This window comes from Panthera onca, chromosome B2 (genome assembly GCF_046562875.1).
Source record: "Panthera onca isolate mPanOnc1 chromosome B2, mPanOnc1 haplotype 2, whole genome shotgun sequence".
Classification (NCBI taxonomy): domain Eukaryota; kingdom Metazoa; phylum Chordata; class Mammalia; order Carnivora; family Felidae; genus Panthera; species Panthera onca.
In genome coordinates this window covers 102,200,917-102,273,005 of record NC_138343.1, presented here as the reverse complement: position 1 = coordinate 102,273,005, position 72,089 = coordinate 102,200,917, and the positions used below count along the sequence as shown (strand labels likewise).

Sequence of the window (72,089 nt, the reverse complement as noted above, 5' to 3'; positions counted from 1 at the left end):
CCTTACAGCTCATCCAGGCTCTGAGGACTGAGACAATCTTGCAAACTCACAAATGACTGATTGATAAGCAAGAATGCCAACTACTATATTGCCTGTTTGGTAAATAGTGGTGGTATTTGGTCTGTAATGACCTGGCCTCATTTTTTTTTTTTTTTTTTAATAAAGCTTTGATTTCCTCCCATGTATCCTACTTTCTGTGGCACACATGTGCCATGTATTTTTCCTCTATGTCTTTGCTCTGACCATTAACTCAGCAGAAATATCTGACCTCCATCTCCATCTATGGGTTCTACCATTATTTTAGGACCCATTTCAAAGGTCATCCCCTCCTATTCTTTTAGAGTAATCTGTCTCTCTCCACTTTCTCCTCCCATTTTACTTTGTGACTCTTTGAGTACACAGTTTACATTGTTTTAGAATTATTTACGAATGTCTCATAAGTTCAATACTCCAAAACCTTAACCAGACACAATTTTTTAGAATTCAGTCTGTAATTCACTTTTCTGGTAGCTAGTTTATAATTTCATTACATTAAGTCCTGTGGTCAATTTAGACCCTAGATGTCATTATCCTTGAGGATTTAGCCCGGAATATGCTGGATGCCATTGCCAGGCTGGTGAGAGAGTGGAAGGGAGGAGCCAAATGACAGCAGGCACAGGAGCACAGCGCAGGAGACTTGGTACCAGTGTAGCGGCATTAACATTGAACTGACCTAGAAAAAGTACAGCAGGTAATTCCGGAAAGCTACAACAGCTGGAGTCACTTAGCTAACCACTCTGGTCCAAGGGTCCATTAAAGTGGAAGAAAAACCTAGCCAGCAGCCAACAGAGTCTGGGGAAGGAGCGTCGGGCCTGACCGCCTGAGAATGGCTGTTAAAGGCATGATGGGACTTTAGGGCTCAGCAAGCAGACAAGTAAGGTAGAAGCACTAGCTTTGGAGCCAGAAAGACTGGGGTTCTTGTCTCGGCTCTACCATTCACTTCCTGTAAAATGTGGCACAAGTGATTTTGCTTCTGTGAACCTCGGTTTTCTTATCCGTAAAATGAGGGGAAAGACTCCTGCTTTTCACAGGATTGTTGTGAGATGACCTGAAGGGGCGAATGTACGCCTGGTCCATAGCTGATGCTGAGTATATGTATTCATCTCCATCACAAGCACGGGCTTGGTGGCATGTGTGTGTGAGTCTATGCCGGATTCCTGGCAGAGCCCGCCTGGTGGAAGAATCAGAGATTAGGACAGCAATCAAGGCTGCTAGCCAGGGTTAGAAACTCAAACAGAACACTTCGGTCAGAAGACGCATGGCATTTCTCACCAGCCATTGAACCATAAGTACAGATCCTCCAAGACCACCCTGGCCTGTGGCTTCGTGTTTACCCAGCTGCTCTTGCGGGTGCTTCTTTGCCCCTCATCAGTATTGGTGTTCCTTGCAGTTCTATCCCTGGCCTCGTCTTCTCACTTTCATGTTCTTCCCCTGTAAGCTCATCCTTGTGGCTTTGGTTGGCTTTCAACTATTGGTTGCCGACTCCCAGATCTGCACCTTCAGCTATTCAGTCACAACTCAAAACCCTTCGAGGGTCTCTGAAAACCTTGAGATTAATTTGTATTGAGCTAGTTGTCCCTTTACCTTTCTTCTTGTGTCCCCCTGCTTCTCCTGAAAAACTGGGGCTTTGGCTCATCAACATCTAAATTCCTCACTGTAATCAATCCCATTATGGATTATGACCCATCATTAAGACTAGAATTATGGGGGCGCCTGGGTGGCTCAGTGGGTTAAGCATCTGACTTTGGCTCAGGTCCTGATCTTGCAGCTCGTGATTTGGAGCCCCATATTGGGCTCTTTGCTGACAGCTCAGAGCCTGGAGCCTGTTTCAGATTCTGTGTCTACCTCTCTCTCTCTGCCCCTTCCCTGCTAGAGCTGTTTTTCTCTTTCTCAAAACTAAATAAACATTAAAAAAAAAAAAAAACAAAAAAAAAAAAACAAAAAACAAACCTAGAATTAGGGGCACCTCGGTGGCTCAGTTAAGCTTTTTTTTTTTTTTTTTTTTTTTAATGTTTACTTATTTTTGAGAGACGTAGAGAAATAGAACAGGGCGGGGAGGGGCAGAGAGAGAAGGAGACACAGAATCCAAAACAAGATCCAGGCTCCAAGCTGTCAGCACAGAGCCCAGTGTGGGGCTTGAACTCACGAACCCCAAGATCATGACCTGAGCCAAAGTTGGACAGTCCATAGACTGAGCCACCCAGATGCTCCTCAGTTAAGTGTCTGACTCTTGATTTTGGCTCAGGTCATGATCTCATGGTTCATGAGATTGAGCCCTATGTAGGGCTCCAAGCTCACAGTGTGGAGCCTACTTGAGATTCTTTCTCTCCCTCTCTGTGCCCCTGCTAGTGCATGTGCATTCTCTTTCTCTCAAAATAAATAGATAAACTTAAAAAAAAAAAAGACTAGAATTAATTTTGAGAGTCACAACTAGCTTCTTCAAGAACAGAACATAGAATGGAATGCAATAGAAATAGCAGAATGCTAGCTTCCCTAGTAAGAGCAAGTATTGCTTTAAGATATTTTGTTTACAGTGTGCATACATTGGGTCACAATAAAAAATTATTTTTTTTTACGAGTCTATGTCATAGACAAAAGTTAAATACCCACTGGATTAAACCACGATCTCTTCCAGAGAATCCCAAATCAAACATAAGAGGAAAGATTTGGGAATTACCTGAGTTCAGTCACAAGCTCCTATCCTGACTAGTGTGTTTTCTTGGACAAATTACTTAACTTCTGTACTTCTTGATTTTTTTCATCTGTAAAATGGGTATAAAAATAATAGCTCCTCATGGGACCATTGTGAAGATTACATGAATTAATGTAGCTATTGCTTGACATGGATGAGTGTTTTTTAACTACTCTTAATGAAAATCTAAATATTTTATTAAAGGTATTAAAATTATGGAAATACATAAGAGATATCCACATTTAGGCCTATTTCATATAATGTGGAAATAGACAAATTCGTCAGGTTTCATTTTTTTCATGATGTGACAAATATGGAAAATGACAGTGTTTGCTGCTGTGGGATAAAGGGAATATCCCACTCTGGCTGGAGATGACTGCTCAGATGTGACTGCACCTTCTGGACCGAAACAAATGGCAGCCCTGGGGCCCGAAGGGATCAATATCTCTACATTTGACCCATCCCCAGCACCAAGTGGGAAGCTTTGAACTCTAAACCAAGAGATATATATATCTTTCCCATGGCCACTGTTACCAGTTCAGGGTGGGCCTGTGATCAAGTCTGGCCAAGGAAACTGATGAGAAAGATTTACACCCCACTGTGTCATTCTCGCTCCCACTGGATGAAAAAAAAAGTGATGCCAGCCTTAGAAGGAGGCTGACTCTGCAGATGGCAGAAAACGTGATCTAAGTAACCTGGTCTCTCACAAAATGTCTGAGCTGCTCAATCAACCGGCCCTGAAGAACAGCCCCCTGTTCTAGACTCCCCGTTTAGGGAGGGATAATAAATGTGTTTATTGTTTAAGCCATTTTTGAGTTAGGATTTCAATTACATCCAACACACAGCATCCTAACTGATTCAGTGTCTTGTTCTATTCTATAGATTTTCCAACACTGTAATTCATGAATGCTGTACTGTGAAATGCAAAGTATTACACGTGACTTAAGTAATCGGTGTCATGGGCCATAGAACTCAGATAATTGCAAGTGTTTACATTTGGGTTTTCAAGTTCTTCTCAGATCCTCATTAACCCTTCCATGGCAAAGATTCCTACTAAATGAAGACTGCTCCATCTCTACCTCATTTAGATTTTTTTTTTTCTTTTTGGCGGATTCAGTGTACTTTCATAGGTCTGGATAACCTCAGGGTGTAAACCACTAGAAGCCACGGTGCCGCCATCTGTGTAACTGTTTCTTTGGGTAGCCTATGGAGAGCTCTCTCACAGAAATCCCATACCTGCTGTGAAAAGAGATTTAAGTTCATGGAACTCAGTAACTATGAGGACATGGGAGACCACGCCCTCTAGGTGGCCCATGACCGGCTGTGTTCCTCGAATGATGTGGCCATCCTGAAGGTGTCAAAGGCACACAGCTGCAGCGGACAGGAAGAAGCCAGGGCAGGCACATGGAACCATGTTCATAAGCTGCTCACTGCTCTCCCAACTCTTCTTCAGGCTGCTGCCTGGCATCATCCTCAAATGTACTGGCAGAAACGGAAGATGGATCCATGGAACAGGCAGCCTGGGAGCTCCTGAGAACCCCCTTTATCACCACCACTTCAAAGCCTCTCATAAATGACAGAGGACAAGTGACAGGTGGCTCCAGCACGTCCCCGTGCCACAGCAGGTGAACGTGTGTCACAGAAGAGGAGTGGACTTAGTTTACACAGAACACTGAAGAGTGACTGGAACAATAACAAAGCAGTTTTGAAGCAGAATTCACATGGTCCCTTTATTTTTAGGCAACTTCGGATGACAAATGGTGGCACACACACATTTTCAGCCCTGCAATCACTTCAGAGGAACTCCTTCCTCTTATCGGCCAACTGAACTCATCTGGAAGCAGCCCACCGAGGCACGAGCAGGACTCCCTGCAACGGCTACTTCAACCTGACAAGTCTCCCTACTGCCTTTGTTTGTTTTTATTTTTAATACTGGAAACATTAAGGAGCTGAAGAACTTTGGCTGCTGACCACTGGACTCCCCTTACTCATTAACTAGGTTCCTCTCCACTTCTGGCTCAGCACTTCGAATTTGGCATCCATGCAGCGACTTCCCCTGGGGAAGGACGACTGGGATGGGACAGGTTCTGGGAAACTCTTCATGAGGACCTCTGAATTCTGTCCCTTGAAGGTACAGAGAGCTCTGCCAATCCCAAGGCCACTTCCCAATTTCTAACTCTGCTGTGTGTGATGCTTATTTACAGAACAGTTCTTAAAATATTTACTTTTCAGCAAGGGAATGATGGCAGTGTTAGTTCCTAGAGATGAAGACACCATGCCATTTGGGTTGGCTGCCATTCACTTTGGGAAACTTAAGGGAATTATTTGTACAAAGATAGGGCTAGCTAGTAACTGTACACTGTCCTCAGAGATTAGTTTGAGGTCGCCTTAAATCTGTGACAGATGGTACAGCCTAGGGTTTTAAGGATCATAGAGAACAATAAACATCAAGTATAGAGTTAGTCAGGTCCTTCCCTCAAAAATATTTAAAAAAGAGAGAGAGAGAGAGAAAAGTTTTTAGTTCAAGGAAATTTAGGTGGTGACCCTCCTTTAGGGTTATTTGATATTGCATTATATTATTAACTAGCAGCAATGCTTTTCTAGCCCATTAGTGTCCTTGGTTGTTTCCATGGAACAAATAATCTGCATAGAGTTAAAGGAAACAGATTATGTGCACGCTTCAGAATAAACTGAGAGAAGGCTCATCCTGGCCATGATTTGTGATTGATGCCAGAGCCTTCCTTACCCAACACCTTGAGGGCCCAGTGGCGGGAAGAGCTGCAAAGGGTCCACTTCTAATGGATCATTAGACTTCTTCACAATGGTAGGTATGGCCCAAGTACCCTCAGTGTCTTAAATTTATCACAATAAGGATTCTAAAGAGAACAAAGTAAAGAGGGAATGGGAGTCCCTTAAAAAGAAATATGAAATCGTTTTTATCCTCCAACCAGTGAATTAAAACCTATTCATATTATAAGCATGTATGATGGATACATACATTAGAGTACACGGTACTCTAGTTTCCACCTGAGGGCGATATTAATTGAGGTACAACAAACTGTACGTAGTCAAAGTATACAACTTGATGAGTTTTGACCTATGTTCTATTCCTTGAATGGGATGAGACTTGTTGAATTTCCTCGGAAAGTTTCTACTGCCTTGGGAATCTCACCGTATGGCACTTAGAAGGTCTCGGGGCAGGGAGGGGGAAGAAGTCAACTGTTATATATGCACAGATCCCAGCATCAGAGCATAAAAGTGACATCCGGAGGGACCTGAAGAGCAAGGAGACCATAAAATCAACCATTCTCTGTAAGCGGCTCTGGGACAGTAGGCAAGAGGAGGGTCCTTTTTCATCTGTATTCTCTTCTTTGCCAACACGGTCCATAGGAAGGTGCCACCTCTCGTCTGGATGGCTGCACTGGGTGGCAGCAAGGGTCACACAAGATGATGGGGTCCCCAACCAATCCACTGGCGGTAGAGTCTCAGTCCAGGGTTCTGAGAGGCCTAAAATTAAACAGATTGAACACACAGCGGGAGGGGAGGCACCGCTCGGAGAAAAGGGCCACGAGTCCGTAGGCATGAGGTTGCCTAGTATGTCACACAGCATCTTTCAAAAACAGCTGCCAACACTCTCGATCCGTTTTTTCCCAAAGGCAACCTTGCGTCTTACCCATTGCGTAATGAGCTCTGTGTCCCCTGGCCTTGAACCGGGGTGCGTCTTTGTGGTTGTCTTATCTAAGAAAGTTCTATAGAAGTGAAGATGTATGACTTCTGAGACAAGATCACAAAAATGTCATTTTCTTTTTTTTTACTATGTTCTTTTGGCATGCTCATTCACAGAACTCAGCCACTATGCTGGGAAAAACACTAAGCAGCCACAGGGAGAGTCTCAAACCATCTTCTCAGAAATAACTTCCTCACAAGGGGAAAAATAAAAGCTATATAGTGGAGAAACCTGGTAGGCATTACCTTAACCAAGTTCATAAGCCAGTTAACATGATCAGTAATGAGGGAAACAAACACCATGTGTCACCAGGCATAATACACTGAGAAAGACACATCACTTCAGAGGCATTTCTGCAAACAATGAAATCTAGCAACAAGAAATATCAGATAAACACAAAGAGAAAGACGTTCTATAAAATAATTGGCCTGTACTCCTCAAAAATGGCAAGATGCAGACAAAAAAAAAAAAAAAATACAACAACAACAACAACCCAAAACCGGTTTCCGATTAAAGGAGATTAAACAGGCATTTCAGCTAAATGTTATATATGGTCCTGGACTGGATCTTAAACTGGGGCAGGGAGGGAGGAGAATAACTATAAAAATATTACTGGGATAGTTGTAGAAATCTTAACATACACTCTGAATTAGACAATAGCATTACATAACTATTATATCTCCTAACTTTGATAATTCTACTCTAATTATGTAGGGGAATGTCTTAGCCCTCAGGAAATACACACAGGAATGTTTCCAACCTCCTTTTAAATGGTTCAGAAAAAGAAAAATGTATGTGGGAGTAACTAGCAAATCTGGAGAAACGGTAAACCGAAGTTTCTCATCCCATCCTTGCAAATATTCTGAAAGTTTCAAATTATGTCAAAATAAAAAGCTCTTCCCAGGGAAACCCCACCAAAAGAAGAAAAGGACATACGTGTTTATGTGATGGGGCTGGTTTGGGCACAAGGCAATACTTGCTCCTAGAGGCTTCTCTGAATCCAACAAGCTTACAGGCTGGTTGTGCTTTAGGGAACAATGGGTGACCCTCAGAGAAGGGGCATCAAGTACAGAGGATGTCATGGATTCTGGACAGGGGTCTGGACCAGCAAGGGACTCCCACAGCATAGCGATCAGCCTGTGCAAGCTCTTCCTTTTGTGACACCTTGTGGCAAAAAAGAGCTACTACAGACTTCTCTATTTGCCAGGATTAACCTTTGAGCTCAGTCATCTCCCAGAGTTCTTGAACAATTTGGGGGGAAAGATTTTAAGGAGACATTACGCTTCCTATTAAATATGGCAGGTGAGTTTTCAAACTAGACCGTAGGAAAAAAAAAAGACATGTAAGAGTGTTTGTATCCTGAGTTTACCAGGTGATGCCAGTCATACTTCCTAAGCTTTGTATGCTCCTGTGCAACAACTGTGTCAAAAACTAAGCAAGTGCCAAGAAAAGATGATGAAAATACAACTGGGTAAGTTCTCATGAATGGGAAAAATTCAAAACAAAGCTATGTAACAGTCCTTTTGCATCATTCGTGTTCTTGAAAAGTTGCTAGTAACCTGAATTGTTATAATTGAAATCATATTTCCATTGTAATGAGAAGCATTTAAAAGACTATTATATATTATAGCACAACATTTTGAAATGTGAATACTTACAGACTTTTAAAAATTTTTTAATCCAAATTTTCAGTCTCTGAAAAAGTCATGTTCCTGTAAAGGGCAGCATTCCTTCAAAGTTGGATGTTTAAATAGGTAGAGACTAGTGATAAGTCATGTAAGCATGAGAGCAGAAATTCTGTGTTTTAAAATAGTGGACAACATGATAGAAAAAATGTGTGTATAGCTACTCAGATAATTTATTGGTAAGACAGATAAATCTTTATTACTTTTATTTTTTATATTGCTTCATGTATTATCAAGACTGTTTTGGTTATAAGAGACAGAGATCCAAATCAACTAGTATAAGCAAAAAATAAAAAAATAATAAAGTGAATTTATCGGCTTATACAACTGAAGTATAAACAAAAAATAAAAAAAATAATAAAGTGAATTTATCGGCTCATACAACTGAAGAGTCCAGAGGTAGTTCTAACTCTCAGGCATAGCTAGACATAGAAGCTCAAATATTTCCTTCCTTCCTTCCATCCTTCCCTCCTTTCTTCTTTCCTTTTTTCCTTCCTTCCCTTTCCTTTCCTTCCTTCCTTCTTCCCTTCCTCCCTTCCTTCTTTCCTTCATTCCTTCCTTCCCTCCTGTCATCTATCACTTTTCTACTTCCCTCTTTAATTCTCTCAGTTGCTCCTTGTACAAACAGCCTCCTCCTTCGTGCCAGGGAAGACAGCCAAGAGCAGATAGACAAGTCTCTCAATTTGCTCTATCAGCAATGTCTGGGGAAATACTCTGGTCCAATTTGGATCACAAGCAGATGCCTGGGAGGGAAGGAGGGAGGCCATGTGATTCAACCCTTCCAGGATCATGGCCCAAGGTGGGAGGCAGAGTAAGATGTTACAAGGTGTAGTTCCCCTAAAGAACCAGAAAAAAAGGGGAAAATGTGGTACAAAAACCACAGCTATTCTCCCCCATACTTGATAAAGGCAGCTTTTTATAATATAATTCTAATGGACCTAAACATAGCGATATATCAGAAGCTCTTTAAGGTAAATATTGGACAAATGCACAAAGATCTATTATAATACATTTAAAGAAGGTACGGTTTTATAAGAGCCCAAGATTTTTAAAAATCTAATAGAGGTTTGGTTAAACAAATCCTACTTTATTCATGAAATAGTTTTGCATTTATTTATATAGAAATGTATTATTGATAGGGAAAACATAAATTTAAAACATTACGCACTTATCAAACAGTATACCAATAGTTTTGTTGGATAAAACCACTTTTGTTTTATAATGTATTTTCTTATGTGCTTACATAGCCTAGTATGCATTTAAAAAATAGGGCAGTACATGCAACAAAATGTTATTTCAGGCTAGAAAGAGATGAATGATAGATGATTTTCTTTGGCCTGTTTACATTTTTTTATTTTTCTATAGAACCACATATAAAACAAAACTCAAATACTATATAATCCGAAGTTTTATGCATCAACTTTAGTTGCAAGTACTAATCCATTTCAGACTAGCATGAGGCCTGGAGGCAGTCAGTTTCAAGATGGTGGCGACAGGTCTGTGTCAGGCCTCGCTAGCTTACTTAGTTAACTTGGACTCAGCGATTCGGTAAGAAATTATAATTGTGCTGTCAAAAGAGGACCACTGTGGGGCGCGTCTGGGGGGGCTCAATTGGTTAAGCATCCGACTTTGGCTCAGGTCATGGTTCATGAGTTTGAGCCCTGTGTGGGGCTCTGTGCTGGAAGCCAGAGCCTGGAGCCTGCTTCAGATTCTGTGCCTCCCTCTTTCTCTGCCCCTCCCCCGTTCTCTCTCTCTCTCTCTCTCTCTCTCTCTCTCTCTCAAAAATAAAAAAAATAAAACATTAAAATTGGAATGAGGGGCGCCTGGGTGGCTCAGTCGGTTAAGCGTCCGACTTCAGCTCAGGTCACGATCTCGCGGTCCGTGAGTTTGAGCCCCGCATCGGGCTCTGGGCTGATGGCTCAGAGCCTGGAGCCTGCTTCCGATTCTGTGTCTCCCTCTCTCTCTGCCCCTCCCCCGTTCATGCTCTGTCTCAAAAATAAATAGACGTTAAAAAAAAAAAAAATTAAAAAAAAAAAATTGGAATGATACAGAGAATACCAGCATGTCCTCTGCACAAGAGTGACACACAATCCTGAAACGTTCCATATTAAAAAAAAAAAAAAAAAAATAGCACAGTTCTTTTGTCTAACATGAACACTGATCAAAAATTATAAAGTTGTTATTAAACATCTTTGTAATAATCACATTACATTAAGGGCATCAACATTTTTTCCCAGAATAAGTTCCAAATATTTGGGGATCAAAATTGATAAAATGCACAAAAATTCACATTATAGAAACCATTCTAGGATGATAACTATGATGTTAGCAAAACAGACTTGAAAGGATAGATAATTCAGAAAGAAACAGAAAAGGAAAGAAAGGAGGAAGGGAGAAAAAGGGAAGGAAATTTTGCCAGGCACCAACTAAGTACTTAGGGCAAGCATTTTTATAATTAGAAAATTCCAGCAAGGTTACTTTTTAAATTATTTAATATGCAACTTTAAGATACCAAAAGTTCAATTTATAAATAAATTTTTAGGGAATCTACAATTTTAGGTATTTCCTATTATCTTAAAATTTTAGTAGAAAAATAATTGAGGAAGTAAAAGCAAGATGAATAATTAACGCTGATTTCATCCTACCTAGCCAATGAGTATTTGCAAGTAATGTAACTGAAAGCAGTAAATAATAAGGGAAATAATTTAACGGGAAGTATTTATTTAATAGAATAAAATAAGCTAAGCTAAATTCTGGTAGATTTTTATTATAAAGACACTGAATAATTTTCCGGTGGGTGTAGCGAAAATCTTTATTGCCTGTTATAAGTACTTTTAAAGTACTTGGAAATACAGTGTAGAGGGAAACTCAGCAAAATATAAAAACTGCATAACCTATGCATGCAGTTCTTTTCTTCTTTAGTTTCTGTGGTATGCTAATAGCTTAAAGAAAGCATTAACATAAGAGAGCTGAACTGCACCAGATTTCAGTCATGCAGTATACAGCTTACTCTTCAGTGACACAGTACTCATTCTATCTTCATGATTTTATTAGTCAGGGTCTCTAAAGAAACAGAATCAATAAGATGTGTGTATCTTTAAAAAGATATATTTTAAGGCATTAGCTCCTACAATTATGGAGATGGGCACGCCCAAAATCTGCAGGGTGGGTCAGCAGGCTGGAGACCCAGGGAAGAGGTGATGCTGAATTTCAAGTCCAAAGGCTAGAGACCCAGGAGTCAATATTGCAGTTCAAGTCTGAAGGCCATCTGCTGGCAGAATTCCCTCTTGCTCCGGAGGAAGTCAGTCTTTTGTTCCAATTAGAACTTTAACTAACTGGATGGGGCCCAACCACATTATGGAAGGCAGTCTGCTTTACTCAACCTACTGGTTCAAATCTTAATCCCACCTAGAAACATCCTCACAGAAAGACCCAGAATAATGGTTAACCAAGTATCTCAGCATTCCGTGGCTCAATTAAGTTGACAGGTGAAACTAACCATCACTCAGAAACATCCAGAATGCCTGAATATCTCAGAACTGTGGCCCCAGCAAGGTGACACATAAAATTAACCACCAAAATGGCCTATGTTAGATCTGATGTCTATGAGATTACCAGTAATTTTTCTTTATTTTCTACACAAATGGCTCATTTTCTAGTTGAATACATTATAATAAAAATTAAGTTTTCAAAGTTATTTTATAAAGAGAAAGATGAGACCTTCAGTACAAGATAGAGAAAACCATCAGAGTTAATTATATGTCATTTGCTATCAAGAGGCTAATAGCTGAGGTGGACACTTTTGGGCTGACCAGCATTTTGACCCTCTTCTTATGTTTGGGCAGTCTGTCATTGATGTATTTTAGTGGGAGCCATGCTCCCATCTTCTACCAAAAGACCACACACTTCACTTCCATTGATTCCTGACAGCTAGAGCATATAACCTAAGAACCATTTATTGGGTGCTCCTGCCCAGGACTTTTGTGCTGAAGTTAACACACAGAGAAGGCAGGGACAGTGCACGAAGTGGCAGCTAACTCCAGGGTCTTAAGCTGGGTTTGGTGATTGTTAGCAGTGACAGTTTCCAATGTCCACGGAGAAAGCACCCTCATAACCAGACCCCGCATATGAAGATATTTAGCTGTGTTTTATCATCCGTCTTACAGGTTGATTCTTCTCAATTTTCCAAGCCTGTTCCTCTTGCTTTCCCATCAACTTCTTGAGCCATCTATACCCTTCTAATACATTCCGTTTTGCTTATCATCACCAGAACTGGCAACCAAGAACCTTGACCAATATAATACTCTTATCTAGGAGGCTTCAAGGGATTATTTTGATGTATTTTATAGAGTAGTTGTAGCATAAGTGGGGCTATTTCAATACATTACAAAGCCTGAATTAATTTTAGAACATTATGATGTGTACATTTACATCAGTCATCCAAAATTTGAAGACTTATAAGACAAGTTTCCCTCCTGTTATGGACTGACTTGTGTTCCATTAAAGTTCATATGTCGAAGTCCTAACCCCTAGAACCTCTGAATGTGATGTATTTGGAGTTAGGACCTTTAAAGAGGTGAGTTAAAATGGGGCTGTGAGGTTTGGTACTAATTCAATAAGACTTTTTTTTTTCAGTGTTTATTTTTGAGAGAGAGAGAGTGGGAGCAGGGGAGAGGCAGAGAGACAGAGAGAGAGACTGAGACTGGAGCAGGCTCCAGGCTCTGAGCTGTTAGCACAGAACCTGATGTGGGGCTCAAACTGACAAACTGTGAGTCATGACCTGAGCTGAAGTCAGATGCTTAACCAACTGAGCCACCCAGGCACCCCCAATAAGACTTTTTGTATGGTGCCCTTACAAAAGAGAAGGTTAGGTCACAGACAACACAAAGGGATGACCATGTGAGGACACAGAGAAAAGCCAGCCATCTGCAAGCCAAAGAAAGAGGACTCAGAAGAAACTAAACCTGCCAATACCCTTATCTTAGGCTTCTAGCCTCCAAAATTGTGAGAAAATAAATTTCTGTTGTTTAAGCCACTTAATTTATGGTATTGTGTTATTGCAGCCCGAGTAAACTGATACATATGCCCTCAAGGATCTTATAATTTTGTAAAGGTAAATATGTATAAATAAGAAAAAAATATAGATGCTAACATATAAACTGCACATAGGATGCTGGAGGATAAAGGTGGAGAGTTAGCGAAGAGGCGTTTGGACAATGCTATATGAATTTAGGTATTATTTGTCTTATTTTTAAGTGAGATCTTTTCTTGAGTCAAACCTCATACAAATACTTATTATTTAAGCTTAAGAAGAAATGAAAATGTATTTGGGTAATTAACCTACCATCATAAATGAAATACAATAAAAGTGTATTGGAGGGGAAAGCAAGTGATGGAGGGGAAAGAAAAAAAAAAATCCAAGCCTCAACAGACTGTTTTTAAAAGTTTTGCCTGAAAGATGCTTTTAACAGACTAATATACCAACAAATGTAAGCATTTATTATATCAACAGACTATAAAAACTAGCATCAAATTATCCCCGTAAAGCAAGGAGGCAAAATTATGATACCAGGCCATCAGCCATGAACATCCAGTGAAGCACATTTGCCACTAGCTCAACTAAGACCGGAGTCTACGGTAAAAGTTTAATGCTTTACAAAATGAGAAGACATTACTATAGAAAAAAGGACAGCACTAAACAATGCAGTCTGTACCATTATGCGCACTCGGGTGTTGGTCATTGTTACATAAAGGAAGGTGTGGTAATGTCTTGGAGCACGGCAATGCAAAATTTGGATGAAAAAGAAAACAAGGTCACAGGTGCGTTATATCTCAATAAAATTAGAAAAAAGAAAAAAATGGTCAGTTAGAAGAGAGCAAGAGAAGGTAACCTTCACTGCTGCTGAACAATATCTATTCTAGATTGTCAGCATTCCCTGTCCGTGTTCACACAAAAAAGATACTGAATCTTCAACAATTTGTGATTCTATTTAAGTGCTTTTGATGAATACTTCAACATCTTTGTATTCACATTAGCACAAATGGGATAAAAGCATCTCAATTTTCCTCTCCTAACTAACGATCTGATAGTTTTCCAATAAAACTCATCCAGAGGTAATGTGCTAGGAATTTTTACATGTTCCCCCCTGCTCCACCCATGACTGGAAAGAAGAATCTAGAATTCACCGTAGGCTGGATATATCTGTGGGTTCACAGTATAAGGAAAAATTTCTCATTGCTAACAATGCTTTGGCATTACATGGTCATGAACTGTCAAGCCCTTGAGATTTTATCACATCTTGCAAGTGAGTTAAGTTAACCTGTTAAAGTTTCATGGACTCTGGCTGAAGTCAGGAGATTCCTGGATCAGAGACAAAGTACTTTACTGCTCACAGCATAGAAAAACTGAATGAGCATCAACCCATTTTTTTCAGTTTCTCTTGTCTCCTAAGTCCCAGAAAGAATACGTAACGACCCAGATGACACCTGCACACAGAGTGGGTTGTACCGCAAAAGAGAAACCCGGGACCAAGGGCCCAGATTTCCGAGCAAGCAGCAAGCAAGCCAGTCTCCCTGACCCTGAGAGTGAGCACTTACACATTAGTCATGATATGTCACCTTCCTACTTAGATATCTATGTGACTAGCTACAGAAACTGCTTAGTCTCAGGAGACAGAGAAGTCTTGCAACCTGGCATACTCAGCAAGAATGTACAGGACACTCAGCAAGAATGTGCAGGGACCGGCCTCTTCTAACAATCCACCCTACGTGTTCTTGACAGAACTCAAACTTTCACATGGATATATTACCATTAACCACTCTGATTAATCTGACTAGCAGAGGCTTCATTCAATTTGTCTCATATAGCGTTTAATTAAGGCCCTGTCACTGACAGCCAAGCAGCAGGAGACCAATCTGTAGTATTGACCTCAGGCATGCCCCAAGGTTCCTGAAATCCCATAAACCATGGGGTCTACCTTAGAAAGCCACTGGCTTTTTTCCTTATGATTCTGATTTGACCTTTCTACCTGGTCTGAGGCATTAATCCAGTTCAGCTGATGTATTAAGGATGGTTCAAAACCTGCCACCTAGGGTAATTCTATCATCTATAACAACCCTGGCTAGTGAGTTGAGGCAGACCTCACTGCTTTCTAAGGCTTCGGTGGCATCACTGATCACTTGAGCTAAACTCAGGGACAAATTTCTTACCATCTTTTCTAATTGCCTGACATCATCAGGATAATCAACCACAGAGTGCACATAAAGGAGTCAGTTATCCTTTTAGGAAGTTCCTCCAAATAACTAAGGGTGGCCCTGTTTCAAAGAAATCTCCACTGTCATCTGAAACCTATGCAATCTACTGGTGGGTCCTTAAACACTTCAAAGTCTCTTATGACCATAGCTAGGGTGCACGTTACTGTGATCTTGGAAGCGGTAAAATTAATACCTGACTTCCATACAAGAAGTATAGTTCTGGGAGTGGACAGGGTATCCCCAGAAATCAAGTATTATTTATTACAACTGTTGGGGATCGCTAGTGGGATCAACCTAAGTCTGAAAACACAGGTTGGCTGTGTCTCCAACATGGTGAAGAAGTGCCCCCACCTGGAGGAAAGCTACACAAGCAGGATACTGTGCAGCCACCTGTCTTTAAACCTACTGGTTGGTATTCAGCCTGCAAGCCCCCCAGTTCCTCTTCATTAACAGGCAATACAGTGGAGGGCCATTTAATTCCCAGTTGACTGTACAATCTGGCCAAATGTTTGCTACCAATTTCCATGGACTTCCCTCAAATTCTGCTGGTTGACAAGGCTCTCATCCTTCCTTTTTAGTAAGCCATGTCTTTATCAGCCCCCCAATCTCATCACTAAAAACTGTCAAGAAATGTGAAGGGTCTGAGATTTTACACTATTTGCAAGCTAACAAGCTAGACAACCACAGTTTCATAGACACAAGACTCCTGTGCCAAAGGCAAAGGTAATTTATTATTCAAAGCAATAGCAGTGACCAGAGTATAAGTATTATGTTTTGTGCTGTGGCCAAGCCCCAATTCCTACAGGTCATGAGGAAGAGGACCAGATGACACTTACACTTGTAGCGTGTTGCGTTATAGGAGATGAACCCTGAACTTAGAGAACCTGAATCTTTTATAATGGGTAGTACGCGTGTCCTGCCTTTGCCCCAGAGGGAGTCACTTTCTCTTATCTTCCAAAGCTGTTCGTTATACAAACATCTTTGAATGGATTGTTTGGAAAAAAGGGCATTTTGGAAAGGGCATTTGGAAGAAAGGGCATCCACTCTCAAGATGTTCAAAACCCAAGGAAAGTTGTCTCTCCACAGAAATCTGTAATTTCTAACTGGAAATCACCAAAAGCCACTAACTCCTAATGCGTATTTTACATGAAGTAGGATTGTATCCAACTGCATTTAACAAAGTCCTGACTACAGTGGTTTACCCAAATATTTGTTTTGATATGCCTTTTTTCCCTGCATGTAACCAGAAGTCAGGAGGTGGACAGTCCAGGTCTGGTACAGATATAAATGAGGTCTTCAAGGACCCAGGTCCCACCATTTTGCTCCATGATCCTCATTATTGGGCTTTTCACTCAGTGGTCCCAACACACATACTCTACCTCCATTCGTACAGTTCTGTGCTAAGTAGAGAGAAATAATTATCAGATTTGAAGGAAAGTTTAAAAAATTTGAGAGGAAAGATGAACAATTAAGATACGAGTGTTGGGTGATTGGGAGACACTAGCAAATACATTTTCCCAGATAAAGCATAGGTATAGAATTTTTCTAGAAAATGTGTGTAAGTAGATGGGCTGGATGAAAGTAATACTATGTTTTAAGGGACAGAAGCAAAGCATCCATCGGCTAAGAAGCTAAGAGGGGTGACATGGAAAGTGTAATGCAACAGAATAATTTAGTAGATAAGCTATGATTCAAAAATCTATTTTTAATAAAAATGGGAAATTTAAAATTTTATTACACAAATGCACAGCTCAAATAGCACAATAATGTTTCATTATTTGGTGCTACTGTTCAGATTAATGAGTGATAGCTTATAGTACTGGGTAAAAATAGGACCATGTTTCTAGGGAAATCAAAATTCAGCTTGAGGCTGGTTTAGTTTGTGACAGCACCCTCATGTTAGTAATTCTACTTCTCTACCTTCTGTACTACCTTATGGAATTGCTACATAGAATTTAACACCAAGAAATCTAAATTTCCCTTAGAGTAGAAACAAGCTTATATGAACAATTCTTTTATAGTAACTAAAAATTAAACTATCTGCTGCAGTTGGTAGCAGGGTTTCATTTTTAGCATAAACTGAGACAATTGTTTTCTGGTTTTTTTTTAAACAATCGGTTTCTAAATAATCTAAATAGTTTCTAGTCAATCAGTTCTAAACAGTCAAAATAATCCAATTACGTTTAACAGATCCTTTCATTGAATAATCTCAAAGTACTAAACATCTTCAAGATTATAAAGATATGTCCATGGAGACGAAGTAGAAACCAAAGAAAAATAGTTTAAGAATAAAGACAATCCTCCAGGCCCTTGGGTGGCTCAGTTGGTTGAGTGTCCAGCTTTGGCTCAGGTCAGGATCTCGTGGTTCTGAATTCAACCCCACATTGGGCTCCCTGCTGTCAGTGAGGAGCCTACTTTGGATCCTCTCTCCCCCTCTCTCCCTGCCCCTCCCCCTGCAAATAAATGAACATTTAAAAAATAATGTAAAAAAAAAAAAAAAGAATAAAGACAATCCTCAATTACACATTCTATGAATTAACCTTGTTCTCAACTTGTTTCCTTCTCCTATATATTGTCTAAAACTTTTTATTTATTTTTGAGAAAAAGAGACAGAGACAGAGCGTGAGAGGCGGAGGAGCAGAGAGAGAGAGAGAGGGAGACAGAGAATCCAAAGCAGGCTCCAGCCTCTGAGCTGTTAGCACACAGCTGGACATGGGGCTTGAACTCACAGACCGCAAGTTCATGACCCGAGCCAAAGATGGATGCCCAACCAACTGAGCCACCCAGGTACCCAAAAGACTTTCTTTTCTCTGATGGTAAAAAGGTTTGTGAGAGATGAGTTTGAATACAGTAAATGAAATTAGAGTTTGTCAATTCTGATAGAATGTTTGATAATCTACAGTTCATTATGACGTTGAGGCACATAATTCACTTGGTCAGCTCTTGTCACTGGGTAAGATATCCTTCTCCAATGCTAGTTTCTAAGGGTAAAATAATTTGCTTCAATTAGTTTAAAATTATTAAATAATAAATAACATAACAAGTTCCTCAACAGTTAAGATATATGCCCAGGCTCATCTCACACATACAAAGCTAAATGCTGTGGATGCAAACAATGATTATTATTACCAGTATTGTAATAACAATCATAATAATCCCTTATATTTACAAAGTTCTCACTGTTTAAAAACTACTCCATATTAACTTTCTTATTTGAGCCACTCAGTATTCATATGAGGAACTATTCTTTAAGTGATCCTGCCTCATTTTACAGATAAGGCAATTCAGACCAAAAAAAGTTTAAGTGACTTGCCCCATGTCATAGGCACAGAGATAAAATTGCATGCAAGACAGACATAGTCCTTCCTCTGGCTAACCTCTATTCTAATCAGAAGTTAAAAGAAGTTGTGAGCTATCTTACTTAACGTGGTGTTAAGCTAGAGCAGTACTAGTCCCAAGAACTACAAAGAAAGACTTGGGGTCAAGGAGGTAGGTAGAGTCAGGGAAATTTTCCTGAAGTAAATAAAGTCTCATTTCAGACTTCACTATGCTGAATCTGAGAAGAATATTAGTTTTTGCTCAGAATCTACCAAGTTGATTTTGGACTTTAGATAGAGTAAAACTTTAAAGTCAATACCTCGTAATTAACCTTAAGCCATTGTTTCTCACACTGTGGTTCTTGTACCAACTGCATCAGTTACCTGGTATGGTTGTTAAAAATACAGACTTGGGAAAAGGGGTTACTCTGCACTTTTCTTAAACTTCTTGGGGTGAGATCCAGGAAACTTGCTTTTTTAAGTATAAATACCTTGAGGATTTTGAAGTCAATAGCAAAATCAAGAAGATATTTTTGGTAGTGGCTCCAAATGGCTCCTGCTTCAATAAGGCCTTTTTTTTTTTTTTTTTTTTTTTTTTTGGTGAGGCTATGGAAGAGTGTGTATTCGTGTATTCGGGTATTTGGGAGAAAATTGTACAAGATATAGTTGGAATAAGAGTGCTACACTGTAGACTGTCAGAAGCCCCCACCCCTTACAATGCAATGTAGTTGGCTTACAATAGGTGCTTGACAAATGTTTGTTGACCTATTGATCAGACACAGGTATTTATCGCTTCCATGAGTTTTGAAAGTGTTTTAGCATTCTGCTCCAATCTTCTAGTGTCCAAACAGCAGCAGCAGTATGGATATGTGGATTTGGGGGGGGGGGGGGGGGGGAGACTGAATGAATTCAAACCCTGGATCATCAACAGTGGAGACGACCAAGTACCTTACTAAAGAAGAAATAGGAATAATACTTACATCTCAGCGTTTGGGGGAGTCTTAAATGGCCTAACAGGTAGCTTTTATAAATAGGTATCAATGAAAATATTATAAGTGCAAATGCTTAGCACTGTGCTTTACGCCCTGATGTAAATGCATTCTATAAATACTCATTCAAAACCAGGCAGTACTGTACTACTTATTGTCTGTATTAGGTCCCCTTAACAGGTCGCAACCTCGGAGCAATTATCAACAAAAAATAAAGAATAAATGAACAAACGAGAAACCTGAGGCGACCCGGCCCAGGGACCATGGGCTGCAGCCCGGCGTGTTCGAAGAGGCCGGAAGGGGTGCAAGAGTGGTCTCTCCCCGCCCGGTTCCCGGCACGTGGTCCGCTCGGGCGGGAGCTTCGCGACAGTGGGGGAGGGGAGCGGCGTGGGACGACGCGGAGGGGGTCTAGGCGGCCAAGGCTATGGTTGGGGAGGCGCGACTGCGCAGACTCCGAATAGGCGCAACCACTGTGCGAAGATTGTGAGGGGGGGAGCGCTCACCCGGCGCCACACTCCCTTTAGCTACTTGTGGAGTGATAGCCTGACTATTTTTGTCGTTTCACGACTGCATTTGGCGCCGCTCTCCACAAGTTATTCATCATTACCAGGCCTCTTATCTCAAGGCTGACAAGGTTTCTTTTTTAGTCGGACCCCTCTTTCCCCCCCGTGAAGGCCACAGTGGACGCGCCCCACCTCCCCTCGGCCTCCGGAGGTGGTTTGGCTGCCCCCTCCCCCTCCCCAGTGTCGCGAGTTGGCGCCGCTGCCACCCCCCGCTCCGCGCTCTCGGCCCCTCGGCCGGGCGGTACCGAGTCCTCCCGGCACCCCCTCCTCTCCTCCCTTCGGCTGGCCCTTCCCCGCGGGACTGCCACCCCCACCTTCGCCCCAGCCCTTTTCTTTCCCCGCGGAGCCGCGGCGGCAGCAGCAGCAGCAGGAGGAGGAGCCGGAGCCCGGAGGCGGCGGTGGCCCGGGAGCCCATGGCGTACAGTCAGGGAGGCGGCAAGAAGAAAGTCTGCTACTACTACGATGGTGAGAGGCCGGGACGGCGGCAGGGTGGGCGGGCAGGGCTGGGGAGCCAGGCCGGGAGCCGAGCCGGACTCCGCGGCCGCCGAAGCGAGTGGGCGCCGGTGCTGAGGGGTGGGAAGGAGGAGGGACCGACGTCTGGCCGCATCTTAACCCATTCCCGACCCGACGCCGTCAGGGGGAGCCCCTCCGCGGCGAGCGGCCCCCGCCGGCTCTGCGGCGGGTGCCAGGTGGACGCCCCCCTTTTCCCTCTTGCAGCTCTCCCTCCGGCTGTAAGGTCCGCCGCCCTGAAGGCGGCCGCCTGTAGGACGGCGCCGGCCTACCCTGCCTCGGTGGAGGTGGCCAAGGGGATGGTCCGGCCTCTCGCCTCTCCTGCCCGCCACTCGCGGGAACGGAGGTGTTGGGGGACCCTGCTCCGGCCCCCGACCCCTCCCCCCCCGGGTCAAAATATCTACCCCGGCCCAGACTTCACACAAAGCCCCGCGGCCGCGAGAGCCCCGCCCCCAGTCCCCGTCCCTCCCCCCCCACCCCCCCCCCCATCGCGGCTCGCTCCCGCCCCGCCCCTCCCTTCCTCTTCGGCTCTGGCTGGCCGCAGTGTCTGCTCCTTTCTCCGCCTCCAGCTTCACCCCGGACCCCTCGACCGGGTCGCGGCTGGCGAGTAGTTACTGAGGGTGGGGGCCCATGGACGCCTTGGGGCACACTCACTCCTCCGTTTCGCCGGGGCTCCATCCCTCTCCTTTGTTCGCCCGGTGCTTTCAGCGCCACTTTCTCAGGATTCAAACGAAAAGGCTTCACTTCCTCGAAAAAAATCGGGGTTTTTCGAGTTTGAGGTAGTTAGTCTTCGCGGGAAATATGACGGTGCTAGGGAGACGTGGAACTGTTACTGCTTGTGTTCGTGGATCAGACTCGATGGGTCCTGGCTTGCCTCTGTGAGAGGCGGTTACCACCCACTTCTTTGTTGCTCTTTGTTCGATCAGGAAATACACCCTGCTTTGGAGGTTTAGGAGAGCATTGGCATCTTGCTTGTGAAAGCTGTTACTAGGTGGTGGGAGTTTGGGTGTAGGAAAACTTTGAGGAGTCGTGCGGAAAGTGCTGAATAATCAGGTAAGCTTGAGCTTGCGGCACAGTAAAATATGAAAATCAGATAGCTTAAATTTTAGGGGTTCTCCCATTTGAAATTTGAGCAGAGACGTTACACAAAGACATTAACGGCAAATAGTTTCTCCTGGATTATTCTCCACAGAAGGATTTTGAAAAGTTAACAAAGAAGCCAGGCTCCGTGACCTGCTATTTGATGTGTCTCAAGCAGTACAAATCTTGAAAGTTGTTTCCTACAAGTGGTGTATTGTTTGTATTACAAAATCTTAGGTGGAACCAGACCTTAGAGATCTGGTTCAGAATGAAGCTGATTTTAATTTGAAAATGGCCATACCATATTACTTCATTTAGCAAAGATGAATCTTTTAATGCCTGATCATATAAAATGACCATATAAAATGTGTCTTTGGGGGAAAACTTCAGATCATACAGAAGAAATCTAAATCGTTTGATGTTTGATGGCTAGTACTAAGTAGTTAACAGCTGTGGTATAAAACATTTTTTGAGAGCATTGCATATATGTGTAATACAAATTGAAATTATGCCATCCTGGAGGGATAGAGATAGGAGTACATTTTAATTTTAATATGAACTATATTTCTTAATGATCAGTCTTTAAAAATTTATGCATATTTTGAGTCACTGGCAGAGCCCTTGCTCTCCATTCCCTGATCAAATTAGAAAGTAAATAACCATATGTGCAAATTAATTTTTAAAATGATATTGTTTCTAAGGTTTAAAAAGCGGGGGAAACTAGTGCTAAGGCTCTTCCTGCAGCTTAGTTGCTATTGACAGTGATAGGCTCTAATGAAGCTGCTTATAACTTCTTGTCATCAGACTTGAATTGTAGAAGCAGGAAGTACACTTAAGGAGCAGTTTTCAGAACAGCTGTTTGTTTCTGGGTCCATTTGTGATGATCCTTTGCTGAGGGAATGGGATGCCAAGGGCAGGATGCGGGGCTTGATAGGTAGAGTGGAAATAATCAAGTCTCATGAGTATCACTTATTTACTGTATACCATTCAACTGCTTTACCTGATGACCAACACCAGTTGTGTAACTGAGTTTTTGGAAATCTAAGGCTCTTGCCTCATTTTTAGAATGGAATTTTTGGTTGCTTTCATTTGGAATTTTCTTTGGATTTTTGTCGGGGGTGGGGGGAGCTAATAAAATGTTTTGGAGAAACTATTAAGTTGGCTGGGTATCATTATGCTAATTATTAGTACGTGATAGCATATATACTAAGCTTTGAACAATTAATTCAAAAAGCTTACATTTTCATTATCCCCCAAATCCTATTTTGTCAGCTTATAAAGGTAGTGGTAATTTTTCTTTTTCTAATTGTGAGGAAAGAGAAAGGTAAAGTAGCTTCTGCACCAAAGAATGGGGAGACTTGGAGGTATACAACATGGATTGGATTGAAACGAAAAATCTGCTCGCCTAAATTAGCTGCTTTTAAATTTTTTTTTTTTTTCAACGTTTTTTATTTATTTTTGGGACAGAGAGAGACAGAGCATGAACGGGGGAGGGGCAGAGAGAGAGGGAGACACAGAATCGGAAACAGGCTCCAGGCTCCGAGCCATCAGCCCAGAGCCTGACGCGGGGCTCGAACTCACGGACCGCGAGATCGTGACCTGGCTGAAGTCGGACGCTTAACCGACTGCGCCACCCAGGCGCCCCTAAATTAGCTGCTTTTAATGTGTTGGTAAAGAGAGTAGAAGACAGGAGTGAAGCGAATTCTAAACCATAGGAATCCTATGTTTAGGCTTAGTGGGACCATTAGGCACACTCTTTGCAACACAGAGAGAATATCTAGCAAATGAAAGAGACTTCTTGAAGACATGTATTTTTCTCTGTATGCTTTATAGTGTTCAGTATTATACCCTTTAGATGGCTGGAACGCTGGTTCCAGGTGAACCTTCAGGCATTGATGGATGAGGTATCCTTAAACCTTTGAGGAAACTGCAGCAATTGTTGACCCATGCCTCCAAAGTTTCCAAAAACTCCCTTCTAAATCTTGGTATTCTTGTATGTACTACAAGATTATCAATACTATGTAAAGTGACATAACTAGTTGCTGAGATCCCTTCTGACTTTAAAATGATGTGATTTCTGTACTTAAATGTAATTAGCAAACCAAGCTGTGTTAACAGCCTTGTCTGTGATACTCACATTTATTTTATTTTTTTAAGTTTACTTATTTATCTTGTGAGAGAGAGCCCACGCAAGCAGTGGTGGGGCAGAGAGAGAGGGAGAGGGAGAATCCCAAGCAGGGTCCCTGCTACAGAGCCAGATGTGGGCCGGATCATGACCTGAGCCAAATCAAGAGTCAGACACCTAACCACTGAGCCAACCAGGTGCCCCACAATGCATTTATAACACTTTATCTAGAAATGTTAAATGTGCTTTGTTTTGAATCAAGCTTTAGGCCAATCACATTTAGTGCCTATTTTACAATGTATGTGATATAATAGGGTTGTATATATATGTCATTTACATAATTGTCTGTATAGTGCTCTGTGCTCTGTTTTTTCCTCTTGATAGTGTGCATCAGAATTTTTGGAGACAAGTGGTTCAATGAAAAGCATGCACCACTATACAAAGATAGAATATAAAAGTTATCAAGATTGCACCTCCCAGGATACTCATAAGAATTCTGTTTGGCAGCCAACTATTCACAGATTTTTTTAGATTTTTATTTGTAACAGTGGTGCCAAAGCCTTTTGTTAGATAGATAGCCTTTAATAAAACGGCATGGGTTCTTTGCTGTAGTATAAATATTATCCGTAAAATAGGTAATTATTTTTTCTAAAACAGGTTATCAGCAAATCAGAGTACTGAATGAATTACAGCAGCAGTTCATAAATACCAGTAGTCCTAATTGCACATCACTATTTAGACCTAGTACTGTGTAATACTTAAATAAAACAGTTTTTCTTATACTTGGGTCCTCTTCCCCCAGCTATTCTTTACTACTCATTTCTTTAAAATTTCACCTTATGAGACTTTTCCCTATTACCTTAATCCTCATTACTGATTTTTTCCCTATTACACTCTCATGCTGTTTATATCACCTGAATTTTGTCCACCTCACTGAATACAAGCTTTGTGAGGACAGAGTCTTGTCTGTTTTGCTTATGTCTATGCCTCCATCATGTAAATAAAAGTTAAAGGTTTTTTAAATTATTGATGAATAAATGATCAGTACCTTATTTTTATGGATAGAGCACTTTCATATAACATTTTCTTTGCTTCTTAAAACCATTCTGAGTTATAGACAGGTAAAATGAGTGGCATTTTGTCTATATTACATTTGAACATAGATTCGTATCCCTGTTTGACCCAGTCCACTTCTTATCCTTTACCACATTGACTGGTTTTAATGTCCAAGAAGAGGTCAAAACCTGGTACCTAAAAGATTTTTCTTTTTTCCTTTGGTGACACAACAGTGGACCTCCTTAGGCTCCTACAAAAAAAGGGTGGGCCGGGGGCTTCCTCTTACAAAACAGAAAGTATTAGTAATTATTTTTCTTAACAAAAACTTGTAAATGCTTCGGTTGATAAGTATTTAAGGAGATAGTTGGAATTGGTAATCTCTTAGAGAATGATAATAGCATTGAAATATGAATGAGATCAGATTTAAAAGTTTAATAAGGATATTTGTACTGGTTAATAAGTCCTGTTCCTCTCTATTTCCATAGCAGTTGGCTTATACTTGTTTATGAAAGCCCATAGAAATATCAAATGGGTTTAATATTTGTGTGCCAGGTAGACAAAAGATTATTTAAGTTCTAAGAAGGAAATAAAAGCTGTATACCTAAGTGTGGACCTTTGCAGGCTGTTCAGACAAGGAAGGCCTGAAGGAAGAGAATGGGCCAGTTTTAAAAGAGTTTTCCTATGAGGACACATGGGTGGCTTAGTGGCTTAAGCATCTGACTTCAGCTCAGGTCATGATCTCTTGGTTTGTGGTATTGAGCCCCCCGTCGGGCTCTGTGCTGAGCTCTGGAGCCTGCTTCAGATTCTGTGTCTCCCTCTCTTTCTGCCCTTCCCTGTTCATGCTCTGTCCCACTCTTTAAAAAATAAACATTAAAAAAAAAAAATTAAGGAAAAAAGTTTTCCTATGTAGTACATTGCAAACTACAAAGGCCAAGTAAGTTAGGATTTGGCACACTAAACAAAAGGGAAGATGTAGGGGAACGATGGGATGCCAAGGCAAGGTAGTAAAGGGCCAGACCACGCAAGACATGTACTAAGAGATTTTAACTTTGTTCAGGGAATAGAAAACCACTGAAGGTTTTTAAATAGAACTTTTTTTTTTTTTAATTTTTTTTTTTTTTAACGTTTATTTTATTTTTGAGACAGAGAGAGACAGAGCATGAACGGGGGAGGGTCACAGAGAGAAGGAGATACAGAATCTGAAACAGGCTCCAGGTTCTGAGCTGTCAGCCCAGAGCCCGACGCGGGGCTCGAACCCATGGACCGTGAGATCATGACCTGAGCCGAAGTCGGACGCTTAACCGACTGAGCCACCCAGGCGCCCCTAAATAGAACTCTTTAAGTGGAAAAAGGATGGTAAAGAGTGATGAATGGAAGACTGAAAGCAAGAATTGAATGTATGTTGGTCCACATAAAATATCATGGTTGTGGCTGACAGAAATGGACACATTTAAGAGAGGTTTTGAGAGTAAAAAAAACTTGTTGGTGGATTGGAAATGGAGCTGGAACTGGTTAATGGTGATACAGAATAAAGGATGGTTCCTAAGTTTCTATCTAGATGGAACAGATTAGGTGACTCATTCCTAAGAGAAGAAGGTTTTTAGAGCAGTCCTCTTGTTCACTGACTTGTCCAAGCACCTAGAAAAGTGCCTGGCACATGGTAGTCTCTTGATTTTGTTAAATGAATGAATGAACTTGAGAAGCTCCTGATACTTAAAGGTTGGTGGAGGAGTGGTTATGGGGTAGGAGTAAAGTCCAAGAGAGCAGTTTATGGAAGCCAGTGGCCAGTGTGTTAAAGATAGTGGACTAAGCAGTATGTGGAAGATGAAAAAATTAATATTTATAATCATTCTGCATATTGTGAATCTTCACACATTTTTTTGCTGCAAAAGTATTAATGTTTGATTATAGGCTGCTGTGTAGATCCCAGGATATCACATAATATACAACAGATGTAACAACTACATTTATAAAACCTGAAAAAAAATCTTAAATACATCTAGTCTCAAGTACTTTAGGTGAGAGTGTAGATCTTAGTAGCCATTTTGTTCTGATAGCTTCTTTTGAAGAGTGAACAGTTGCTAAAATTTTGCAGATAAAATGAATTCTTTGTGAGGATTTCTTCATGTTGACGATTAAAATTTATTGTGTTCAGGGAACCACCTTGAGCTAATTTTTCTGATGTTTGCTTCATTGGTAAAGCATTTTTATGTATTTTGATGAAAATCAAGATAACATTTAAAACGTCCAAATTGCGGGGCACCTGGGTGGCTCGGTCGGTTAAGCATCCGACTTCAGCTCAGGTCACGATCTCACGGTTTGTGAGTTCGAGCCCCGCGTCGGGCTCTGGGCTGATGGCTCAGAGCCTGGAGCCTGCTTCCGATTCTGTGTCTCCCTCTCTCTCTGCCCCTCCCCCGTTCATGCTCTGTCTCTCTCTGTCCCAAAAATAAATAAACGTTAAAATAAAATGTCCAAGTTGCATTACTTCACCACTTAGATGAGTGGAATTTGTAGGTTCTTAAAACTAAGAAAAGACATTTTATGTTTATTGAAAAGTGGATGGCTACAAAGCAGCCTTGAGAGAATTTTGAGATATGGGATTAAACCAGAAAGAATTGGGAGATGGTTCTTTTATTAACCCCTTACATTTTGGGGGAATTCTTGGTAAACCAGTTAATACTTATCTTTGGCTTGGTTGCCCTTGTGGACATGTGTCATTTAGGTAGGGGGCACATATTTTTGATGGGTCTGGGGCGCCTAAATAGTAGCAGAGAAAACTTGTTGAAAGCTATGTATATTCATACAAAATTGGAGGACCCTATATTGGTAAAAAAGTGATGGATTAGATAGGTAGTTTCTTATATTCATTTTCTTGAAATTAGTGAAGACCCTAAACCTTTACCATATTATATCCTTTCCTAGCCAGGCTTTCCCTTACCATTTCTACTGACTGTAAATGTCGTTGCTCTCCTACTAGCTACTGCTTAAAGATGGTCTGCGTTGTTCTGCCCACATTTGACTCTAGCTCTTCTAGCTTGGCAATATTACCGGACTCAGCTGCATCTCACATTACTTCACTATAGGAACAATAGTAATAATAAATAGCTACATCATAGGGTTAATTGACAAGATTAACAGATAATAATGTGAAGTGCTTAGAATTGTACCTCCTAGTAAGCACTCAATAAATGTTCATTGCTGGGGCGCCTGGGTGGCGCAGTCGGTTAAGCGTCCGACTTCAGCCAGGTCACGATCTCGCGGTCCGTGAGTTCGAGCCCCGCGTCAGGCTCTGGGCTGATGGCTCGGAGCCTGGAGCCTGTTTCCGATTCTGTGTCTCCCTCTCTCTCTGCCCCTCCCCCGTTCATGCTCTGTCTCTCTCTGTCCCAAAAATAAATAAAAAAGGTTGAAAAAAATAAATGTTCATTGCTGCTATCATTTTTTTTTTTCAAACATGCTTGCTGAGAAATTGCTACTGTAGTCACCCTTCTGTAGGTTATTGGCATCTTTCCTATTATTAGATTATTAGTGGCTTTCCATTGGACTCTCAGTATGTCTATAACTAGAGTTATTTGGTCTTAAAATATAATAGATGTTAGAGACATCTCATCTTAGTAAATCTAACCAAGTGTTTGGAAGTTCTCTGAAGACGAGTTTCTTTATTCTTATTCTCATGGTCTCTTGGTAGTGATAACTTAGAAGTAACCCCCCTTGCATTAATTTGGGTACGTGGTGCTTTGTGATTCTAGCGGGCTTTCCATACCTCAATTTCTTGAGACCAGGTTGCTTTCAAGGAAGTATGTGTGGTGCCAACCATGTAGAACTGAGCTTCATAGTATATCCTTGTAAAGGTAGTTTATTTCATACATGGCCTCTGAATTGTGATATATATACGCAGAGGAATGTTACATATCCCCATAGTCTTCCTTAGCTACTTGTCTGTATTGTCTTAGCTTTGTTGTTGGCTCTTGGTTTAAGAAAGGTGGCTTTCCCTTTAAATGACTGTGTATATGTTGTTTTCGGAAGAGAGTTTGTATTGAAAATGAGTTAAGTAAATTAGTGTTACAATACCAACAAAATAAAACAGTAGTAGTATTTAGAAATAGCTATGTTATGAAAATAGGCCCATTATAAAACAGGAATGTTTGTCCTGGAGTATTACCAAGTACATGGAAGAGAGAAATGCAAGTTTTTGAGTTCTCAGTTTACATTAAACCAAAAAAGGTGGGGGCACCTGGGTGACTCAGTCAGTTAAGCGGCCGTCTTCAGCTCAGGTCATGATCTCCTCATTTGTGGTATCGAGCCCCCCATTGGGCTCTGTCCTCAGAACCTGGAGCCTACTTCCAATTCTGTGTCTCTCTCTCTCTCTCTGCCCCTCCCCTGCTTGCTCTGTGTGTGTGTCTCTCTATCAAAAATAATAAACATTAAAAAAAAATTTTAACCAAATGTGTATATTAGGATTTTGGAAGATTTTTTTGATCCTGAAGATAAAGAGGGAAATGGTATTCTTTATCCCTAGCTTTTACATAAACTCATGTTGAAGTGATTAACTTCAAGCCATTAAAGTCAGCTTGACTGTCCTAACAAAATTTCGGAATTATTTATTTAAAGACTAGAATTGATACTAAAATAATTTCTAATTTAATACAGTCTGTTGCAGAAAGTGCTTGTTACATTAAAAAAATAGTATATTTTTAGAGGTTTCCTTAATATTTTTATTATAAAACCACTAGGTCTTTACCTAAAAGTATTGATTTTATTGAAATTTGATAGATGAAAATCTGGTTTTGGTGTTACCTGCTCATTTTAAAATAGACCTTATGTATAAGTTTTAAAACGTTGGTATATAAGATGTCATGGAAAGGTAGGCTGGCAGTTACAACTTTTAATCATTAAGAATGAGACAGAATACCCTTTCTACCTTAAAAAATGTCATGAGTATGTGTGTCTCATCAGAGCAAAATTTTATTTACGATCTAAATTTCATTTACCAAAAATTTCTCTTATAAACTGTGATAAGGATGTATGTGGAATGTTTTAACCCACATAATTCTAACTCTAAAGGATTTCTGGAATGCCAGTAAATATTCAGGAAGTAATTGCTGTAAAATCTTTAAATAATAACAGTGAAACTCCGCGAATTTACATTAGGCATCTGAACTTGCCAGTGAATATGAAAAGTAATTATCAATTTAAGTAACAAAAACCACTTTTTTAAGTCATTACAGAGTATTTTATTTGAACTAATCCTAAATAAGACATTTTGGTAAGCTGAAAATCAGAAAGCTTCCTTGCCTTAATCTATAAATAAGCATAACATATACTAATGGAGTTATCACATGTAAACGTGTACATAGTATCTTGGTTTTCTAATATAATTTGAAAGTTGAAAAATCCAAAATCATCATTTAAGGTTTTAAATCTTATTTGGGTGATAAATGCCTGCTACTGATAAACCTACAATTTAGATTGTGAAGATTCTCTTGTTTGTATTATTCAGTTGATGTTGTTTTTCTATTTTAGGTGATATTGGGAATTATTATTATGGACAGGGTCATCCCATGAAACCTCATAGAATCCGCATGACCCACAACTTGCTGCTAAATTATGGCTTATATAGAAAAATGGAAATATATGTGAGTATACCTTTTGGTAAATATTCAGCAGTGATTTTATTTTTTTAATCTACTGCCCTGAAACTTTATTACTCCCTTTGGAGGGCATTTAGCAGATGAAAAAGTCTGGAAGAAAACAGAAACTCCTTTTTGTTTTATTCTTCAGAGAAAACTGGGAGTGTGGGAACTGTAGCCTCTCTTTTCCCTGCTCCTCCACTACTTTTAAAAAGTTTCCCATATCCCACCTTTTCACATTCTGGAGAACAACTCAGTTTAGCATACTAAATATTTTTGTTACTGTAGTGGTTGACCTGGCTGTGCTGCTGAAGAGTTGACCTGGGACTATTACGGAAGAATTATGTAGAAAATTCTAGAAAATTGGCATATGGAACAGTGTGTTAGTGGACGTGCAGAATATAAATAACATTTAAGATACAACTGCTTTAAATGTTTTTGCACTGATGGGAGTATATATAAACAAATGTAAGACACAATTCTTGCCTATCTGGGGAGAAAAGAAAGACTTGAAGCAGTTAACAGTGTTGGGGGTGTGTGTATGTATGTGTGTATATATATATATATATGTGTGTGTGTGTGTATATACGTGTATATGTATGTATGTACGTATGTGTATATATATATATGTATGTATATACACGAGTTATTTTCTTTGAAATATAAACATTAGAGGAGAGGATTGGATAAGACTATCTGGAAGCCTTCTGGGCTTCTGGGAGAAGTGTGTCATAAATAAAATTGAGCTCTTGGGCACAAGGATAATTAAGATAGGCAGAGGAAAGGAAGAGAGATTCTGAACAAAGACTTAAAATTGAGATTGAGTCTCATTCTCACTGTATGCAGAGCAGGTTTATGATAGAAGGTTTGTGACGGAAAATGAAAGAAAGTGTTTCTGAACATGGATTCGGTAAGTGTTGAGCCATTTCCACTAAAATAAAAGGAGTGATTAATTTATAGTTGGGGCCAGACCTGTCTAATGCTTTTAAAGGAGTAGAAATTAGCTTCAGAATTGATACGGTTTCCTAAAAACACACATTTATAAATTTGGATTAGCTTTGAAATTTATTTTGTTCTGGCCAGCCTAATTTCTTTTAGAGGACGGTTAGGGGAAATTGTATATTTTGTGTTTGATAATTCTGATATAACCAGTTGTAATTCCACAATTCTGACATTTGGTTTTCTTCACAGAGGCCCCATAAAGCCACTGCTGAGGAAATGACAAAATACCACAGTGATGAGTACATCAAATTTCTACGTTCAATAAGACCCGATAATATGTCTGAGTATAGTAAGCAGATGCAGAGATGTACGTTTCTGTGCTAAAAATATATGCTAGTATTGATAAGTGTAAATGAGTATTTTTAGAAGCTTATAATTAGAATTATCCAAATCTAGGTATTCTGCCTGATCTAAATATTATTTTAATTATTGGTTTGAGAAGTCAATGTAAAAATATTAAAGCTACTTTGTAAAAAACAAAAGCAAACTCTACTTGAAGCCTATTGATTTGCCAAACTGCCAAAGAGCTATTTGGTGTTCCTCTACTCTTTGTTTTGGTTAACTTTGGGAGAATGGGTATTAGTGGGAAGACTTTGTTCCCTTGCTGTTTAAAAAAAGTAATTATACTTTGATTGGTCTTAGCCTGGTATATATATCTCATTTTCTTTGTGTGCTTTAGTTAATCTGGATTGTAATATATAATCTGTTCCTTCCCATTGTTAGTGACACTTTTGATTTTCTTCTATAAAGCATTTTATAGATAAAAAGTATTTTATTAGTGATCGGTTGGCTTGAAAGTGTAATGCAAAGTGTCATCCTAGAATGATTGCCAGAGTTTTTTAAACCTTGTTAACTGGAGTTCATTCTTATCAGTGTTTTTATTAATCAATTTTAGTGATGATGTTTTTTTAATGAACAATTTCAATAATGCTAAATTAAGTGTAGTTGTTAGGCATCTCATACATTTATAGAACTTTGTATACATTTCTACTATCGATTATTTATTCAGTAAAATGCTGTAATGTAAATAGAACATACTATTTATACATGTTTTTTTGATGGAGATTTAGGCTTAAGATTAAAAGTCATGAGTAGATGGGACAGATGAATTAACAGGATTGATTTATTAATACATAGTACTGAATTATATTATGATTATGATTATATCTGAGCAGTAAGAAACTAAAATTTATTCATTGTAGTGTTAGATTAAGGATATATATACAAAGCTATGTAAAACAATTACCCTTGCTTTTGAAGAAGTTGTAATTTGAGAGGTGGGGAGAGACTTGAGAATGGGTTATATACATATATGTCCCTTTTATCCTGTCTGTACTAAGGAACTAAATATATTGCAGTGTGTCACATATCTGTAGGTGTTGTTTTCTCGTGCTTTATTTACTCCTTTCTTCTACACCCTGGCTGTTATGAACTTAGTTAATTCTTCTCCTTTGAGATGGGGTAGGCAACCTGCTGCTTTATCTTTTTAGTACTCGCTAAAATATAGTTCAAAGTTATGGATAGTCTGTGCATGTAAGGAATTGTAGAGAGAGTAAATTATAAAGGAATTAAAGTTGCTTCAATTTTGTAGAATCTTGATTAATTGAATATTTGAGGAGAAATGCCTAAATTTAAGTCTGTGTTTTAATTAAATCAAATACGTTTTATATTTTGATTGCTACTGATTTTTTGGTAATAGAGTAGAGATGTTCTACAAATAATCCTGGTAAGATTTGATGGTGGTGTTTCACATATAATGCTTTAATTACCTTGGATAAGTGATATATTTTTAAGTAACAAACTTTAGCTTTCTACCAAGATGTTTTATGATTGCATCAAATAAAGTTTTTATAAGAAAAGGTTTCATTAATTCACAGAAGGGCTTGTAACTGAAATCCATCTTTCACAGTTAATGTTGGAGAGGATTGTCCAGTGTTTGATGGACTCTTTGAGTTTTGTCAGCTCTCAACTGGTGGCTCAGTTGGTAAGTGTCCTGATTCAGATTTAAAAATTGGCTTAGGGGCACCTGGGTGGCTCAGTTGGTTAAGCGTCCAACTCTTGGTTTTGGCTCAGGTCAAGATCTCACAGTTTGTGGGTTCAAGCCTTGCGTCAGGCTCTGTGCTGGCATCACAGAGCCTGCTTGGGATCCTTTTTCCCCCTCACCTGCTTGTGCTCGCTCTCTCAAACTTAAAAAAAAATGACTTAAACTTAGTATCTTTTGGGTTATTTGTTTAGAGCAAAAGTTTTAATGGTAGTGGATTTTAATAACAAAAAAGTAGTCTGTATGTTTATGGTAGAGTACAGTTGTCTTTAAAAACCCCTGTGTTTGGGGCACCTGGCTGACCCATTGGGTAGAGCATGTGACTCTTGATCTAGGAATCATGAATTCAAGCCCCACATTGGGTGTAGAGCTTACTTTGAAAAAAAAATAAGTAAAGGTAGTTACTTCTTTCTTTAAAAATCAGTCAATGAATTCCCCATGTTTTATGGTCATAATGATTTGAAGTTTTCAGTTTCTTACTGCTATTATATTTTCACTTAGAGATTTCTCTCTTCTGCCTCGCTAGTTACCAATTTCCATATATACCCTTATTTAATCAGATCACAGCTATAGGATAATATTTATCTAAGGAGGGGCGCCTGGGTGGCTCAGTCGGTTAAGCGTCTGACTTTGGCCTAGGTCATGATCTCACAGTTTGTGAGTTTGAGCCCCACGTCAGGCTCTGTGCTGACACCTTGGAGCCTGGAGCCTGCTTCGGATTCTGTGTCTTCCTCTCTCTTTCTGCCCCTCCCCAGCTCATGCTTGCACTTTGTCTCTGTCAAAAATAAATAAACTTAAAAAATATATATATTTATCTAAGAAAAAATTGGCTGTTTGTGCCCTAGACAATGATCCTTATATTTTTGTAATTTTAAGTTCTTTTATACATGGCATATTCTATATAGGGCTTTTGTCTAGTTCTACTGTTTTTTATTTTAAACACTTTCAAAGTCTACCCTGTCTGGTTTTTTAGCTGGAGCTGTGAAGTTAAACCGACAACAAACTGATATGGCTGTTAACTGGGCTGGAGGATTACATCATGCTAAGAAATCAGAAGCATCAGGATTCTGTTATGTTAATGATATTGTACTTGCCATCCTTGAGTTACTAAAGTAAGTTAATTTGTGTTATTTTTCTTATGAAAAAAGTTTAAAACAATATGAATCTATGGCTTTAAAAAACATATCAAGTAGGTTAAAAGTAGTTATGGTGAGTCTTCTATGGATTTTTTATAAACCATTGTAGAAATGCAGGACATTTTCCCATTCCTTGGATTAGTGAGAATGAGAAATGCCTATGTATATCTAAAACTCCCATTAAATATCCTTTTAAAAAATACTAGAAGTAGTGTAGCGATTTAGATTTGGGTTATAGTTTCAACTAATGAGAAATGACATGACCCTGAAGTTCATGTTCTAACATTTTGTAAGTTTTAACTCTTGAAGGCAAAAATATGAAACGTTGTGTTAAAGGAAATTTGTTTTTTGAATGAGTTTGTGTAGTTTTACGTGCAGTGGGGCTTTGTTTTCTACTAATGGATAAAATTATCTCTAAATTACTAGAACAGTTTTAAAGTTACCCTTGATGGCAGTTTGAGAGCGGTATCTATAGAGGAGGTACTTAAGAATTTGGAAATTTATAAAGTTTTGGTTTTTTTTAACCATTATCGGTTGTAACATGTCTTAGATTCCACTTGAGATTGTAGTGAATTAGTTTTTTCTCAGTACTGAAAATGTTGTCTATAGTTGATTCCATGCATACAGTTCATAGAAGCTGATTTTTCAGTCATGTAAAATTTGGAATTGACTCCTCATATAAACAACTAAAATGTTTCAGTGAGCTCGTTGAGAGCCAGGGAAAACCATTTGAAATTATTTGCCTTGGTTTTTAATTTACTATTGATGTTGGTTCTTGTGTCTTCATCTCTTGAGTAATAGTTCTTGCCCACATGCTTATATTCTTTTTTTTTTTTAATTTTTTTTTTTTTTTTACATTTATTTATTTTTGAGACAGAGAGAGACAGAGCATGAACGGGGAAGGGTCAGAAAGAGAGGGAGACACAGAATCTGAAACAGGCTCCAGGCTCTGAGCGGTTAGCACAGAGCCTGATACGGGGCTCGAACTCACGGACCGCAAGATCATGACCTGAGCTGAAGTCGGACACTTAACCGACTGAGCCACCCAGGCGCCCCCCACATGCTTATATTCTTAAACAAGTTTAACTTAATTTGTCTAGACATATTTCTTTAACTGATGTGATCAAACATTTAATTAGTCGACAGTTGATAAGCCACTTATGAACCACTTAGAAACTTGCTTTGCTCACAGCTTTATTATTTTTGTGAAGAGATTCTGCTATGATGAGACATTCTACTTTTATTTCATAACTTTGCTGAATGGTGCTTTCCTGTGAGTTGAGACTATTCCTAAGAGTGCTTAGTTTGATAATGTCAGTTTACATTATTTTCTTTTAACATAGCTGTGGTATCATCATGTAATAAATTCTGTGCTGCCATTAAACTCAATAACAGAATAATCCTCACGTTATAGTGCCATAAAAGGATGACATTCAAAGTTCACCTTCCTTTTCTCTTGTTTTGACCTGGGTGCGTGCTAGTAATAAGATGTCACATTATGATGATACACATGGCTCTTAAAATGCATTCAAGTTATAACTGTATCGCTGCAATTTGCAGTGCTCCAATCAGCACTGTGAAGTGACGAGAGTACCGAATGTGGTTTCTGTCACAACTGCTCTATTCTGCAGTTGAAGCACAAAAGAAGCCGTAGACAATATGTAAACAAATAAACGTGGCCATGTTTCAGTAACACTTTATTTATGGACATTGAAATTTGAATTTCACTTAATTGTCACATATCCTGAACTGTTCCTGTTTTAATTTTATTTTTCAGCCATTTAAAAATGTAAAAATTATTCTTACGTTAAAGCTTTAAAAAAGATCCCATTGGCCAAATTTGGACTGTGAACCATAGATTGCTAACCACTGTTGTATAACCCTGAAAATATACTAGAGAGATGTTTTAAAGTACCAGTTCTAAGTATGGTATAATCTTCAGTTGTTAATATATAGGAACATGTGCTATGTTTTTAAAACCTGTAGAATAGGACAGATTTCACAGAGAGAGTAAATACATTTTCTTACCTAGATTGGGGCTAAAGAGAAGATTTAAGGATCTAAGGCTCAAACTTGTAATTTCAGGTGTATGAATGGTCTCTTAAGCTGGAAGTAAAGTAAGAAAAGGGATTAAACATTCTGGAATGCAAGAGCTCAAAAATAGGTTTTCTGAATCCATGTGGTTCTTCCCCATCTTAAAACCCTTTGAAAACATACGGCTTTGTTTTCAGGTATCATCAAAGAGTCTTATATATTGATATTGATATCCATCATGGTGATGGTGTCGAAGAAGCTTTTTATACCACAGATCGTGTAATGACTGTATCATTCCATAAGTATGGGGAATACTTTCCCGGAACAGGAGATTTGCGGGTAAGACTGAATTCGGTCTGAATAAATAATTACGAGATAAATATTAGGAAAACTGAGGAAGCTAATAATTATATATCTAAACTAATATTGTTCTTGAGTCATTAATTTGAAATTTGTGTGCAGAATAGAGTCATTTTTTATATGTTATCTAACATATGCTAGAATTCACTTTCGTTGACTATACAAAAATTCTGAGAGGACTTCCTTTGGCTCGGTCACTTTCTTTGATTGAATAATTGTTTTTGAACATCCCTGAAGCACTAAGCAGTCTTCTTGATTGATGTTCATTTGAATCTTCAAAACCTACTTGATAGTAGTCAACATTGTCTTTGATTGTAAAGACTGGTGGAAGAAAATAAGAAAACAATAAAATCTTTTTTAGATTCTTGTACTGTTCTTTTTATGGTTAGTCTTGATTTAATAGGTCTAATTTTAATCTCTTTTTCCTTTGGGGAAAGAATACCATAGCTTATCCTGCCTGCCTGTTAAATTAAATGCAACTATTTCTTTTATATTTCTGTTATCTTCTTCCATTTGGTGGTCTTTAATGAATGTAAAAACCAGTGGTCAAATCTTGTTTCTACAAAGTTCCTGAAGTTTTTTTTTTTTTCTTTTTCTACACTAGTTTTTCTTGAACCAAACTATATGCATGTTGAAATTTATTAAAAAATTTAAATAGCTGTTTTTAATTCAGCCTGGATTATATAGGAAATTTCTCTTAGCATGGCATTCAACATTAGTTCTAAATTATTTTATTAAGATTATTTTTCATATCTGTGGTATGGAGTTTATTTTAGCAACCATGTTTTTCAAATATGTGAGTTTTCTTTATTTGACCACAGGTGGTGCTCTTTCAGTAAGAGTTGTGATGGTGAAATCTTATAAATAGGTAGAGCGTCAGTGGTTTATTTCTGTTTAAATTATGTGGCTTTTAAAATTGAAAATTTACATTTTCACTTTCTTGCCTGTTAGCTCGTTCAGTGTCTTTCCGCACTTGGTCTTAACTTACATACTAGTGATTCTCAGAGTATGACCCTTAAACTGGCAGTATCAGTGTCTCCTGGGAACATATTGTCAGGCCTCAGAAATTCAGATTCTGTGCTGCACTGCTCTAAATCACTAGAATTCCTTTGCCTACAACCATTGCACTAGAAATTCAGCAAAAGCCTTCCTAAGTTTAAGTTTAAAAAAATTAAAGTCTCTTTTCAGTATGGTCCTAATTAATCTCAGAAATGGCAAAAGTCAGCCTGTGTTTTAATTTCTGACAGTATTCTTATGATTGAAGTTGGTGGAAAATATTGGAGAATGAATGTTTTTAAAAGATTTCAGTATGACTTTGAATATCTTCTACTCACTTAAGATTTTGCACACACTATATGAAATAGCCTCATAATATTTTTCCCTTTAGTTATTATAAAAGGTATCCCCAAAATTTTGCAAGGAACTCAAGATCAATCATATATGTTGTTATATTTGGAGTTTCATAAAACTTGTGTGTATCTTTAGATGTTAATTTGATGAACATTCCTTTTCCTTCGTGACAATTTATTCTAAATTAGAAAAGAAGGATACTTTGAGCGTTGATCATTGTTCAGAATTGTATGCATTTATTAGATCAGGAGCATAAGTAGAAGAAAAAGGGGTATGATACAGTAGTAGTTGAGGAATTAGAAATGGAAGGGATATAGCCTGGTGCTACAAGGGGAGCAGCTCTGAGTTGCCAGCCTTTGGCTGGAGTGAGAAGTGCTGACCAACTTTCTGTATTCTGAAATCTCAGTGTCAAGATATATTCCAGGAATTTGGTTTTTAATGAAGGAGTTTAGGAATTCACAGTGCTTTTAGTTTATCCACATCTGTATGGTTTGCATTTAGTTACATATAAACATTTAGAGTTCTTAAGAAAAATTTGGTTGGGAGGAGATGTGTAATCCCACTACTTGTCTTCGTTGGAAGTTGGCTCATAATAACTCTAATACTGAAGGATAAACTATGCTTTTTTAAAATGAATCAAGCTCAGATTATTATATGAGAGATCAGGGGAGAATTTACACACAAGTGTTAGTAATCCTAAGGATTCAAGTATATTGTATCATAATTTAAAACACCTGATTATCAGTCACCCCTAATCCTTTGGTGTGGCAGGTAAAGAAGTATTTTGTAGCAATTTTTTATACTGTACTGTTTCTTCAAGGAACATATATGTGTGCACATGCAGAGGTACATTTACACTCATGCATCTATGCGTGAAATGAGTATTTCAAATACTTATTTATGCAAATAAGTATATGTTGTGTGTGTGTGTGTGTGTGTATCCTAAGTGTGTCTACATTCCTGAACCCAGCTCTCTCTTTCTTTTGCTTCATTTGGAAGGTATTAATGCCTAGAGTGGTATTTATTCAACAAGTAGAAACATTTACTTCAAGCGCAATTAAAGAGCAGATTTTGGTGCTTTAGTCTGCAGTTGTCAAGACATCAGGACAGTCAAGGCTTATCTTTCATCATAAATAAACTTACACCAGATTATGAGCCACAAGGAGGATTCTGCATTATAGAGACAATTGTTCTGCAGGGTTTTTCTGCCCAGAATATTTATTTTCTGTAGCTTTATTCATAATGTTGTCTTACATATTCTGTTGATGATTATTTCTTGGTCTCCTGTAATATTGCCTTTAATTGTTTATGTTCAATTTCTGTTCTCCCAAGATAACCATTTCAGATTAATTGGAACTCATTCTTTTCAGCCTAATAATGCAATCCATTAATATTGGAATATGTACTTCTTCTGTATTATTTCCTTTCTTAACCTAAAAGCTGAATTCAGAATTGGATATTGTTACCTGTTTTTACAATCTTGCAGAAAAATATTTTAATAAACATGTCAAATATTTTCACTATGAAATACTCCCTAAGAGCTGTTTAATTATATATTTTAGGATATTGGTGCTGGAAAAGGCAAATACTATGCTGTCAATTTTCCAATGAGAGATGGTATAGATGATGAGTCCTATGGGCAGATTTTTAAGCCTGTAAGTATTACTATTTCAAAATCAAAATGGAGAGGCACCTTGCTGGCACAGTTAGGGCCTGTAACTCTTGATCTTGGAGTTAAGAGTTCGAGCCCCATGATGGGTATAAAGATACTTAATAAAATCTTTAAAAAAAACATAAAATCAAAATGGAATTTAAAAAGTATTTTTAGAGATAATAACTTTGGTTATCTTCATAGATTATCTCGAAAGTGATGGAAATGTATCAACCTAGTGCTGTGGTGCTACAGTGTGGTGCTGACTCACTATCTGGTGATAGGCTTGGTTGCTTCAATTTGACAGTCAAAGGTAAGCAATTTAATGGATGATAGTCCCAGGAGAATTTTTTTTTCTTCCAAGAACTTCCCATACTAGTTTTCATTACAATTTTTACACAGAGCTACATGCTCTGTAATTTTCATGGGTTTTGTTGAATGTATGTATGCATTAACTATAATTAATCTTGTTTCGGTAAATTAGGTTTTCTTTTGTTGATACATTCATCAGTGAATACTTCTATAAAGTTTCTTGCAGTCTCAACCAAAGCAGCCATTTTCAGTGTTTTTGGTTCCTCTCTTTGGTGTTTATCTTTTATTTTTTCTTTTAAGTTTATGTGTATTTTGAGAGAGAAAGAGAGGGCACACGTGTGTGTGTGCACAGGGGGGATGCAGGGAGTGAGGGAGAGGGAGGACCCCAAGCAGGCTCTGTGCCCCCAACACAGAGCCCGAGGGGGCTCCATCCCATAAACAAGATCGTGCCCTGAGCCGAAGTCAAGAGTCAAGACGCTCAACCGACTGAGCCACCCAGGCACCCCTGGTTTTTATCTTTCTAGAAATATAACATGCAAATTTTGTTACTTTCTATTTTAGCTTTGCGTATTCACTTCCTATCATGGAAGAAGAGGGATTTAGCTCTTTTTCACCACTTTGTCCCCAACACATGCACACACCCTTCCAGTGTCTTCATTTTTACAATTTAAATCTGGGTATGTATACTAGAATTTTGGTTGTGGCATTCAGTGTTTACAGTGTCATTAATGTTAAAGCACTTTTCAGTTACCAGATTTTTCTTTTTTGCATAACTTGTTTTTCTTGCCCAGTTTTTCAATTACTTAGCTTTCTCTTTACTTATTATTAAACTGCCAGTGTCTAAATAGCTTCAAATGTTCAGATGCATCAAATATTCCATCATTTTTACCTTCTTGAAGAATAGCCTTCTGATCTGTTACTGTTTGGTTGAGTATCTATCCCCTATAGATATGGTAGAACAAAGAGCTCTTTGCTTCTCTTGTGTGCCTCCCCTCCCCTATGGCTCTTTCCTCGGTCTTCCTCCTCACTTTTGTCTCATTTGGGTGGCGCACATTCTCAAGTAGCTTTCTGAGAAATGAGAAAAGATGTGGGAGATTAGTACTACACCAGAAATTTAAATTTGATCAAGTGTTGAAATTAACTTGTGATAGAAGTCCAGACCAAAGTAAAAGATCACCATCATGGAATTAACTCTAGAGTTTAAGAATAAATCTGAAACTTTATTTAATAAGGTCTTAAAATTTGTTATATGGGGATCAATAACGATGACTATTGTACATGATTTTGTAGTTGTTTTCCTTTTGAACTTTTAGGTAACAAATGGATGCTTTGAATTCCTTCGTAAGATGTGAAGAATTCTCAATAGAGCTTTTCCAGAATTACTGTTGGCTTAAATGGAATTAAATAACTAAATCCAGATATTAAAGGCTATTTTACTTAATGTTACGATTGCTTCTATACCAGTTAGCTTTAGAATTATGGTATAATCTATTTTGCTTTTATTAGGTTGAACCATACAAACTTGATTGCCCTTTTTCTTGGTAGGTCAGCAGTGGCCAAATAATAGTTTCATATGTTGGACTTAATGTGTTGATAACCATATGTTGGCCTCAAAATGGACATGTTCTTTTAAAAATGATCTACCTAATATTAGTACAAAATGGGTATTAACAGACCATTTTCCTGTCTTAGCTGTTTGAAAATGCTTTAATGCCTTCATACTGAAAAGTAATAGCATTCATAATCATAAACTATAGTGTTTTACTCTTACATTAATGTACATTTCAGCCAACTGTTACAATTTCCCTGGTATAAAGCATAAGGATATTTGCAATCCCAAATCTTAAACTTGATTCTAAGCTTTCTGCACTGCCAACTTCAATTTGTATTTCTTAAGTCTATTAGTCACCTCTTGTCCATCTCCTTTCTGCCCTCCTTTATGTTGTTACTATTGTGATCTCTGCCATTCATTTTTATCTGTTACAAGAAACACTCATTTTTCTAGTAGTGATAATAGAAATTGGGTTATGAATCATATGGTGCAACTATTGAAGAATACTTAATTAGAAATGCTCACAATATACAATTACATGAAAAAACTAATTAAACCTTATTAACTCAGAATTTGTAGGGAAATGTTTAAGGGGCACCTGGTGGTTCAGTTGGTTAAGCATCCATCTGACTCTTGGTTTCAGCTCAGGTCATGATCTCACGGTTCATGGGATCAAGCCCGATGTCAGGTTCTGTACTAACAGTGTGGAGCCTACTGAGGACTTTTCTCCCTCTCTCTCTGCCCCTCACCCACTTACACATGCACTCTCTTTCTCCCTCCCCCCAATAAAGTAAACTTTAAAAAAAGAAATATTTCAAATACTATCTTTGAATGATGGTGTTTTAGATAGGTTTTCCTTTGCACTGTTTTGATTTTTCCTGATAATCTCCAGTAAGCATGGTTTTCTTTTACAATTGAAGGGTTTTTTTCTTTAAAGATTGATTTGTATACCTAAGTAATATATCAAGACATTACCGGTAATTAACTTATAATTGATTATTGAACTGGTACATGTATCCAAAGAAATACTTTGTTTTTATATTGGGTTTACTTTTTCCTCAAATGTCTACACACAGAAGTTTGTTGAAGTATTTCTTATACTAATAGATACTAATTTTATAATCTTAGATAAGTTAAAAAAATTATCCATAGTATTGCTGCCTGAAGATAACCCACAGTTAAACTTTGTTATATAGCTTTCCATAATTTGTATGAGTCTAGAGGGAAAATTTAGATTGTGTATGTTTCATTGTAACCTTTCCCCCCACCCCGCATAACCTCACAAGAACATAGAATCTTCATATCACAGAACTTTTTCATATGTTAATAAAAAATATTCATATTTTAATCTTAGTTGTATATTTGACTTTTCTATCAGGGATACTTGCTAAAGTAGCCAGTGTTTTAAAAATCATTGTGTGAAAGGCATATGATTGAAAAGTAAATTTTAGACTAGAGATTTCTTGAAATTTTTACATATTTTTTAAATACTTAGAAAAGCCATTTTGGTTGAGTAAAACTTTGCATTTATTATCTTTTTAAAACTTTTCAAACTGCTAAAATATTTAGATTTGTATGTTACTCAGATCTTCTTTGTCTTAGGTCATGCTAAATGTGTAGAAGTTGTAAAAACTTTCAATTTACCGTTACTGATGCTTGGGGGAGGTGGATACACAATTCGTAATGTTGCTCGATGTTGGACATACGAGACTGCAGTTGCCCTTGATTGTGAGATTCCCAATGGTAAGTATTCTTATTATATCTTTATTGGTTGGAACTGTTTATATATACAGATGGATGGATGGATGGATGGATGGATGGATGGATGGATGATTAGAGTAGATTCCAAAACCATGTAAATAGAATAGTCACTTAATAAATTCCCTTTGTGTTCACTTTTAAATATTTTTTTGGGGAACATTTCACAACTTGAATCTGGATTTTGTGCATGGATTTGTGTGAAAACTGAACTTTTAATATGCCACTTTATTTCATTGTTTTTAATAGAATTGCCATATAATGATTACTTTGAGTATTTTGGCCCGGACTTCAAACTGCATATTAGTCCTTCAAACATGACAAACCAGAATACTCCCGAATATATGGAAAAGATAAAGTAAGAAATCATTGAATTGGTTTGGTAAACATTTCATCTTTAGCTTTATATATCAGATACTTCCTTTGTCTTATTCAAAAGCATTGAAACCTTAAGATTACTCATTTTTTTTTTTTCCTGAGATAATGAAAATGTATGGACCTCATAGCTCAAAAATATTTCCATTTTCTATTAAATATTTTTAAATCGCAAAGGTTCTCTAAATTGTATACTTCCTTGCCTTACATGAAAGTGAAATTTTCATTTTTGAAAACATTTTGATAAAGCTTTATTTCTAAGAACAAAGCATTTAGAGGGTTATTGTAGTACACTGGCCTGAGTTTGTGTCCTCTTTCTTTGCCACACATTAGTTTTGTGACATGTGGCAGGTTCATTTGCCTTGAAGGCTTGTATTTTCTCACCAGTGAAATGGGGGATGCAAGAGTACCTACATTATAAATTTTGAGGATTGAATGGGTTAATGACAGTCTGAGGTATCAGTGCTTTTATGTGTTACTAATTTAACTCACAGGTTAAGTCAGATAAAGATGAAATTTTTGCTTAATGTTTCCTGTTACATTTAAGAGGAACTTGAAAGAAAATGAATTTTGTCTAATACATTTGTACGTGTAATTTAGACAGCGCTTATTTGAAAATTTACGCATGTTACCTCATGCACCTGGCGTCCAGATGCAAGCTATTCCAGAAGATGCTGTTCATGAAGACAGCGGAGATGAAGATGGAGAAGATCCAGACAAGAGAATTTCTAGTAAGATAATGCCTTGATGTGTATTCTGTTACATTTTTCTGATTTGTTAAAAACATCACTACAAACTGAAGGTTTAATGGCCTGAGAACTTCATTTTGGGTCGTGTTTCCTGAGCACACCATTATTACTGGCCTTTTTTTCCATTGCTCATCTTCCATAGTTTTACTTTCATATGCCTTAAAGCCTGATTTGAGTGTCAACCTTTTCAGTTCATGTGACTGTACATAAGTGGTCAAATTTAATTATGTATATTTGGGAATTAATTAGTAATACCAATTGTCCAAAGTAGAATGGATTGAATAACATTAAGCACCTTCTGTTTGACTTTGCAGCTTCTCATTCTGTTTATTATTGATTGCTAGAGCAATAGCATAATAGTATGCTGTTGTGGTGTAGACATTCTAACGTACTTGGTATTAATGATATTTTTAATGTTGTCTATCTAAAATCTTTGTATAATTAGTTCGAGCGTCTGACAAACGGATAGCTTGTGATGAAGAATTCTCAGACTCTGAGGATGAAGGAGAAGGAGGGCGTAGAAATGTGGCTGATCATAAGAAAGGAGCAAAGAAAGCTAGAATTGAAGAAGACAAGAAGGAAACAGAGGACAAAAAAGCAGGTCAGGTTTATTTTTTGGTAAAGGTGTTTTAACTCTAAATTTTAAAAATGAGCTTCAAAAAAAAATAAATAAAAATAAAAATGAGCTTCACTGCAGTTTTTATGAGATCCTGAAGGCCATTACACAAGTAAGTATTAGAAGGGGTTGTGTGCTAGGTAGATGACTTTTTTTTCCCAATGTAAATGGTGCTTAGCTCTAAAATCTTTTATTTAAGGCTCTGCTGATGTTACTGATCACATTTGCTCTATAATGTAGAAAACCTTATTACCTACTGTCTCTTGCTGACATAGGCATAAAATAGCAAACATTACACTATGATGATACAGACTGGGTGAGAAGACCAAGTGGTTATAGGTCCGTTTGTATAGTCTGTGGGCAGAACTGAAATTCTAAGATAATCTTTAATTACCTAAAGTTTACTTGATGGGAATTAAACACAAAAGAAGAGTCATATTATCTTCAGACCAGTTTTTCACCATTGTGAAAAAGCTAGGAGAATAGACTTTGCTCAGAAGTTGTTGAATGAAAACATAAAAACTCTGAGAAAAGAGAAGGGATTTGGAAGCTGGGTTGGAGAGGAGGTATAATACTTCAATGCTTTAACTTTAAAAATGCTGTGTTAGTAGCTTGCCTTTTGACAAAATGATGCTCTAAGTGGTGAATTCTACTACCAGAATTGGTTATCTTTTATCTGATTTCCCAGAGCACTTACACATACCTTGGTCATTTTGTTTAACACATTGTATTATAGTGCCTCGTTATAGGATTTTATGTATCTCCTTGCTAGATTGGGCTGCCGGAGGCTAGGGAACACCAGATCTTAAATATCTGTACTCTCAACACTTGATGCATTTCTTGATTGGATACCTGATGCCTGTATACAAGTAATGGTGATGAGCATGAGTTTAGCTGGCTGTTAATTTTAACCCTGTAGCATGCGGAAAACTGATAGAGATACTGGGCCAACATCCTTTTCCTTTTATCTATCATATCGAAGTTACATGAATAAGCTGGCTATCGTGTTCTTTTTTCTTTTTTACTAGAGAGGTTAGGATTCCACAGCATATCTGACACTTTTAGTTCTGTTCTTTTACTCATGATTCACTCCTCTGTAGGCTACCATTCTCTACCATTTTATAATTTTAACTTTGCAATGTATCACAATGATGGCTCCAGTCTGCTCTTATGTACTGATTGACATCCAGAAATTCCATCTATTTTTGAGGTAAGGAGGACTTTGCTTTAGCTGTAGGATTGTTCTAGTATTTTTCATTTCTCTCACTGTTATATATTCTTGTCATTTTTGAAGTTTCTTCTCATTTTAAAATCTTTATCTTTTTTGTGCTTTTTGTTTGTTTGTTTTCCAAACGGGAAAACACATTTACTAGAGTGCTGCTTGTCTTTAATTGCCTTTTTAGCTAAAAAGAGAGTACCTTTTGCTCTGGCTTAGTAGCCTGGTAGTGGATTAATCTCTTAGTATTTAGCTCCTCAAAACTTTTGTTGCTGATAATGATAACTTAAAAAAAAAATTCTTTTGTGGTGGGGCTCTTCTTGTAAGACCTTCCGATTGTTAAAATCCCTTGTCCTACACATAAAGAAATATTACCATAGAAAACATTTTTAAAAATCTATAATCAAAACCTCTAAAGTGGGGGCCATTTCTTTTTCCTCCTCCCTTTCCCAGTTCCATTTTAGCAATTTGAATTATTAAGTTTACATATCCAAAATTAAGCCAGAAGTTGAAAGAAATGTCATCCTTATTGTCACACACATGTTTGTATTGTAAGGCAGACCAGTTTCCTGAAATGTGTATGTAGAATGCTTAGTGATGATGTGTATAATCGCTGTATCTTTATTATTAGGTCATTATATCACAACTTTGGCTCATATGCTTCTTTAAAGAAGAAATTCACATTTAGGCTAATTTGTTTTAGTAATCTTGAGTTTGTAGTGGTAATGTTACTATTTTATTGATTTTTATTAAAATGGTAGAGTTTCAGTACTTAAACAGTGAGAGTTAAAGTGAATAAGCAGTAAGATTTAGCCTCTGTTGTGTCTTGGGTTTATCTTACCTGATTCTCTCTTCTCAGAATACTTCAGTCCCAGTGGTCTTTCATTTCTTCCTTCTAAACCTGCTAATTCCATCTTGCCTCAAAGTCCTTTTAAGGTTTCCCTCCGTTCAAGATACTTCATCCCTTTTCCCACCCAAAAGCTATTCATTCTTAAGACATCTCTCTCTCTCTCTTTTTTTTATCTATACAAGGTTATTTATTATGAAATTATTAATAAAGCAAAATACTTGGAAAAAAGCAAATATTGATTAACATAGGACCAGTTAAATGGATTATGGTACATAAGAATGAGGAAGATCTGGGGTGCCTGGGTGGCTCAGTCGGTTAAGCGTCCAACTCTTGATTTCGGCTCAGGTCATGATCCCATGGTTCGAACCCCACATTAGGCTCTGTGCTGACAGCATGAAGCCTACATGGGATTCTCCCTCTCTTTCTCTCTGCCCCTCCCCTGCTCATGTGCTCTTTCTCTCTCTCCCTCAAAATAAATAAGTAAATTTAATGGAAAAAAAAGAAAAAAGAATGAGGAAGATCTGTATGTACTGCTATATAATGGGATGGTTCTCTATTCTTTTTTTAAAGATTTTCTTTTCTTTCATTTTATTTTATTGTATGAATATAATTTATTATCAAATTGGCTTACATACAACACCCAGAGCTCATCCCAACAAGTGCCCTCAATGCCCATCACCCATTTTCCCTTCTCCCCCACCCCCCCATCCACCCTCAGTTTGTTCTCTGTATTTAAGAGTCTCCTGTGGTTTGCTTCCCTCCCTCTCTGTTTGTAACTATTTTTCCCCCTTCCCTTCCCCCAGGGTCTTCTGTTAAGTTACTCAAGATCCACATATGAGTGAAAACATATGATATCTGTCCTTCTCTGACTTATTTCACTCAGCGTAATGCCTTTTAGTTCCATCCACGTTGTTGCATATGACAGGATTTCATTCTTTCTCATTGCCAAGTGCCACATCTTCTTTAATTCTGAGGGCATCTCTTCAAAGGTCACTTTTTTGTGGTAGTTTTTCCCAACCTCCCTCAGTGCTGCTGTGCTCATGTCTGTAGGCTGAACTTCTCCACAGTGCATATCTCAGCTGTAATACTGTGGTGCAAGGAAAACAACTTCAGAGGGCAGGGTCTATGTGACATTAACTCCTTGAACCTCTCTCATTTAGCACAGCACCTAACAAAGCTTGTATGGTTATTGAATTCATGAATAGTAAAACTGTATAGGACAGCTTTTTTTTTTATTTTTTTAAATATTTGTTTATTTTGGGGGAGAGCCCAAGTGAGGGAGGGGAAGAGAGAGGAGACAGAGGATCCGAAGTTGGCTCTGCACGGACAGTCTTGACTGCAGCAAGCCCGATGTGGGATCTCAAACTGTGAGACATGACCTGAGCCAAAGTTGAACACTAAAACAGCTGAGCCACCCAGGTGCCCCTAAGACAGCTTTTTATATTTTAAGAAAGGTATATTTTTAAAGGTATACATTTTATATTTTAAAGTAAGTTTTAATCTCTTCCCAATTTTTGTTTTTAGATGTTAAGGAAGAAGATAAATCCAAGGACAGTAGTGGTGAAAAAACAGATACCAAAGGGTAAATTGTGTTTTTTATCTAATAATTTCTATATACTATAAAAATAATAAATACATTTACTTTAGGTGTGTTATGTGTGTATTCTTTTGAGAAGTGCTGGACCGAACTTGACTGAGAGCATCAGTAAGTTGAATGAGGTGTTCTAAATTTTACTCTGTATTGGTGGTGCACAAGATAATATATGCCGTCTTAACTATCAGTGTATGTGTTATCTGTTTCTTTTTTACTTATGTAGCTTGCCTTAAAAAATGCTGAAGACTAGTAATGTTGTGTAACTGAACGTTAAATCAGTTTGTATTGTACGTAATGTATCTGAGACCTTTTGCTATTAACTTTATGTGATCTTTTCATGGTGCTCTTATTTCTGTATACATGATTACTTTTTGTGTGTGTGTGGTGTTGGCAGATGGGTAAATTTAAAATTTTTTTTAATGTTTATTTATTTTTGAGAGAGACCAAGAGACAGAGAGCAAGCTGGGGAGGGGCAGAGAGAGGAAGACACAGAATCTGAAGCAGGCTCCAGGCTCTGAGCTGTCAGGACAGAGCCCAACACGGGGCTTGAACTCCACGAACCGTGAGATCATGACCTGAGAAGTCGGACACTTAACCGACTGAGCCACCCAGGCATCCCGAGATGGGTAAATTAAACGCTGGGCTGGTATAACATGATTCATAATTTAGTTATGTTTGGCAAAATCATAATTGAGGTGTTTATCATCAGAAAGCATACATTTGACCACATGTAATTTTGTGCTAGCCTTTATAGGATAACTTGAATAGATTGTAAAATCACTGGAAAGATTAAGGTAGTACTCTAAAAATTGACTCAAGGCATCATCAGTGTGTGTGTCTTGGCATGACCCTCCAGAACTTTAATATTTTATGTTGCCTCTTTTAACAGAGCCAAATCAGAACAGCTCAGCAACCCTTGAATTTGAGTGTCTCACCAATTTCAGAAACCATAAAAGAGTGAGAAAATATCGGGAAGAAAAATTTTTTCTTTTTGAAGACTTCTGGCTTCATTTTATACTACTTTGGCATGGACTGTATTTATTTTCAAAATGGCTTTTTTTGTTTTTGTTTTTCTTGGCAAGTTTTATTGTGAGTTTTCTAATTATGAAGCAAAATTTCTTTCTCCACCATGCTTTATGTGATAGTATTTAAAATTGATGTGAGTTATTATGTCAAAAAACTGATCTATTAAAGAAGTAATTGGCCTTTCTGAGCTGATTTTTCCATCTTTTGTAATTATCTTTATTAAAAAATTGTACTTGGATTGCCTTTTGTCTGTTTCTTACATGAAATCTTTTTTCAGAGGCAAATAACATGACTTTCTGTACAATTAGAATACACTAGAGGAACTGATAACAGCTTCAAGGACATCCATTTACTATTCAAGAAAGAGTATTTTACAGTAAATATTTATTAATGCGCTAGGAATTCTACCATACTGTTTTTTATACTTTGGCCAGTGTCAGTGAAGATTGACATCTCATTATAATAATTTAATCTCTGAATTAATATAAGCTATGCGACTAAGATCCAGGAATTATATTTGAGCTGAACCAAAGATTCCCAAAAATTGGAAAAAATGAAAATTCTGAATTGGAAGAAAACCATAATCAGAGAAAGAAACTGTCTTCCATACTAGCAATATGTGACTTTGTTGCCAACCCCCACTATGTACCAAGTAGACAAGGAATTGTATGGTTGTGTCTGACCAGAATTTTCCTGTATTCATATTAAGTCTGTCTAAAATAAAACCTATTTAGACAAAACCTGGTCTAAGCTGCATTTACGTAACATCCAGGTTCCACTCTTACACCTAAGTTTCCAAACCAAGGAAATAAACATTTAAAGAATTAGTTCATCTTTCAGTTTATAGAGTATATTCATTTTAATGCTTCGGGTATGCAACTGAACATAATGGTGGAAGAATGCCCGCAGCACCACTTACATTCTGGTGGTAGGAGGCAGACATGTGGGCAGTTTGTACTTGAGGATGTGCAAGAGAAAATACATTTTAGGAACCTGTCAAAACCAGTGAAATCACCTTGCCAGGCCTAACATGATGGTTTTGAGATGAAAATCCTAAAATTCTAGAAGATAGATAAAACATGTTTGTTTCTGTGTAAGCCCCTGCTTTCAGATGTTCACAGGAACACCTGGATTTAGGTAATGAGCAGCCATGCACCCATTCAGGTTTAACATGTTTTTTCACTTTTGCCATATTTGCTTCAAGTGTTTTGTTTTTTTTTTTTTCCCTTTAAGTAGATTCTATACAGTTTGAAGACTTTATACACTTTGCCATGTAATTCCCCTTTTCCCACTCTTTAGAGGTAACCACTAGTCTGAAGTTCATGCATATTTTACCCATATTTTTACTCTTGCAAATCTGTCAGCATCTAAGCCTGTATGACATTAGATATTAAAGAACTCAGTCCTTCATTAAAGGAGTAAGGAAATGTGTTTGTGTTCTGTAACTTGGTTCTTTTTATATTGTGATTTACCCCTGTTGCAAGTGTAGTTCATTTTATATATAATTGAAGCTTCAAGAGAGTTATGAAACAAATTCAGCCCAGGCCACTTGGTACAACATCCAAACGACAGAACTACTGAAAGAACAAAGACCCCGTTTACAATTGAAAATTTCTAGAGATAAAAGTGCAGAGAAACCACGGTTCTGGTCTTATAGTGAGAAAGATCAATGTAACAGGATGTCAAGATCAATAATATGCATTTGGAAATTAATACTGGATAAAAATACTTGAGATGGTGAGGGAAGAGAGAGTTAACTGCTTTGGTGGGATAATGGATAGTCAAATGGAAGAAGTTTTACGCCTTCCACCAGAAAAATTTAAGTTGGAAAGGGGAAATGAAGCCCATAAGTACTAGAAACTTTAAGAAGAAAATAATTGGAGTAGAGATCTTTCTGACTCCAAACCGTAGAAGAAACAATTGATACATTTGACTAAGGGCGGAAAAAAAATTGCAGGCTAATAAAACTAAGTTGAGGAAAAGACATGGCAGGGGGAGTTTGTAGAACCGCAACTTGTCACCGTTCAAAAGGCTAACACCTAAAGCTAGTGGAGAAAGACTAAAGTGCATGAAGGATGTGAAGTTAACTGGGAAAGAAATACACATAGTTGTTAAATATGAAAAGGTCCTGAACCACTTTGAAATGCATATTAAAAAGATATTTTTTGGCCTGATTTTTTTAAACCTATCATAAATTTGAAAAGTGTTGGCAAGAGTTTGAGGAAATTGTCATACTGTAGTAGGGTGTGTGAGTCACTATAACCTTGAGCTTAATTTAACAAAATTACAAATAATCTAATTCAAAATTCCACTTTTGGAAAATTTAACATACTTGATGTGCAGATGACTTTCAGAGATCATTATGCAACAGTGTTTGAAAAAAAGATTAAAAATGACTTAATGTTCAGTAGAGGCAGAGTTGAATGATTGTTATGAAAGAATATGGCCATAGCAAATATGAAATATGGAAATACAGAATATGGAAAAACCTTCAAGGGCTACCATTAAGGGGGAAAAGGCAGATGTGGATCACATGACATACTACTTTGTGTGTTAAGAAAATATCTAGGAAAGGTGATAATGAAATGGAGCATTGGAGCATCAGCTGCTTCCATGGGGATTTGAAGGTTGGACCATTACACAAAAATTGTAATTAAAAAATGCAAGAAGATAATTTCCAGTCGAAGGGATAGGAATTTTGCACAGCGTTACAGCTTCCTTTTCCACGTCTCAAATACTTGAGATGACTTTCAGATTCTTGCAGTCCATTTGTTGTGACAGTAGTGACTTAGTTTTACTTTTTCCCAGGAGGAGGAACATGTGCCATGTGGCTAAAAGCCCCAATGCCTAAGATGAGATATAAACCATCTGGAAGAATCATGTGGTCCTGATCAGGGTAAAGTAGCTATCAACTATCATTAGTTGTTTTTTTTTTTTTTTTTTTTTTTTTTTTTTTAATGACACTTTACAACTAAGACCTCAACTCAGGGAAAAACAAAATGAAACAACGGTCCTTTAATGAAGATGTTGCTTTGTTCTTTTAAAAAAAAAAAAATTTTTTTAATGTTTATTTTTTTTTTTTAACGTTTATTTATTTTTGAGACAGAGACAGAGCATGAACAGGGGAGGGGCAGAGAGAGAGGGAGACACAGAATCTGAAACAGGCTCCAGGCTCTGAGCTGTCAGCACAGAGCCCGATGTGGGGCTCGAACCCATGAACCGTGAGATCATGACCTGAGCCGAAGTCGGACGCTTAACCGACTGAGCCACCCAGGCGCCCCAGATGTTGCTTTGTTCTTAGTTTTTCACATTTCTTCGTGACATGGGCGAATGCTTGTTCCAAGTCAGCATTGGTAATACAACGTAATGATATATAACTAACCTGCCCTTCTACCAAAGCTACTAGCATCCTGTCGATAGGAGAGTTTTCAGAGTTTTCTTACATTGAAGTCATGTACTTGCATCTGCTTCCATTGCCTTCAGTAAAAATATTGCTGAAGCTTCTCTGTTCTCTGAGATTCATAACACTTTGCATTTCTATTGTGATATAAATGACATGGGTTTTCAAGGTTTAAATGAAAACTTCGATTTGTGTGCTCTCACAAGTATACGTTTCAATAGTGTAAGATCCCTTTTTCTTCACCATAATCCTGTGTACATTACTGACTTCTCTGTGCTTCCATTTGTTTTTAGTTTAAAATGAGGAAGGTGATAATCATCCCTACCTCACAGGGTTGTCACAAGGTTTGAATAATGTTCAGTTAAGTGTTAGCTGCTATTGTTAGGGGGTTCTGGCTGGCTCAGTCGGTAGAGTATGTGACTTGATCTCAAGGCTATGAGTTCAAGCCCCGTGGTGGGTGTAGAGATTACTATTTAAAAAAAAAGAAGAAAAAAGAAATACAGTGATCAGTAAGTGTTTGCTGCCATTGGTTTTGTTAACATGTCAGGTAAAGTGTAATAGATGGGGCCAAAATGATTTCAGGGAGAAAGCCTGAAAGCTTCCCGTGTTCTTCAGACGTCACATGGATTGCATTTGAGCCTTTTGTTGCAATTTGGTGTCTACTAAAACTACTAGGTCATGGAGGTTAGAGAAGCAATCTTTTGAGAACTCAGTTTAGCAAGCAATCTAGTAAGATTTGGCAAATTTAGGAGGATCTTAATGCTGTTGCAATTGATTTGAGAATAATCTGTCAGGGAAGATTGTTGTGAATGGATTACGGACAAAATAAAACATTGTTATTGGCTAGTCACTTGAGTAGCAATATTAATGCGAAGAACTAATGCTCAGGAGAGTTCCAGTATTTAGGAGCTGCTCAACGATTGGGTGCAATTTCCCCACCTCACCACAAGATGGCATATATTCCATTGTTTAAATATTTTTCTAGCTGCATTTTTCCTCTGTAGTCACTTGGTCTATTTAACAAGCAGAGTAACACTAACAGGTTCTTTTGGATGCAGGCTTGGATTCAATACTATTTGAATTAAGCTGCAATTTGGTGTACTTAGTTGGGATTTTCTGTAGGTAAAACAATTATAACACTAATTCCTGAGTTTATATCCATAAAAATAAAGTGTATCTGGTAATAAATTGAGACTTTTCTAGTAAAAAGTCGAATATAAATTAATGCGAGAAGAAGAAGAATTTTCTATTTGTGCTGGGAGTTGTAATCATTTAATATATACAGTTAAACAGGAGAATTGTGATTTATTTCTAGGATATGTTGCTTAGTACAGTGAAGGTAATATGCAGGGGCGTTGGATTCTTGCTCCACAACTTCTGTCATTAAGCTACGTACCTAACCTCTTTGATCTTTGGCACTTCACAGAGTCATGATTAGGATTATTAATAAATTCTTTTCTAGTGGAATAAATGACAAGGGAGAACATATTCCTTGGTTAGATTCTGGTTTTTTTTTTTTTTTTTTTTTTAATACTTTTTGTTTTTGAGAGAGCTCAAGGGAGGGAGGGACAAAGAGAGAGATGACAGAGGATCCGAAGCGGGCTCTGCGCTGAGAGCAGCAAGCCTGATGTGAGGCTCCAACTCACAAACTAGCAGTTTATGACCTGGGCCGAAGTCAGACGCTCAACTGACTGAGCCACCCAGGCGCCCCAGTTAGATTGTGTTATTGATAGAGCTCTGAACTGGTAAAAAAAAAATTTTGGCGGGCTCACCTTGTGACAAGTGGTATGTGTGTAGGGGTGAGTTTAACAGTTATGATTGAAATCTAAAACTAATCCCTTTGGGTTGTGACGCTTCCAGCTTCTCTTGTGTATCGTCCAACAAATTACTTTTTTTTGTTTCTTCAGAAATCAACATTTCAAGGGTGACCTCCAGTCATGCGGTCTATACTCACTAGGCTGATGTACAGGTAAAACTTCAATGAGCAGGCAAGTATAGACAGGCATTCCTAAGTTAAAAGAGAAAACATTATCACAATTGCGTCTGCTTAACGATACCAACAAAAGGTCATCATGGTCTGGCAACCAATAAGCTGAATGTTTGAGTTGAAGGGACAAGAATTTCTCCTTTTGCCTTTTTCACCTGCACTTGTACTATGTCTTTCAATGGGAAAAACACTTGAAAAATCTCATTATTCTGCAGGATAGCAGGAAAGTTCAAACTCTGTTGCCTTTGACCAGATTTCAGGTGAGATCGACATGCTTGAGGGCACCCTTGTGTGCTCCAGGGGTGGGTACGAGCCTTCCAGATGCAAGAATGGGAGCACTAATCTCAGCATTTCAGAAGTTAGACTCTTCTAAATGGGCTGGATTTCTCATTTCCATAGGATCTGCCTGCAGTGGACATACAGTATTTTTCAGGAAAAGATTTTCTCTATGATCCACAGTCCAAACCATCATTGGCTATTATGCTCCCTATCAACCAAATGCAAAAGAAACTTCTTTTTGGTGCACTGAAAGGAGATACTCTTTTCAGACGCATTTATTTGTGTAGTTTAATGTTTACATGTAATAAACTTAGGTATAATTTCTATGCTATTGCCTTAAATGATGAATACCCTTTCAAAATCTGTTTTAAAATCAAATTAACATAAATCTTTAAGCACATAGTAAAGCTCTTTTATCATCCTATTTCTAGAGTTAAGCAGAAAACTCTATAAGCTCATTTACTTCAGATCAATTTATGACCATGGTGGGCATATCCCATATACACATGCTGGACCCTAATGGTTATGTAAGGTAAGCAGCCTTATCTTAAACTTGCTTGGGCTTCTTACCCGACTTCCTCAAAACACCATCATCACGTAGAGTAGCAACAGACAAAGAGCCGTGGCCTGGAAATCATAAATATGAAGTTAGTCCCAGCCTTTGCATTGTATAGTTCTGCTTTGGCCAAGTCACTTCAATTGTCTATGCCTCAGTTTACTCATCTGTAAACCTGGGTAGGTAACAGCTGGCAAATAACCATGCTTTTCCACCATGTCCTCTCTGTTACCTATGGCAGATATCACAAACTGATAAGTACTTTGCTGGCCTTAAAATTCTTCTCCACACAGAAAAACCCTACAATGAATCAGAGTTGCCATTAAAGATGAAATGCTTTTGCCGTTCCTGTGCTGTGAGATGTTTAAAGCCCAAAGTCAACAGAGCGAGCCTTCATGTCTTTATGCATAAGCATGCAATATATTTCTTGGTTGTTGAATATGATATATTAGAAATTATTTTTACTGTCAATATTTTCCTCATAGCTAAACATTTGCCCATAGAGATTCATTTTTAAAATTTTAAATCAGTTCATTATACCAAGAAGTGCTATTGGAAAACTATAAAGGTCATAGAGACCAGAGTTTCCCTGCGTCAGAGTCAAATCAGGAAAGAGAAACCGTACTGTAATGTGAATGTGAAATTTTAATAACAATCATTAATTATAATAGGATTAGAGTATTGAGGGATTGCCTAGTAAAAATGAAGAGAATAAATTTTTAAAAACCACAGGAATAACATGTAAGGAGCAGCCACTACCCCTAGGGCTGTGAGCGTACCCAAAGAAGAGCCCAAGTCCCCCACCCAAGCTTCTGGAGAGGGCACACTGATGGCTCACTGGATGGCACAGAAGTCACTGGGGGACCGCATTGGTGGAACTTGCTGGAAATCCACCCTCTAACCCCTGCCTGAAATCCTGTCTCCAGGGGGCTGGGGAAAGCTACTCCTAGAAAGGTGTCTTGTGAAAGGGACTCAGCCATGAAACTGCTTGAGCTGCCTGATGGGGGTACAGGTGAGACCCCGGCTGCTGGACACTGCCGATCACCCTACAGTGGGGCCAAGAGCTAGGGAAGCTGCCCATGCTCCAGGCAGTAGGTGCCAGGGAAGCCGTGGACCTGCGGCGACCTGCTAAGAGCACACCACGACCGGAGGAGCCACTTCACCCTCTGGCACCCTCTACTGACAGCTTAATATCGTGGCAGCTGGCAAAACAGAAACAGTTAAAAGATCGAACTCCCACGCCGCGGTGCAGGCAATGGAAGATGCGTTTGCAGCCGAGAGGCAAACTGATAACTGGTCTATTCCTCTTTCCAAAGGACTCTTTGGTGTTAGCTGTTGTGTGCAACGGAGAAGTAAATTCTCAACCCTTTTCTCTGTGGACTTAGCTTGGCTAGGCTTGGGTCACTTCTGCCTTGCCCTTAGAAGTAAATCCTTTTTTTTTTTTTTTTTCTTTCTGCACAACTACCTAACATGTCTCTCAGCCACTGGCACCACCAGTTGATTTCCTCTTTGCTGCCTTTTGACCCTTTGCTGGTAATTGCCTGACAGAATTCCTGTGACTAGGAGTATCGAGTGTAAGTGAAGGTAAAAATAATGAAGCTGTCTAGTCTTGGGGTATGAGCACTAGGAGGATAAACTTACTGAATGTTGAGTTTTACTCCAGACAACATAGGAAACTCTAAAACAACACTTGTTTGAGACACTTGCTGAAGCCAGATGGCATTGGAGCAAACTGTGTCTATGCTTAGTGAAGCTATATAAGGTAGTCTAAGGGCCACTGAAACTGGGCTCCACCATTTGCTATCTTTGTGACTTTGGACAAGTTTCCTAAACTCTCTGAGCCTCAGTTTCATCATCTACAAAATGAGGATGATCTCAATTTCAGATAGATACAAAGATGAAATGAGAAACGACTTTATCTCTGGTTCTTCCCAAAGCTGTATGAGTATATTAACAAGAAGCAAAAATAAATCCAGAAGGAGAATGTAAGAGGATACAATAGCATGAAAGAGAAGTGATCATTTTGGAAAGTCATAGGCAGGTGGTAACTGGAACTTACTCTTGCAATGATAAAAAGTCAGGAACCAGGCAGTTTCCTGCCAGAACTTGGAAAAGGCTTAGAACGGGATGCCTCACTAAAGGCTGCAGTGCTGATGGGAGGTGAAAATGGGAAGACTGGCTGATGTCTTTAAGAGGAGCGATTAGATCCCTAAATACCATTCCCTACCCTGAGAAGCCTGGCAGACACCCTTCCGCCCCAATTAGGAGAGATTTGCCTTATGCAGAAATTGAGCCAGATTGGTTCTGGGCTCAGAGACATAGAAGATGAGATGACATATTGAGAAAATGAGCCTTCATACCAAACTGTGAGATTCTACTGAGTATAGGTCTCTTTGCGAACTCATAATTCTTTTTCTTTTTTTTAAGATTTGATTTTTAAGTAACCTCTACACCCAACATAGGGCTCAAACACACAACCCCAAGATCAAGAGTTACACACTCCACCAAGCGAGCCAGCCAGGCATTACGTGAACTCATAATTCTTGAGTTCGTTGAGCTTCATGGGTTTGTAGATATATTTAATCAAATTTGGGAAATTATTTGGAGAGATCACTAAAATTGACAAACTTTTATTTTAAGCTAAGAAAAGCAGGATACATAAATTAACTAAAATCAGCAATGGAAGTGGAGACATTACTACCAAACTTACAGAAATAAAGGTATTCAAGAGAATACTATGAAGAATTGTGTGCCAACAATTTGATAACTTAGATGACATGGAGAAATTCTTAGAAATACACAAATTATCAAAGCTGACTCAAAAAAAGAAAAATCTCAATAGACCTGTTATAAGTAAAGGGATTGAATATTTTTTAAAAATTTTTTTAGTGTTTATTTATTTTTGAGAGACAGAATGCAAGTGGGTTGGGACAGAGAGAGAGACACACACACAGAATCCGAAGCAGGCTCCAGGCTCTGAGCTGTCAGCACAGAGCCCGATGCAGGGCTCGAACTCAGGAACTGGAAGATCATGACCTGAGCTGAAGTCGGACGCTCAACCTCCTGAGCCACCCAGGCACCCCAGAGATTGAATCTTTAATTAAAAAAACCAAAAACAAAAAAAAACTCCCAATAAAGAAAAGTCCAGGACCAGATGGCTTCACTGGTGAATTCTGTCAATCATTTAAAGGATTAACACCAGTCCTCAAATTCTTACAAAAAGTAGACGATGAAGGAACACTTCCCAACTCATTTTATGAGGCCAGTCTTTTCCTGGTACCAAAGCCAGATGAAGACACCACCAGAAACAACTGAAGACCCATGTCTCTTATGTATATCTGATATATATTTAAGCCATAAAGAAGAGTGAAATACTGATACATGCTATAGCACAGACAAACCTTGAAAACATTACACCAAGGGTGCCTGAGCTCAGTCAAACACATGACTCGATTTCAGCTCAGGTCATGATCACACGGTTTGCAAGATTGAGCCCTGCACCAGAGCCAGCTGACAGTGTGGAGCCTGCCTGGGCTTCTCTCTCCCTCTCCCTCCCTCTCTCTCTCAGTAAATAAATAAATAAACTTTAAAAAATTACACTAAGTTAAAAGAAGCCCGACACAAAATGTCACCTGTTGTATGACTGCAGTTATACAGAGTATTCAGAACAGATCAATTCTTAACAAGAGAATTTAGATTGGCAGTTGCCAGAGGCTAGCACAGAGGGGTAAAATAATAACTAGTGCCTAATGGGTACAAGATTTCCTTTGGGATGATGGAAACGTTTTGGAACTAGATAGAGGTGGTGGTTGTACAACTGTGGATGCACTGAACGCCACTGAATGGTCACTTTAAAATGGTCGATTTTGTGTTCTATGAATTTCACCTCTAAAATAAATATTTATGTTTATGTTAGGCCCTCTCCTAACTTGATGCTTTTCTGGTGGTGCTGAGAGCATTGGCCCCAAATCTAATCTAATCTGCCTTCCAATATAAGGAAGGAGCTAGACATTCAACAAGCAGGTATGCAGGCAAATACAGTTACAGTTGTGGTGAGTGTATACAGAGGAAAAGAAGGAGTTGTAGGAAGAGAACAGGGAGGGAAATTGAATTAGACTGGGCGGTGGGGGGAAGGGGTGAAGGGAGAAACAGTGTCAGGAAGTTCTAGCTGAGGAAATGTCTTTTCAGCGGGATCTAAAGAATCAGAATTAGCCTAGTGGGGAACTGAGTATCGCATACCCCGGATATTGGGAGCAGCACGCCAAGTGTCCCGAGACGAGAGAGAGAGCAGTGTATTTGAGAAAAGGAAAGAGTTGGAACCCACCGAGCAAGGCACCGGAAGGAGCTGGAGAGAAGGGCAATTGAACGCTATTATCAACTGAGAAGGTAGAAACAGGAAGTAACATGACACGATTCACATTTTAAAATGCTGCTGTGTGGTGAACAAATTGTTGAGAGGCAGGAATGAAAGCAGCGAGATCAGTTAGGGGATGTGACATTTTACAAAACAGCCTGCAAGTTTGTGACATTGCTCCCATGGAGAAGTGGTGTCTCCGTCCTCCCCCTTGGATCCGAGTGGGCTCATGGCTGCTTCAAACAAAATACAACAGAACTGACACCTAGAGGACTCTTAAGGCTGGGTCATAAAAGACCATTCAGCTTCTTCCTCATGTTCTAGGGATATGCACTGTGGGGAAACCCAGCTGCCATGTCTGACTGTCCTGTAACTGCCCAGCTCGAGAGGCTTATGTAGACACTTCTGTTGCTAGTCCTAGCTGAACCCAGTCTTCCAGGCACCCTCCGCACCCCCAAGGGACCAGAGAGGGGAGTCCAGCTATCTTGGACCCTCTGGCCCAGCCCATGTTCCAGTGAATGCCATTCAGTGACTTCAGTTGTTTCCTTGAGGAGAAGAGTGGCCCAGCTCAGCTCTATGGGCACCCCCAGACCCTTCTCAGATTCTGATAATCTACTTTGAGGCTCCTCCAGATGGGGGCTGGGGGACACACATCGGCCTACCTCACCTGATAGTTTTTTGGATCAATCTCTTTAGAAAGAAGGTGAAGGAAGGGAATAAGATGAGCAAAAAACCAAAATTGGAATCTCATCGCTGCCACTGTTAGTAGTGCCTGATTTAAGGCACGTTATTTAACCTCATTACTCCTTGGTTACCTAATTCATAAAATGGGGATGATGATACAATGGTGCTGATCTCACGGGTCCATTGAGAGAATGACAGAAGAGAATGCATACAAAGTGCTCAAAGAGTGCCTGGCATATTTTAAGTGCCTAGTATATATTACTTATTATTAATGCCTAAATTCTATGCCATAGATCAGAGCAAAATTTGGCAAGTGAGACTACTCCGTGGTTTCTGAGTTGGCTTAATTTCTCAATATTATACCAGTGTCAAGATTCACTGTTGCTAGAACTAATACTTTTAAAAATTAAGTATGTCATGGGGCGCCTGGGTGGCTCAGTCGGTTAAGCGTCCGACTTCAGCTCAGGTCACGATCTCGCAGTCCGTGAGTTCGAGCCCCATGTCAGGCTCTGGGCTGATGGCTCAGAGCCTGGAGCCTGCTTCCGATGCTGTGTCTCCCGCTCTCTCTGCCCCTCCCCCGTTCATGCTCTCTCTCTGTCCCAAAAATAAATAAAACGTTAAAAAAAATTAAAAACAAAAATTAAGTATGTCATGATTTGGAAATTTGATATCACAGAAATATATCATGATAGGTTAAAATAACCTTGTCTCCAAACACTTTCCAGGTACAAAAATAAACAACTAGAACTATACATGGGAATGGAAGACAAGAGTTAGTGAATGAAGATATGAAAGTGCTTTGAAAGCAAGCTGGGAGGTTTTGATGACAACCTTTTGGCCATTCGGTATCACCATCCCCAAGGATACCGGCTCCAGCGTACCTTAAATATACATGACAAACACAGCTCAGGAGAAGGAAATGTCCCATCCCTTCTCCTTCTTTGGTCATAAGTGTGGAGACTAACTAATCTTCTTGTGTCATTCTCTCCAAGAGAGAATGGTGCTTGGAAATGTGAATAATGTGTGGAACTGTAAATTTTTATAGTGTTTTTGGGCTGATTAAAAAAAAAAAAATCATTGGCAAACATAAAAGACTTAGTTCCCAGATGTTCATTTTAGTATCGTTTATAGTAACAACCTAAATAGTTAGTCTTGCAAATTTCTGTAAGGAATTATAGTTTATTAACTCACTGGAATATTAATTATTCCATAAACATGATGGTGTAAAACTATATTGTTGACATAGAAACATATTTAGGTATATTAATTTGTGAGGGAAAAGCAGGTTACATTGTTAACATTTTATAACTTTCAGATAATGGAGGGAAAGCTCGAGGTAAAAAAAAAAAAGTCCCCACAAAGAAGCAAACTTTGAGATTCCCGGTGTTTTATGTTCGACTAGAATCTTAAAGAAATCCAGAAGGACACGTGCTGAAGATCTAGAACCTGTTGTGGGGCGGGCCCGATGAAGACTTGCCACAGAACAAAAGGAAATGGCGGGTTACTGACCTGCCCTTCGGAGAGGTTCCAGAGCAATCTTCAGGGATTGCCCTATGGTTAGTCAATCTGAATCTCCTTTAGAGCAAGCTGAAAACCCAGAACAAAGCACAGGATCAAAATCTAAACCTGTGTCTCCCATAGTCTGTTTTGCAAAACACTAGTTCCATGGTATATGCATAGTTGATAAAATAAGAAGCATGTTCCTTTCTCAAATAGTTTGGGGAAGCTTTTAGATTAAATGTTGACAAATGTATTTGCAGGAGCACCTGACCGGAACCTTGAATGTGAAGCTGTGCTTGGTGATCTCCCAAACAGAGGTACCACGTTCACACTTCTCTAACTAGTGTCCTCGGAGATTCCTCATGGAAAAAAAGTGTCCCATGGTCCATAAAGTAGAGAAATATGTGTCAATGGGCTAGACACCTTCTCATCTTTGAATATCTTTCTTTTCCATCTCCTGTATTCAGCCCACTGGCATTGATTTGTTTCTTCCATCATAATATTTTTCGAATGTGTCCATTTAAAATCATATATTATTTTAATGTATGCCTGGGTGCCACCTGGCTGGCTGTGGCACCTGTGTGGCTCAGTTGGTTAGGCATCCGACTCCTGGTTTAGGCTCAGGTCATGATCTCATTCACGATGGTGAGATGGTGCCCCACGTCAGGCTCCATGATGGGCAAGGAGCCTCAAGATTCTCTCTCTCTCTCTTCCTCTACCCTTCTCCCCAACCTGCACTCTCTCTCTCTCTCACAATAAATAAATAAATAAATAAATAAATAAATAAATAAATAAATAAAAAAAATCATATATTAACATTGAGCTTCTATTAAATACTAGGCATTTAAAAACCTTTATCATTTAGTTTTTGAAAAATTATGGATGCTAATTTCACCTCTGTTTTCTAAGTAGAGACACTGAGGTGTAGAGAGATTGGGTACCTTGATCAGGGTCAAGGGACTCATAAGTGATTGAGCTTTGATTCAAGTCTTTGAAGTACATGCTTTCTCCAGTAGCACATTTTAATTCTACTTCAATGACCTTCCTTATTTTCACCATGCACCACAGCAACAGCCTCCTTAGTTTGTCTTCCTTCCCGGCAGTCTCTTTCTGCTTCGATCCACCTAGCCCTGCTATATTCCTGCTGCCATATATTCCTGCTATATTCCTAATTTCTCTTACATGCATGTATCCCAAAGATCAAGGGCCCCAAAAGCTCTTATTTGAATCTGGCAGGGGAGGGAGCTGTGAGGGTCCAGTGGCTTCATGGAAACTTCACCTATGGAAAAAATGTTTCTGCTGCCATTAACACTTCCAAAGAAAAAATATTATAAATTATCAGAAGAAGGTGAGACAGTTATAACTTTCTAGAGCATTTGAATATGTGCCCTCAAGTCAGGTAGCATCTAGAGAGGAGCAGGATATGGAGAAGGAATGAGCTAATGGTCCGGTTATTGCCTGACTTCCCTCTTTGCCTGCTGCACACCATGGGGAGGTAGGTCCTTCTCCCCTGCACAGGAGACCAGGTCTGGGAAACGTACCAACAATCCATGATGGAAACTGGAAAGGGAAGCTGATGTTTTGATTAAGCGAATATTTGAAATTATTTCATTCCAAAGAAAAATATCCCAATTAAAGTGCCAAGCATTCAGTATTCACAAACAGAAAACAGATGCAACATGTGTTCAGTTTGAAACTGACTTGGGAATAACTCTCCCAAAACTGAATGTGGACATATTTAAACAATATAATTCATAACAGAGCTCTAGAAGGGTTTCGAAGAGGAGACAAAGGAGTACTATACACACATTTAGCTATCCCTAGAGTATGGGCATGTACCGAATGTAATAAATATATGTCTGCTATTTAGCTCTGCAATTTCCACATGCTTTTTACGTGACTGCATTACTGATTACATAAGACACTAAAATCTTTTTTAGGAATACATATAGTGGTAATGTTTTTAGAACCAAATTATAAAAATAATTAGCCAGTGGAAAAACTTTTTTTTCTACTTCTCAAGTTCAATATTTTCCTGAAAAAATTTTCTGCTTCCTGATTTGGAAAACGAACTTGGAGCCAAGATTTACTTTCTCTTAGAAAGGAAACTTCAATAAAGTTTTGTCATTCTTTGATCCTTTTAGAAAAACGAGGCTTATTACTCTTCAGAAAACAAAATTCTCCGATAACTTCTTGCATTCCTTTGGTATAAACGTGGGAGTAAAAGACAGGATCATAGTTAAAAAAAAATTATTCTCAGGACTGCTAAATTCTAGCCAATCTTCCACCCAAGTGAATAAAAAGTTTTAGCAGGTCCATAAAATGCTTCCACATATTTCTAATCAGAAAGTTGATGGTGGATATCAGGTTGTAATGTTTTGCAGTTAATATTGTCATCAGTATTTTCCATATGTTTTTTTGTTGTTTTCCTTGATTTACCAAATGAGATTTCTCAAATTTTTAATGTGGTGTTTTAGCTACAGTCCTCACATTCAAAATAAATTTACAGAGAATCTATTCAACAAATATATATTGAATGCTTGCTATGTGCAAAACACTATACTGTGCTGTTTTGAACTTTCCATTTGAATTAAACTTTTATATTGGTTAACTTATGTGTTAATTTCATAGACTGATTTTAGAAGCAAATTTTCAATTAGCTTTTCTTTATTCTAGTTCCTCACTAACCTACTTTACAATTGACTCTGTACCTGTGGCGTCGCAATTGATAAAAAAGAGTGGGTTTAATACGGTGTATTATGCATCCAATACAATTTTAAATTATTAATCTGATGCAAAAGTGGGGAATAAGACTAAAACGTTAAATAAAAGTGGAAATATATAGATATAGTATGTGACCTAAGACAATATAAACATATATGTGACCAGCTAAGATATTATGATAGATTTCATTATTTGTCCCAATTCCACCCCCCCCCCCAACCCGCTTTCCCTCTATGCCATGCCATTTGGCAGTGCTCTCCCACAGTAGGCATACTTCTTATGGACTATTACTTAGGTTGTGTTTGATCTCTACTTTTGGTTTGGTCATGTGAATTGCCTTGGTCAATAGAATGAGGCAGAAGGGATAGCGTGCTAGCTCCAAAGTTAAGCCTCAAGGGATCTTGCATATTTCCACTTTCTCTCTTGGGTTCCTGCCACCCATGAGAAAGATAAGCCCAGGGCTAGCCAGGTGCCAGAAAAAGGAATTTAGACACATGGAAGTGTGTTGCCCCCGCTAAAGTAGTCGAACCAACCTATAGCTGGAGCCCAGCTCTTATCAGCTCTGTTAGTTTTCCAGGACTGCCATAATAGACTAGGGGGCTTCAACAACAGAAATTCGGTTTTTCACAGCCCTGAAGCCTGGAAGTCCGAGATCAAGGCTAGAAGTCTGGTAGGTTTGGTTTCTTCTGAGGCTTCTCTTCTTGGCTTGTAGCTTGTCTTTATGTTCACCTAGCATTCTCTTTCGAGGCATTCCTCTTGTAAGAACACCAATCATACTGGATTAGGCCCACCATAATGACCTAATTTTAACTTAGTTACTTCTTTAAAGAGCCTTTCTCCAAATGCAATCACATTCTGAGGTACTGGGTGTTGGGACTTTGACATATCATTTTTGGGGGGATGCAAGTCAACCCGTGACATCAACCAAACTCAGCCTAGATCAGGCAATCCTCAGGTGTCAAAGAGATTCATCAGCTATAATAATAATAGATTAGCATTTTAAGGCAGTGAATTTTGGTGTGCTTTGTTTCAAAATGTTAGCTTATCAGGGGCGCCCGGGTGGCTCAGTTGGTTGAGCGTCCGACTTTGGATCAGGTCATGATCTCACAGTTTGTGAGTTTGAGTCCCACATCAGACTCTTGGCAGTCAGCGCAGAGCCCATCTTGAATCCTCTGTCTCCCTCTCTCTCTGCCCCCCCCCCCCTTTCTCAAAAATAAATAAATACATTAAAAAAATTAGCTAACCAGTACAACTAGCATGAAAAAAAATTAAATAATTATTGGTCATGAGATATGGGGTAAATCAAAAATATTTTAAGATTGTTGGGTCACCTAGGTGGCTCAGTTGGTTAAGCGTCAGACTTCGGCTCAGGTCATGATTTCCCGAGTCTGAGATGTGCTGACAGCTCCGAGCCTGGAGCCTGCTTCAAATTCTATCTCCCTCTCTCTCTCTGCCCCTCCCCCACTTGTTCTCTCTCTCTCTCTCTCTCTCTCTCTCTCTCTCTCTCTCTCAAAAATAAACATTAAAAAACTTAAAAAAAAATGATTGTTGCTACATATTCTTTTAAATTGGCTGTATTTTTCTCTGTATATAAAGTAATACCTCTCCATTGTTAAAAAAACAGAAAATATAGTAATACATAAAATATAAAAACAAGAATCAGTTGTACTGTGTCCCCTTCCCCATCATGGTAGAAAACCAATGTTAAATACCTTTTAATTACTTTCCTATTTACAAACACAAACATATCCATACATATTTTTACACATACATCCACACATATTTTTACAAAATCGGGTATTGTATTATACATATTTTAAACTGCTTTTACTTTTTTTTTAATAAAATTTCCAAGGATAGTGTTCTGTTAATGTAAAGCTATATCATAATTTTAATGACTGCATAGTATACTCTTTTATCAATTACCAGAATTTGCTAACTTTTTATTGACTATTATTTAGATTGCATTCATTTAAAAAAAATTTTTTTTAATGTTTATTTATTTTTGAGAGAGACAGAGACAGAGTGTGAGGAGGGGAGGGGGCAGAGAAAGGGAGACAGATTCTGAAGCAGGCTCCAGGCTCTGAGCTGTCAGCACAGAGCTCGACGCGGGGCTCGAACTCACGGAGCACAAGATCATGACCTAAGCTGAAGTCGGGCACTTAACCGAGTGAGCCACCCAGGCGCCCCTAGATTGACATTCATTTTTTATCATTATTTTATTTTTTTCATTAAAAATAAAAGATGCAATAATGTTTCTTTCTAAAATGCCTTGAGATTTGGGGTTAAAAAAATAAAATACACGTGGAGACTATTACTACCTATAAGTTACTATATAGGTTTTTCTGCCAACTTTACATAGATGGCTTTAACAAAGTATAAAGATGAAAATGTATTTGGCCTTGGTATAAAGGTCAGTGAATTTAAATAAGGATGATGGTTACAGCAGAGCTGGTAATTTCTTTAAAAATTTTTATAAATGTATACTTTAATAAGAATATAAGCAAATAGGTAAGTTTGTGGAGAAGCTGACCAAGATACATATATTAGGAGATATGTCCATCTAAATCTTCTATATTTCCTTTTTTTTTCCTTACAGAATATTTATTCAAGTTGTTTAATGTGTAATTTCTCATGTGCCATTTTGGAAGTCCTTTACTGTAAAGACCATTCTTTGGTCTGATTACAAACAGCAGCCACACCGTCAGTGATTATTCTGGACCCCCACGTTGGATAAATTCAATTTCTTCTCGAGACGCAAGTTTCCTTCTGTATTTCTGACGTAATGTTTTTATTATTTCTGCAGTGCCTGGTGGACCCTGATGAATCAGCAAATCTGGTGATTTCCTGCCCTTAGAACGCTGTGAAATTGAAGAAGAGTGAGATGGGAGTCCTGCTGAGCTCAAAACTTTTGATACATTGAGTTTAGGATGGTCTCTTCTGTCAGGGAACCTTATTCATGGACTATGTGGTTTGACTACCTGAACAACTCTGCTGGCAGACGCCATCTTGATGCCCCTGATGGTTTCATTTTAAAACATTAATCCCACTGGTGTCTACTGAATTACCTACGAAATGTGTGACACTTGCCTCCACACTACAGAAATGTAACGTGGCTTGAGATGTCTCCCTGCTGAAGAGGGAGGAGACAGGGATGGGTATAGGTGATCCTGAGGACTTGCCACCTGACATCCGCAAGGTTGCTTATGGGATGATGAAGGAAGTTCAGTGTTAAGTGTTAGAAAGAAACATGTTTTCTACTTTTATAATTAAAAGACTGTTCTTAAGAGCAGGGCTTTTCTTCCTGGTGTTTCTTTCTGTGTAAGAAACAAGTAAAATTCTCACTTGCCTAACAGCAGGATACATTTAACAACCCTCAACATCCTTCTAAGGAAGAGCCTCCCAGGCAAATATTTTCTGTGAGGCTTCTGAGGTGGTTTCTTTCCCCCTTGGGCTTGGGCCAGCCATCTGTTAATTGTGGGTCTGGTTTCTTTCTTGCCTTCTGTCACACCCAACTCAGTGGGCCTGGCCACAAAAGGAAGTCAACATTGACCACACAAAGACACCCTCTGTCGTCAACTCCACCGAGGCTGGCTGCACTGCTGGTATCATTTGTTCTGTACTTCAGGGGACCCTACGTCGGTTGGGACTCAGTGCCAAAGAATCTCTACTTCTGGAGAATGTGGTGGTGATGTCCTTGTGTAATTTCTCCTCCGGAATACAAGACCACTCACTGTATCAAGTACTGTACTTCTCAGAGGCATCTTTCTCTGCAAAATTGGGAACCTCATGGGAAGAAACAATATTTTTAGCTCAACGAACTGTTTGAATCTAGGTTAGTGTGATCCAAAATTGTACGAAATCCACGCCAGCCTATTTTCTTTGCCTCCATCAATAAATTTAGAAAGTGCAGATTAGTGTAACCATATCAACTCCATTTTATTTAATGCTTTTAGCAGTGCTATGTGTTTTCCATATCAGGCTTCTGGGAAGCAAATATTCACACTGTCAGATAATGCAAATGACAAGTGTATTCGCCATATCCTTACCTCCGGATATACGCTTGGTCAAAAGTTTGAGATGAAGAAGAATGAGACTGGGGACCAACAGGCATATATATTTTCAGTCAAGATGACAAAAATCTGGGCCAACGTAGACATCAGATTTTATATTGAATGATTTGTTAACAGATTAAATATGGGAAGTAGAAGATAAGCTGGAGTCATAATAATATTAATATTATTAATGGTAATAATATTGGTAATTGGTATTGGTAATTTATTGGTAATAAAATTGGTAATAACAATGGTAATCACAATGACTGCTAGAGTTTATTGGAAGCTTTCTGTTTTCCAGGGTCATGCTAAGCACATTATATACTTAACCTTGTTTCTCTTCCACAACAACTGATCTAGGCAAATACTATTATTGTCATTATTATTTCTATTTTTGAGATCAGAAGATTGAGGTGCAAAGTGATTAATTAGCTTGTCCTATCACCTTAAGGGTAGAAAGTGACAGAGCTGAGATTTTTACCAGATCCTGGGCTCTTAATTACTGCACCATACTGCTTATGAGCACTTATCTTTCACTGTGCTTTTCTGCACTGTGCAGGCTATTATTACTATATAATAAGATACCCCTATAAAGACCTAAGGAAGGAAAAGGTTGCTCAGGGTTCCTTATCTGAAGAGAACCACCATTGCAGGGAGTTAAAACTCAGGCCAGCCAATGGGGTTTATTTTACCCATTGCGGCCATTGCTACATTTCCATGTCTAGATCTTTCTAAGCTCATCATGACATAGGACTTTTAAGGAATTGCTTTGGGACCTTTGCACAGAGCTTCCTATCAGGGAAATGTACTCTGTGTGCAGTGTTTACTCTCTACAATGTAGGCCCTGGGCGTGGGGTGCTTGCGATGGTTTCTCTCTCCCTCTCTGTCTCTCTCAGAATCATTAATGACTTCACTATCCATCCCTTCTATATAAATACCCCCAACCACCGTTCTCCCTAGGCCCACTCCTAAAGCTCCCTTTCCTTTTTAGCTCATCTCCACCTGGCTCATTCTTCAGGTGTCACTGGTGCCGGCTGCGGCATCTTCCACCTGTGCATCCAGCCTTCTGGACAAGGGTCATCCCTTCGATCCAGATAATGCATGCTGTGATCCAGGCAGCCAGGGAGCTGGAGCGAGAGGACAAAGACACGCTGGCACTCTTTGGCCTGCTCTTTCAGGTCTGCAGAAGCTGCCTTAGGAACATAGCAAGATATCCAACCGGTCATGAGGGACTGCGTGGTTTCTGTCAGGGCTTTCATGAAATGTCAAAGTGATGAATAGCTTTGACATGTCTTATTGATGTCATGTCCACGCTCCACTATATCCATGTTGGCTCTTCCACGGTGTGAATCTAACAGAGCATTTGGGGTAGGCCCAGCAATTAAATCCATCTCAGGCCTTCTCATTAAGGCCAGTGAGGTCTTCTGTTTTCATTAATTGTATTTTCATTAGTTGCAGGGGAGTCTTTCAAAATTCATCGTAATTTTGTCCTTCTGTGAATCTGGGGAGCAGGCAACTACAAGTACAAATTCTATGCTAATAACCCAAAGCTTTTAACAGTAATTGACTCTTCCTTTGTTGAGGGCCCCACAGGAAGATGGGCTTGGCTACCACACATTAGAACTAACATGGTGGTGTTGGGGCGCCTGGGTGGCTCAGTCGGTTAAGCGTCCAACTTCTGCTCAGGTCATGATCTCGCGGTCCGTGAGTTCGAGCCCCGCGTCGGGCTCTGTGCTGACAGCTCAGAGCCTGGAGCCTGTTTCAGATTCTGTGTCTCCCTCTCTCTGACCCTCCTCCGTTCTCTCTCTGTCTCAAAAAATAAAAAATAAACGTTGAAAAAAAAAGAACTAACATGGTGGATGAAAAGGGAATTTTGAAGGTATGACTTCTTGCCCTTGGCCTAAATTTGCAAGCATGTCTACAGTCACATGTGGAAGCTTCAAATTTAAAATATTGTAAGAGGGGGCGCCTGGGTGGCTCAGTCGGTTAAGCGTCCGACTTCGGCTCAGGTCACGATCTTGCGGTATGCGAGTTTGAGCCCCGCATCGGGCTCTGTGCTGACCGCTCAGAGCCTGGAGCCTGTTTCAGATTCTGTGTCTCCTTCTCTCTCTGTCCCTCCCCCGTTCATGCTCTGTCTCTCTCTGTCTCAAAAATAAATAAACGTTAAAAAAATAAAATAAAATAAAATTAAATTAAATTAAATTAAATAAATTAAATATTGTAAGAGAAATCCTCTACTCTGAAGACACCGCAATGTAATGGTT

The 72,089-nt window shown here is 38.7% G+C and overlaps 1 protein-coding gene and 2 pseudogenes across 1 annotated transcript; 2 read left to right on the top strand and 1 right to left on the bottom strand.

The window, feature by feature from the left end:
• The first annotated feature begins 10,166 nt into the window (after positions 1–10,166).
• LOC132668114 (U6 spliceosomal RNA) lies at positions 10,167–10,255 on the top strand (annotated as a pseudogene).
• Positions 10,256–20,428: 10,173 nt separating this feature from the next.
• Positions 20,429–50,524, top strand: HDAC2 (histone deacetylase 2). Its single transcript, XM_060616442.3, has 14 exons — positions 20,429–20,731; positions 30,558–30,670; positions 31,856–31,973; positions 33,576–33,650; positions 34,681–34,819; positions 37,075–37,216; positions 40,150–40,242; positions 40,443–40,551; positions 43,705–43,845; positions 44,110–44,218; positions 44,836–44,966; positions 45,430–45,585; positions 49,191–49,248; positions 50,150–50,524. Exons 1-14 carry the CDS (start codon positions 20,680–20,682, stop codon positions 50,178–50,180), a joined length of 1,467 nt encoding a protein of 488 aa, XP_060472425.1. The 5' UTR covers positions 20,429–20,679; the 3' UTR covers positions 50,181–50,524.
• A 17,777-nt stretch (positions 50,525–68,301) lies between these two features.
• Positions 68,302–70,521, bottom strand: LOC132668002 (alpha-ketoglutarate dehydrogenase component 4 pseudogene; annotated as a pseudogene).
• Between the last annotated feature and the right edge of the window lie 1,568 nt (positions 70,522–72,089).

What these genes read in the sequence shown, in the direction of transcription:
- HDAC2 (XM_060616442.3), top strand. Translation starts at nt 20,680, where the DNA reads ATGGCGTACAGTCAGGGAGGCGGCAAGAAGAAAGTCTGCTACTACTAC. An exon ending in ATGGGCAGATTTTTAAGCCT is followed by an intron (nt 40,243 to 40,442) that starts GTAAGTATTACT and finishes TTATCTTCATAG; the next exon opens with ATTATCTCGAAAGTGATGGA. An exon ending in GAATATATGGAAAAGATAAA is followed by an intron (nt 44,219 to 44,835) that starts GTAAGAAATCAT and finishes CGTGTAATTTAG; the next exon opens with ACAGCGCTTATTTGAAAATT.